The sequence below is a fragment of the Mirounga angustirostris genome, unplaced genomic scaffold (assembly GCF_029215605.1).
Source record: "Mirounga angustirostris isolate CCGP_5_RB_7025 unplaced genomic scaffold, mMirAng1.0.hap1 SCAF_8, whole genome shotgun sequence".
Lineage (NCBI taxonomy): Eukaryota > Metazoa > Chordata > Mammalia > Carnivora > Phocidae > Mirounga > Mirounga angustirostris.
In genome coordinates, this window is record NW_026991716.1 from 2,646,373 (window position 1) to 2,715,453 (window position 69,081).

The following is a 69,081-nucleotide window of genomic DNA, read 5'->3' on the forward strand; positions in this document are numbered from 1 at the left end:
TATTTCTCCAGCACTGTGTGTGTGTGGAGTGGGTCTAACAATGGTGTCGGCTTGCCAGAGTCCAACTAGGAGGCAGAAACTACACCCGTTCTCCGCACAGGGTGAATTTAATATGGAGAATTGTTCCGTCCTGACAAGTTTGTTAACATGGCAACTCTGAGCATAAGAGATGCCAGGAAGCAGCTACCAGCCCTAGGGCTGCGGGAACAGAGAAAGAGGCTGGGATTGCTGATGCAGAAACAGCCTGGGGGAACCGCGCCGCCGAAACGGAGGGGCGAGGGCCGGTGTCTCTGATCGCGGAGAGCGACCCAGGACTCGGGACTGGACGTCTGCTGAGGAGCAGTGAGAGCTGAGGTCCCGCGGGGGCAGGAGGCCAGCACTCCTGCCAGGGCTGGGCCGACTGGGAAGAGGCTGCGGCCCCAGCAGGAGGGAGGCTCTGCTCCAGGCTCAGCGGCAGGTGCCCCAGCGGGCTGGGCGCCAGAGCCCCGCGCGCACCTTCCTCCCCTCGCCCTTTCCGCAGGTCCCCGGGGCCAGGGCCGCCTTCAGTCTTCTGGGGGTATCCCGTCGCCTTCCCAAAGCTGAGCTTTCGTGTTCTACGCTGCAGGAGGTTACCCACGGCAGATTCACGAGGCGAAGGAACAGCAGCGAAAAATCATTTCTTCTTTCCGCTCTTGCGGGCGCGGTGGGCATGGAGAGCTCTGTGGGTCCTGGATGCCTGCGCCCCTGGGGTCTCATCTCCATCCGAGGCTCAGTGCGTGCAGGAGAGACGCGCCCCCCAGCACGTTGGGTGCTGGGGAGCAGGGGGTTCGGAGGCGGGTTGGTGTGGTCTCCAGTCTCAGGCGCAGGAGGCCAGCAGGTCGCAGCCCTCTGCTCTGTCACCGCAGTTCCCGAGCCTGCTCTCACTTAGCCCGCCTTCAGGTGCCTTTTCCTCAACGCTGAAGAAAGGTGGGTATTGTGGCTGCAGACAGGGCTCTCTCTGCCCTGGCCCTGGCCTCGCTGGTCTCCATCCCTAGGACGCGAAGACCTCATCCGGGCTGTTCCACCTGTGCCGCCGGGCACCCTCCCCACACTCCAGACCTCAGCCCTGTGACTTGTCATCCATCAGGTCCCAGGCGACCTAATTCCTGCACGAGGAGCCCCGAATCCCCTTCCAGATACTTGCAAGTCCAGGGATGAAGGTGTTTGACCCTCAGCGACTGCAGATTACTCAACCGCTTCTTGGGATGGGACCTCTTGAGCCCTTGTTGAGTTGTGGGCAAGGTCAAGCCCAGGCGGGATGCAGCCCTGCCTACACCCCTGAGAACTCCAAGTAGTACCCCCAGTTTAACCCAGCTTTGGGAAACCACCTGGGAGCCCCCTAGAGTAAAATTAACGGACAATATTGTAGTACTTTCAGGTGTACGATGCCCTGAGTCAACGATCCTATGCATTACTCAGTGCTGACCACAATTCTTCATAACCGTTTCGCTGGGGGAGGGTCTTGCTTTGATGCTGATGGCCGCGGACTAATCAGGGTGGTGGCTGCTCACGGCTGGGTGCTGTGGCAATTCCTTACAATAAGACCACAGTGAAGTTTGCCCTATCGTCTTCTCACAAATGACTTCTCTGCAGCGTGGGACGCTGTTTGATAGCATTTTACCCACAGGAGAACTTCTTTCAAAATTGGAGTCAATCCTCGCAAACCCTGCCACTGCCTCATCAATTAAATTACTGTAATATTCTGAATCCCTCGTTGTCCTGTCAACAGTCTTCACAGCATCTTCTCCTGGAGTAGGTTCCAGCTTACTCTTTCGCACGTCCATCAGAAGCCACTCCTCGTCTGTCACAGTCCGGTCATGGCATGCATGCAGTCACGTATACAGGCTCCACCCCTAATTCTACTCTTCTCGCCGTTTCCACCACCACTGAAGTCTTCAAGCCCTCGAGGTCATCCAGCAGTTGGAATTAAGTTCCCCCAAACTTCGGTGAACGTCAGTATTTTGACCTCTTCCCACGGACCTCAAAGGCTCTGAATGGCGTCTAGAATGGTGGATCTTTTCCAGAAGCTTTTCATTTACTTTGCCCAGAGCCATCAGAGGAGTCACGATCTATGGCAGCTCTAGACTTACAAAATGTATTTCCAAGATAATGAGACTTGAAATCAGACTTACTCCTTGATCCATGGGCTGCAGAAGGATGTTGTGTCAGCAGGCGTGAAAACTACCTTGATCTTGTACGTGTCCATCAGAGCTCTTGGGTGACCAGGTGCATTGTCAATGAGCAGTCGTATTTTGAATGGATATTTTTTTCTGAGCAGTAGGTCTCAACAGTGGGCTTAAAATATTCAGTAAAGCACGTTGAAAAGTGTGCTGTTATGCAGGCTTTGTTCCACTTATAAAGCACAGACAGGTAGATTTAGCATAATTTTTAAGGGCCCTAGAATTCTCAGAATTGTAAATGAGCACTGGCTTCAACTTAAAGTCACTGGCTGCATTAGCCTCCAACGAGAGAGTCAGCCTGCGCTTAGAAGCATTAAGCCTAGGCACTGACTTCTCCTCTCTAGGTAGGAAAGTCCTAAATGGCATCTTCTTCCAAGAGAAGGCTGTTTGATCTACTTTGAAAATCTGTTGTTTAGTGTAGCCACCTTCATTCATTCCCTCGGCTAGATCTTCTGGACAACGTGCTGCAGCTTCTCCATCAGCACCTGCTGCTTCACCTTGCACTTGTATGTTTGGAGACGGCTTCTTTCCTTAATCCAATAAACCAACTGCTGCTAGGTTCAATCTTCTCTTCTGCAGCTTCCTCAACTTTCTCAACCTTCATAGAGTTGAAGACAGTGGGCGTCTTGCTCTGGATGAGGCTTTGGCTGCAGGGAATATTGTGACTGGTTTGATCTTTTATCCAGACCACTGAGACTCTCTGTATGAGCAATGGGGCTGTTTCACTTTCTTATCATCCGTGTGTTTGCTGGAGTAGCACTTTTCATTTCCTTCGAGAACGTTTCCTTCTCATTCACAGCTTGGCCAACAGTTTGGCACAGGAGGCCAGTCTTTCGGCCTATCTTGGCTTTAGACATGCCTTCCTCACTAAGCTACACCATCTCTAGTTTTCAATTTAAATGAGGCATGTGTAACTCTCAGAACACTTGATCACCTGGAAGGCAGTGTAGGGTTATTAACTGGCCTAATTTCAATATGGTTGTGTCTCGGGGAAGAGGAAGACTGCAGGAGAAAAAAAGAGATGGGGGAAAGGCCAGTCGATGGACAATCAGAACACACACATGTATTGATCAAGTTCACCATCTTATATGGGTGCAGTTCCTGGCACCCCAAAAGAATTATAGTGGTTACATCACTGATTGCAGATCACCATATATAATAGTAATGAAAAAGTTTAAAGTATTGTGGAAATTGCCAATATGTGACACAGAGCCACAGGTGAGCAAATGCTGTTGGAAAAATGGCGCCAACACACCTGCTGTGCAGAGGGTTGCCACAGATCTGCAATTTACAAGAAATGCAGTATCTGTGAAATGCCACAAAGTGAAGCTCAATAAAACAAGCTGTGCCTGCAGATAGGACAGCTCCATAATATTGTAATCTAACCAGAATACCTGCTGAATGTCAAGCACATGTAGTTGTTTTTAGTTACCCCTCTTTCTTGTATCATCAATATATCGTATTTGTTTGGACTAGAGAAGATCTTGAAATTCGAAGACAGTTTAGCTGTGAAAGACATCTTAAGTTCATTTTTATTCTCAATCTGGTGAGCAAAAGGGACGACAGGAGAAAAAGATAAAACGATAAAGCTTGACAATCCATCAGCAAGACATACTTTTGGGGAATTTTCAACTATAGTACAAAGAAGCAGTAATGAGTTTTACCTTGTGTTTTTAGTAAGAAGCTTTTGATAAAAATCATTTGAGAGTATGTCAAAACCTAGAGAGTTAAAAAGAAACTTTAGTAATAAAAAAGAGCTTTTGTTTTCTGGGCAGAAAAATCATTTGTCAATTTCCTTTTAAAAATTTATTTATTTATTTTATTTAAATTCAATTAGCCAACATATACTAGTATATCATTAGTTTTTGGTGTAGTGTTCAATGATGTATTAGTTGTGTTTAACACCCGGTGCTCATCACATCACCTGCCCTCTTAATACCCATCACCCAGTTACCCCATCCCCCAACCCACCTCCCCTTTTGCAACCCTCAGTTTGTTTCCCAGAGTCAAGAGTCTGTCATGGTTTGTCTCCCTCCTGATTTCTTCCCTTTTAAGTTTTCCCTCCCTGCCCCTATGGTCCTCTGCTCTATTTCTTATCTTCCACATATGAGTGAAACCATATGATAACTGTCTTTCTCTGATCGACTTATTTCACTTAGCATAATAACTCTAGTTCCATCCATGTTGATGCAAACGGTAGGTATTCATCCTTTCTGATGGCTGAGTAATATTCCATTGTATATATGAACCACCTCTTCTTTATCCATTCATCTATTGAAGGGCATCTCGGCTTCTTCCACAGGTTGGCTATTGAAAATATAAAGGACCTACTATAAGCAATAATAGATACACTAGCAGATATCAACCCCTGTTATAAATCTATAGTAATAAAGCAGTATACGTTTTTCCAAGAATAGGTAAACTGATCAATGGAAGAAGATACTGAATCAGACTACATATTTATAATAATCTGATTTATGACTGGGGCAACACCTCAGTGCAGTGGGTAAATATTGGTCTTAAGTGAATTATGTTGGGTCTGTGAAATACCCACATGGAAAAATGCACCTGACTCTCTAACCTACATAATACAATCAGAGATGGATTGAAGACTTTAATTAAACTAAGTAATAAAGCTTTTGGAAGAAAATATAAGAGAATGTCTTTATGACTACAGAGTAGACAAAGATACTTTTTAACCAACTCAGGATGCCAAACAAACTAAGCATAAAACAAGAATTATAGGGACGCCTCGGTGGCTCAGTCAGTTAAGCGTCTGCCTTCGGCTCAAGTCATGATCCCAGGGTCCTGGGATCGAGTCCCTCATCGGGGAGCCTGCTTCTCCCTCTGCCTGCCACTTCCCCTGCTTGTCCTCTCTCCCTGACAGATAAATATATAAATGAATATTTAAAAAACATTTGAAAAAGAAGAATTATAATTTGGACAATATTAAAATTAAGAATTTCTATTCGCCAGCATTCATCATTAAGAAACTGAGTAGAGAAACCACAGAGTGAGAAAAGATATGCACAATACACATAACCGACAAAAGACTCATATCTAGAATGTATTGCAGACCCTTACACATCAATAAAAAAATCAACCCAATAAAAGTGGGCAAAGACTTGAATAGCCACTTCCACTAAATTATATTCTTTTTCTTCTTTGAGTAGAGTTGACACACAATGTTACATAGTTTCACGTGTACAACCTAGTGATTTGGCAAGTTGATACATCGTGCTATGTTCACCATAATGTAGCTACCATCTGTCCTGATACCTGGTCATTAGAGTATCGTTGACTGTATTCCTTAGGCTCCGCTTTATAGTCCCATGACTTACTCCCTCCATTACTGGAGGCCTCTATTTCCCTCTCCCCTTCTCCCATTTTGCCCAGCCCTCAGCCCCTCCCCTCTGGCAACCAGCAGTTTGTTCTCTGTATTTATAGTTCTGATTCTGCTTTTTGTTTATTCATTTTTTAAGATTCCGTTTCATACAACATTTGTGTTTCCCAGTCTAACCTATTTCACTGAGCATAATACCCTCTAGGTCCATCCATGTTGTCTTAAATTATATGCCAACAAACAGGACAACCTAGAAGAAGTGATCAATCCCTAGAAAACATCCAATCTTCCAAAACTGAACCAGGAGGAGATAGAAACTCTGAACAGACCTACCACAAATAAGGAAGTGAGTACAGATGTACCATTTTCAATTTTGTCCCTCATCACAGTATTTTCTTGGAATCTTTTGCAATTCTGTGGTATCAGTGCTTCTCTCACTGCTCTTTCTTTTGGAGCATATTCCTCTGTCTCCCCATTTTGCTTGACTTTCGGTGTCTGTTTCTATGGATTAGGTGAAATGGCTACTCTCCTGGAGTGAAGCAGTGGTCTGTGTATGGGGCCCCCATGCAGATGGTTGTGCTTGCTGACTGCGGCTGGCTGGCTGGAGCTGTGGCCCCATGTGCTGCGTTTCTCCTTTGTTTGTTTGTTCTTTGTTTCTAAGATTTTACTTATTTATTTGAGAGAGAGAAAGAGAGAGAGTGTGTGCACGTGTGCGAGTGGGGGAGGGGCAGAGGGAGAGGGAGACGCAGATTCCCCACTGAGCAGGGAGCCAGGACTCTGGGCTCCATCCCAGGACCAAAACCCCAAACCAGGGCTTGTTTTCTGAAGCCCAGCACCACAGAGTGGCTGGTGGGGGCCTGTGGGCCCTGGGAAAGGGGGGTCAGAAGCTCCCTGTGGCAACTGGACCCACCCCTGTGGCATCCAGACCCTGCTCTGGCCTGGGCTAATAACGTGGAGCGGGAGAGACTGTTCCTGCTCCTGGGCCCTTTTAAGCCCTGGCTTTGTTTTTCCCCATGTCCCAGTGCAGGCTGGGGCTGAACTGGGCTTGTGGACCCTGGGCTCCCTGAGGTCCCAAGCTCACCGGGATGACTGCACCCACCCGTTTTGCTGTCCAGGCCCTGCTCAGGTCCAGATTTCCAAGGTGGGGTGGGAATATAAACCCTGTAGTCTGTGGTCCTTGACCTGGAGCGCTTTCCTGCAGCCCCTTTGTCTCTTGGCAAGATTCTAGTGTTGTCTCTTTTATATGTTCTTTTAAACCATAGGGGTTTTCTCCTGTGCCCAAGGACAAAGGGATCTGTTCCTGGTCCCTGGGTCCTGTCCCGCCTCCGAGCCATTCTCAGAGTTGGAGGTGGGGTTTCCCTTGGCTACTATGTCTCTGTCTCTCTTGGCCATTCTGTCTCTGGTCCTTCAGAAGCTGCTCAGTCAGCCCTCAGCTCTTCTTCAGGAGGAATCGTTCCATTCATAAGTGTGAGTGGTGGGTTCCTTCCTCACCATCTTGAACCAGAACTCTCCGTGGGCATTACATTTTCGTGGACACGGGACAATCACAGGATGCCTTTCTTCATGGTGGACATTCTCTAGGGCTCCTGGAAAGTAGAAATACTTGTGCAATCAGGCTTGAAATTATTACGTCTAATTTTGCTCAACCACTCCTGCCTAATGGCTATTATGTCTCCTTTGTTCTCTTTCCCAGCTCGGATTGTCTCTAAGCCTGTGGAAACCTTGAACCCTGGCCTCAGAGCAGTGTCTTGACAGACTGAAGTCCCTCTTGCTTCCAGTCCCTGTGCTGGCTCATGGCTCACAGGACACTCACATTCACAACACTTCTGAACTCCAGATGTTCTTGCAACACCTGCTGAGTGACCTACAATGTAATGCAATTCTGACAGTCTACATGGAGATTGCGTCAGATCCCCCAGGGGAAGGGCCCAGCCCCACAAGACTGCCCTCCCCTCTTCTGCCCAACTTCACATGCCAGCCGATTGCAAGTCCAGCTGGTTACCTGGACTTCTGACCTACCAGCTCTCCACTGGAGATAACATGACCCCCTCCTCAGGTCTGACTCATTTGCTAAAGTGGCTCACAGGACTCAGCAAACCTTATGTACAAGAAGGTAAGTTCCTTGACCTCAGGGAGTGGGCCACTCCCCTACACCACCACAGGTTCACCAACCCAGATGCTCTCCCACCCCACCCCCTTCTAGGTTTTCATGGAGGCTTCATTACTTTACCATGATTGGTTAAATCCTTGGACACTGGTGATTTAATTCAATCTTATGCCCCTTTCCCCTCCCCAGATGTCAGGGGGTAGGGATGGAGGAGCCTGAAACTTTCAAGCCTTTAATCCCTTGGTTGGTTCCCCTGGTAACGAGCCCCCATCCTTAGGATCATTCCAAAAATCACTTCAGTAACATGGGCTCAGGTGTGGTTGAAAAAGACTTATTGGGAATAATAAGACACCTTCATCCCTCTCATCACTTAGGAAATTTCAATGGTCCTAGGAGCACTGTGCCAGGAAAAGGGGGAAAGACCAAATATATATTTCTTATTATAAATCATAATCTCATACTTTCAAATCTATGATCCATCTTGAGTTAATTTTTGTATACCTTATCAGATGTAGGTCCAGGCTTAGTTTCTTCGAATATAAAAAGAGTAATAGTAAGTACCTGCATTGGTAGGATGGTTGTAAGAACCAGGTGAGTTCAGGGGTGCCTGGGTGGCTCAGGTGGTTAAGCATCCCTCTTGAGCTCAGGGTGGTGAGTTCAAGTCCTGCTTTGGGCTCCACACTGGACCTTAAAAAAAAGAAAGAATCAAATGAGTTCAATAAATGCAGCATGCTTGGAATAGCACCTGGAGCATTGTAAACAAAATTAAAGTGTGGTTGTTGTTCCTATGTGATTGTTAAGAGGATGGAAATGGTATTTCACCCACTTTGCTAAAGAGGAATATAAAGAGACATAGCATTTCCTTGAAAACGGTACATTTTCTCAGATACTACCAGGTTCTAAGGTTTTCTTGACTTTGGATTTAAAAGAAATTATCAACATCTGTGGTTTCTTCTCCACCCTGGGACCCATAAAAAGGAATTAGCTAAAGTGAAAGTAAGGACAAAGAGTGGCTTTTGGTAGGGTACATTTCCCAATCCGGTTAGACTCACCCAGGGTCAGAGAACTCTGAATGATGGTAGACAATCCGCTGAATGTCAATAGTATTGGGAAAGATCTTCTCAGTAGTGTTATTTATGATCTATTTCCCAATTTAAGGCAGTTTTAAACAGACCCTTTTAGTTTTAAAAACTATAAGGGCTCAAACCTGCCCCATGTTATAACACTGTTCATTTGTTTAAAGATTTTGATTTGACAAGAAGTCAAACCATGGCTACACAAGATTTCAGAGAAGTCATTGGTGATATTACTCAGCAGTGCCCCAGTGTTCTTATCAGGGAAACTGCTTTTCCATATTAAAAAAAAGAAAACTTACAGATGCTTCAGATTGGCATTTTAGAATAATTTTTGCAAATTTCAGAAATATTTATTCCCTCACCTAACTGTTCATCCGCCCATATTTATAAAGCAAACTCAAGGCTTCAATTTGGGAACTGTTAGCTCCTTCCATTAATCCATGGAATTTGGACCTAGGTAGAAAGAAAAACTAGTGATAAGAAGAATGAAGACGAGGTTTATCCATCACCAACAAGTGATGCCTAATCAAGATGCACTGTAGATAAGCCAGTAGACAGAGACTACAACTCTTGAGTTCGGTGTTGACCACAAGCTATCCCTGGGGTTACAGGAATCCTACAGTGTGCACAGGGCAGGGGACAGGGTGGAGAGAGGAGGAAGGAATTTGAACAAAAACTTCCTCATTTTAACTTTTAAACAAAGCTTAACAGATACATTGTTAGCAAATGCCTCAGTTTTTTAAATAGTATTTTCTCTTCAAAGTACAAAGAGCAATGAAAGAAAAGGAGGTGTTCCTTGGAGACATTCGACTTGTTAATGACTTGCCGAACTGGGTGAATGTCAGGGAAGCACAAAGTTCTCAGGTGCGTTTATCAATTCCACCACCCAGATCATGATGACCCAGACCTGCCCTAGGGATGAGCTGGAGATTCTGACTCACACAGTTCCATGCCAAGAAATGCACATGTGGTCCATTCACCTAAGCCTCTCTGTCCTGGTTTTTCCTTAATACTGGGAAAGATTCTTCTTTTTCTCACACTGAACATACATAGCAATCATTTCTTGACTGTCTTTCTGGAATCTCTTCTTGAATGTCCACAAATACTCTCTGAGTTAGGTCTTATTTTCATTGTCATTTTACAGAAGAGAAAGCATAGCAATAGAGAGAGGCCAAGTGACTCATCAAATGTCTCCCCTCAGTTGGGACTTAGCCAGTGTGGGGGCCAAGGGCAGGTTGCCCCACGGTGTGCAACTTTGGTATACTAATTATTTTAAATGAAAGTTACTTAAGAGACAGCCTGTGTAACCAGGACACTCAGACCTTTCTCCATCCCCCTGAAAGTGGGGAAATCAGTCTCCCAGAAAGGTACCTTCCCTGTACCAGGAGGTAAAGACACATCCTTATCCACCAGAGACAGGAAATTCTGAGCTGAGAAGCTGTATAAACACCCCTTATCACTTTCTACTCATTACCACCCCAGCCTAAATTCTGTTTAGAATTCCTTATTAATCAAAGCTCCAAAGTTAAGTTTTCTTTGTCCTGTCAAATCCTCACAGATTTATTGTCTCTTTGTCTGAAAAGTATAAAAACCACCTGCCTTGGTCATTTCTTTGGGTCTTAATTTCATTACTGGATCTCTAGGTGCATGCAATGAAACTTTGGGGTTTTTTCTCCTGTTAATCTGTATCCTGTCGATTTCATTCTTACACCATCTGGAAGAATTTGAGGGGTAGGAGGAAATTCTTTCCCTCCCCTGCACCAGGAATCTGTGGAATCCGCGTGAAATCCCAGAGCTGCCACCAATGGTATGACTCCCGGGAGAAGGAGAGGTGGAGGAACACACACATCTAGATGCAGAGAGAAAGGTGTGGGCAGAGTCTAGGGGACACGGGAGGCATGCTGAGGGGGAACACACTGAAAGAGAGACTGACCAGAAGGACATATATCATACAGGGGAAGGGAGCCAGGGTCGGTAGTGAGGCGCTTATGCTCTTGGTCAAAGTCTCTGGGTTCATCCTCCATTCAGCCATTTATTACCTATGGGTGTTGGAGAAAGATAATTAGAAACAAAATCTCTTGCCAACCCATTAGACTTCTCTATAAAAGTAAAAAAGAAGGAAAACACTTTTAATATTGAAAAAGCATTCAACCTTAACGTGAAGCACATCACAGGCAATCCACTAAAGAGAATGCAAGAACAAGGTGGGGGGGAGCTCAGTTTTTTATATACCAAGCAGATACAATGCATTGCATACATGTTCTCCAGATAAATGATAGTTTGCCCTCAAGTCAGAAGTCTTGACAGCACCACTTGTCACACATAGTGCATCCTAAATTCTTCTGGTTTGGGTGACACTGTGTAAATGAATTGGCTTTATCCAAAGAGATAATAAGATGTTTCTCGATCTAGATGACAGGATCTAGCTTTGCCATTTGGAATCAGGTCCTCCTGGAAGTTGGGCTCCTAATCTCCCATAGAAACTGGGAAACAGCGACCCTATCTTCTTTCAGAATTATGTTGCAAAAAGTGGCTCACAGTTCCTGGAAAAAAATACTCTTGGGCTGCAAAACTGGTAAGAGCTTTAATAAGATTTTTTTAAAAAATTACATACATCTCGGGATGCCTGGGTCGCTCAGTTGGTTAAGCAACTGCCTTCGGCTCAGGTTACGATCCCAGGGTCCTAGGATGGAGCCTCACATCAGGCTTCTTGCTCAGCGGGGAGCCTGCTTCTCCTTCTGCCTCTCTCTCTTCCCTTCCCCCCACTTGTGCTCTCTCTGTCTCTGTCCCTCAAATAAATAGATAACATCGTTTAAGAAACAAAAACAAACAAACAAAAAATGAACCACTTGCAGAAAAGATCTCTAACCCCCTGAGGTATATATATATATATATATATATATATATATATATATATATATATATATATATAAAATTGGAATCAGGAGGGGCGCCCGGGTGGCTCAGTGGGTTGAGTGTCGGACTCTTGATCTTGGCTCAGGTCAGGGTCTCAGAGTCCTGACATGCAGCCCCACATCGGGCTCCGTGCTTGGTGTGGAGCCATTTATGATTCTCTCTCTCTCCCTCTGCCCTTCTCCTCCCCCCCAAAAAATATCTGGATACAGGAGACAAACCAGGAAGTTGTTATACTAATCAAACTGAGGTATGTGACGGATGCTGAACATAAGAAGGGGCACGATGACAGATGAGACAGGCTAAATTTGTGAGCTATGAAAGATGCAGAAGCAAGAGGAGTAACTGAGTCCTTGTTGTGGGGTGTGGGGAGGTGGAGAGGTTAAGAAGAAGGTTAAGAAGAAGACCCAGATTTTTTTGGAGTTGGCTGATGGTAATATATGACAAAGTAGGAAACACAGGGTGACATCAGATTGGGGGAATTTTTGGTTCATTTTAGCACATGCTGAGATTGAACATATGTTAGATATATAAAGATCTGAACAGGCAGGTTGGTTTTGCTGGTATGGAGCACAGAAAAAAATCTTAGTTGCAAATTTAGATTGTTGTATGCTCATCCCCAAGACTGAATTTCAGGCTCATAGAATCACCCACAGCGAGTGCCCACAGGGACAGTAATAGAGTCCTTTGGACAAAACTCTGCTCCATTACATACATCATGACCCGTGGCTCAGTGTCCCTGATACACCAGAAAAGCCCTCTGATACGCATTATTCTTTCCAGATGCATATCATCATTACTGTTGCTTTCCTCAAGAGGTGTTTGCTAGATCCAAAGATTTCCTGCCCATGAAGTAAGAGATGTTTCTGATGATTATTAAAGGAACACTATTCCTCTCTGTAATTGGACCTGGCATGGTGGGGAACGTCTTTGTTTTTGTGAATTACACGTGCATTTTCTTTGGGGACACTAAAAAGAAATCTGTACATCTAATTCTCATGCACTTGGCTTTTACAAATATCATAATACTTTTTTCCAAGGTAACGCTAAAAACAATAGAAACTTCCGGTTTGCGAAACTTCCCGGACGACACAGGCTGTACAGTGTTTGCGTCCCTCGAGAGGGTGGCCCGGGGCCTCTCGACCTGCACCAGCAGCTTCCTCACTGTGGTCCAGGCCACCACCAGCAGCCCCGGAGCCTCCGTGTGCACCAGCTTCAAGCCAGCATCCACGGGGCGTATCCTTCCCTTTTTCCTCTTCTTTCGGATGCTCAGTTCCTGGCTCGGCATGAACTTACTCTATCACGTGAAAAACGGCAGCAGCCTAAGCAGGTCGCAGAGTGATGAAAGTGAAGGCTACTGTGTTTTTCTACCAGCAAGCCAGACAACGACGTGGCTTTTCTCATTCCCATGGCCCTGCGAGATTTCCTGTTTCTGGGTCTCATGGGCTGGCCAGGGTCTCCATGGTGCGCGTTCTCCAAAGCACCCCAAGCATGCCGGCCACCTGCAGAAACCCGAGGTTCTCTACCACAACCCCCCCGAGATGAGAGCCGCTCACAGTGTTCTCCTGCTGGTGCTTTGTTTTCTTTTCTTTTATTGGTCAGATTGTATTATTTCTTTATGTTTATTTATTTTATTTTTTTTTAAAGATTTTATTTATTTATTTGACAGAGAGAGAGAGAGGGAACACAAGCAGGGGGAACAGCAGAGGGAGAGGGAGAAGCAGGCTTCCTGCAGAGCAAGGAGGCCGATGCGAGGCTCCATCCCAGGATCCTGGGATCATGACCTGAGCCGAAGGCAGACGCTTAACGATTGAGCCACTCAGGCGCCCCTACTTCTTTATGTTTAAATTCTTTCTCTGATAATAAGTTCCTAATATTAAACATTCTCGAAGTCTTAACCCTCGGTTATGTAATTCTCAGCCCGTTTGTGCTGAGTCACAGAGATGGACATCTGGCTGAATGTTGGCACTCTCGTTAAGACTTGAGAAAGGACTGTTTCATTGATCCCTCAGGTAGCAAGTTTGAAAGAAGACTTTCTATGGCTGCGAGTAAAAGAAAAAATGAAGAGTAGCTTCAACCAATTAAAGTAGGATGTTATACAGCCAAGCTGGTGACTGGTAGCCCTGAGCTGACACAGGAAGGAGGTCATAATGACCTCCGGGGGTTTAGCCATCTTCTGTCCGTCCTGCCCCCCTCGGGAAGGGTAAGCTAATTCCAGTTTTCCTGATTATAAGATGCCTCTTTTACCCCCAACCTTCCTACAGGAAGGAGAATAATTGGCAAATTCCTTCAAAATACTAATGTATTTTCTCTTTGACCTGTAAGTTTCATTTCTAGGAGGATTGCTTATATGTGAATTGCAGTATAAAAATTATTATACATTGTGGCGATTTTTAAAAATCATGAACTAAATATCCAGCAAATAGGCTATTTTGCTGGCTGTGTGAAAATATCCTAGAGGATCCAGCCATACAAAGGGATTTTATTGAGCTTATGAAAGAATGGGTGAGTTCAACATGTATTGCTATGGAATGACGTGCAAGGTGTGTTTATAATTAATAAATATAGGAATTCAAAAGCAATGGCATTCAAAAGTGGAATGGAATACTTTAACTCAATCTTATCTCCCTCTTTTGCAAGAGTGCAAAGGAAACTTAAAACAGAATTACCTGGTTTCAGAGAAACAGGGTAAATGAAACAAGTAAGTAGAATTTCCTTTTACATCTCTCTATGTTTTCTGAGTCGCTAAATCTTTGAATATATCTTTTTAAAGATGAATAAAAAATTTATTTTGAAAATAACCTGTGGCTTGTTTCAAGACACATTTATTAATGCCCTCACATTGCCACTGTCATTCCAGCCCCATACTCAGGGGTCCCATCAGACATACTCATGTCCCATCAGAGAGCTACACAATAATTTGGTTTCTACAGTAATTTAAATAAGAAATTTGGTTCATATTTTTCTTAAAGTGGAACCCAAATAGGTATTTGAGTAGAATTCATCATTCCGGCAATAAGATATGTCCTCAAGCTGTTTTGAAAAACACCTGATGTTCTTTTACTGCTTTCACATCTCTTACAATACAAAATCTTAGAATTGATATAAACATTTTCCACCCATTGTTAAGAATGCCTGTATTATATCTGTTTTATCACCCTTGTATACATTTGAGTTTTTTACTTCTCTCCTAAACTTCCCTTTGGTTTTGTGTTAACACAGTTTTAAGTAACTTATTTATGTTATTATGCTATATTGTAATATGTGTAGGAGCTTAACTTCCTGATAGAACTAGATTTATCTTAGTTGCATAACTTTCCTATGACATCTTTTTCTATCACAGAGAACAAGACAAAATAAGCACTCTCTGAATTGGTCATTGGTAATTAACCCAAAAGGAAGGGATGGAAGAGCTCGGAAATGAAACTAAGAATAGCATTTTAAATTAATTATGAAGAAGAGGTTATTGAGTACTAAAAATAGAAAGTATCCAATGAACACAGAGGTGTGTGATTGGTGACAAAAAATGGTTAGGATTGTGTGTTAGTCAGGGTCCTCCAGGGAAAACAGGATCAATAGGAAGTATCTATATCTATATATCTTAACTCTCTGAAATGATAGGAATTGGTTCACTCCATTATGGAGGCAGGGAAGCCCCACAGTCTGCTGTGTGTAAGCTGGAGACCAAGAAGCTGGTGGGGTAGCTCACTATGAGTCCAAAGGGGCTCCTTATTTAAGTACCCAAGTCTGAGGGCCTGAGAACCAGGTGCTCCCAAGTCAGAGGGCTGGAAAAGACGGGGGAGCTCTCCTGCACATGGCCTAGCTCATGAAGAGAGAAAGAATTCACCCTTCCTTTGCCTTTTTGTTTCATTAGGGCCCCTAACAGATGGGTGAGAGGACATCCCCATTCCGTCTACTGAGCACATGCTGATCTCTTCCAGAAACACTCTCATGGACAAATTCAGTTTTAACAGCTATCTGGGCAACCCTTGGATCAGTCAAGGTGACACACAAAATTAGTGATCACAGAGACCCTGGCATTTGGGTTCTCAAATAAGTGCTATTCTGTGCTTCCCTCGGAAAAGTTAGAATTGAGTTGAGAAATTGAAATTGAATCTAGACTCTTCTGCAGAAAATAATTTCAAATTGAGAAACACATAACTAAATTGTTACCCATGGACAGGAGTGGGAGGTAGGAAGCAGAAGCTAGGAAGTGTAGAACACCCTGACATGGCTGGGGGCCCCATCAACTATTGCTTGCCTCTCATTCATAGTTTTGTTACCAGTAAAATAGAGTAGGAAGGTGAAGTCAGCATTGATTTGGCCTGTGAAATCTTACAAAAGTTTTCAAGTAATGATAACTGAAAATGCCTCCAATTTGGTGAAATGCAAACTTCTAGATTTAAAAAGCTAAGAGAATTCTAAGCAGTATAGACTCAAAAATGTTTACATCCAGACCAGTTGTAATCCAGTTTGTAAAAATGAAAGCGAAATATCTTGAAAGCAGCCAGAGTTAAATGATATATTACCCACAATTCTTAAATGACAGTGGGTTTCTTAGAAGAAACCATGGACCTGAGACGAAACTTTATTGATCATCTAACCCTATTAAGTTCCTTCTCGACTGGTGATCCACAGTGAGACTTTGGGGTCTCAGGAAGTATTGTCAGTTCAGAGCCAATGACCATGAATCTCCAAAAAGACAGATTCTATCCCTTTACCCACTCCACAGTCACCATAGTAAATGACTGCATGTCCCTCTGGGGGTGGCTGGGGGGAGGACTCTCAGTGTATGTTCTTCCCAACGTGGCAGGGTTTCTTCATGGGGATCTATCTTCCCCATGATTCAAGGGACTGTTTCTGAAATACAGATGGAATATTTTCTGAAATACCCCTTTCGGTCAGGACATGACTTCTCCTAAGTGTCCTCACGTGGGAAATGGGGAGTAATGGCATTGCCGCCAGCCAGAGTAATGAGGTGGGGTCACAGGTTGGTGCACGTCCAGGCCCTAGAGCAGGACCTGGGCGAGAGTAACCACTCAGGGGACACCCGCTGTTTTCCCCCAATCTCTGGCCTCTGGTACTATGCTACCAGTAAAGTGGGAGTGTGAAAATGAGTAAAGGAAACCTCATTTAAAGTGGAGCAGGGGGAGTCTGAAGAGGGAGCTCTCCTGCACATGGCCCTCCTCATGTCCTGCATAACCAGTAAGAAGGAAGATCCCTCCCTGCCCCAGAAACAACGCACTAACCACACTTGCAGCCAAGGAGTAATCGCCACCACCTCAAACTCTTGTTCTTCTCTGATGAACTTTTGTTCAAATCAACCCTCCCCAATTGCCTCCTAAAACCTAATAAAAGCTGACCTTTCCTTTGTCTCTTTGGACTTGTCTGTGGTGCTTCCATAGTTTGCTTGTCCTGCATTGTCATTCCTCTGCTATTCCCAAAGAAACTCATTTTGCTAATAAAATAACTAGCCATTTTATTTTTGAGATTGACATCAGTTGGTGTCAAAGAAGTGGGATCCAGAGAAGACCCCCAACAACTCCGAGGCTGGTGAACAAACAGGGGACAGGATCCACTGGGTCCATCGAGCTCACTCAACCCTGGAGTTTGAGGGTAATTTTCCTCCTGGATTCAAGTTCTGCTCACTTTGCATTGTTTGAGCTCTGCAGGCTTTATTTGGGGTCTGTTCAAAAGCCTTGTCCTTTCTGTTTTTATGAAGACATCACTTTCCCTGACTAGTACTCCTTTGTTTCTGTTTTTGAAGCTTCTTGAAGTCATCCATCCTGTTCAAAAAACACATTGATTCCCAATGTTTTAGAAGAGCTATTGGAAAATAAGGCCCCCATAATTAAAATATCTTAGGGAATCCAGAGGCAAGATAGGTTCCATCTACCTACCTGGCCCCTGGGCCAGGCTCTTGTGCCTTTCTGGAAAAATGGGTGAACTTTTGAATAATTTGGAATTATAGTCACCATTATTAAGAACATTCCAACTGGATGATCATTTAAGAAGTGCACTTACAAGCAAAGGCTTCAAAATTCCAAAACGAGTTTCCTTGAAAGTTTCATTGCCAAAAAAAGCTGATAAAAAATTAAAGACACAAGAAGTACCTAATACAAAAGACTGGCATAACTCTTACTGCTGCCTTGTAACCTCCTTTACCTGAGCACTCATTTTAGTAATCCTCTGTCTGAATTGCCTTCATGGGACCATGAACAAAAGTCTGCCATATTAATCACCTTACAGACACCCCTCTATCCACTTTCAAAAGAGGGTCCCAATTCAGGTCCCCCCCAGAAGTGACAAAACTGAGGGATTTTCTGGTAAACTGATACATTATTCCCCTAAACAATCAGGGGGAATCTCTGGTAGATATCAGAGCCTACAGAGAGGATCCTGGAAAAACTGGCAAAAGCCAGAAAAGGGTAAAAATTCTTACCAGAAACAGCTTTTCTGAATCTCTGTCTGTGGCACCCGGTTGAGAGAGGAAAAGAAAATTTCACATTGTCCCTTCCTTTCCAAATCCAGACCCATTGGTTATTGATTCTTTGCCTCCCAGAGATAGCTATTACTTCCTGGCTCTTATTTTATGTCCTAAGAACTTGGCTTGGCTTTCCGCCTTTCTGCTGGAGACACACAGGTGGTTGGCTCTTTTCTTTGGGCTATCTTTGGGAGTGGCTCTGGATCTCAGGAAGGTAGTATTCTATGCACCCTTTTGGGGGTCCTGTCTTACCCCCAAAGGGGGTTATTCCATACGGCCAGAAATATGTATTTGTTCTCGCTGGAAAATGATAAGACATTTAAAATAATTTTGTTTTAAGTAGATCTGTGGTCAAAAGTTGGCCAGATTGGAAGCTGATATTCAGAGCCTGGTAGGAATTTTTCAAAGTCTTCCACCCTACATTAAAATTAGAACTAGGTACCCAGAAAGAAAGAAACAAATGGAGGATAATGAAGTTGGAGAGATGGATCTATGATGTCATTTAAGTTACAGCCCAATTATTTGAGAAATTGGGAGCTACTCTCCTTACCTTACAACTTGTAAAATGAGAAATGCAGTTCTCGAGGCAGGGTCACGTTCTACCCATTTGCTTCCACCATTCCTAAAACCGCCCCTATTTGTCTCAAAAGGCTTGTAACCTCTTCAAGAACTCTTATCTACATCACCCCCAATTCCTAAGACCGAAGAAAAAAGGGCAGGGGAGGAAGACCTTTTAGAAGCCCCCTCCCCGGGGCGCCTGGGTGGCTCAGTGGGTTGAGCGACTGCCTTCGGCTCGGGTCATGATCCTGGAATCCCGGGATCGAGATCCTGGAGTCCCGGGATCGAGATCCTGGAGTCCTGGGATCAAGTCCCACATCGGGCTCCCTGCTCAGCGGGGAGTCTGCCTCTCTCTCTGACCCTCCCCCCTCTCATGCTCTCTATCTCATTCTCTCTCTCTCAAATAAATAAATAAAATCTTAAAAAAAAAAAAAAAGAAACCCCCTCCCCATCTAGCCCACAATTTCCATGAGGTTACTTGTCAAGGACAAATACAAATCCTCAGTGTCTTCTCCACAAATACCAGTAGAAAAAGTTTTAGCCATCTGAGCAGTTAACCTCAGTTTATTCTATCTGCCACAAAACTGGATCCAGCTGTTCTCTTATGAACTGGTGAGTTTTGCATTATTATGCCCATCTCATGGCTTAAAACTTGAGAACAATAAGGTCTCTGTTTGCATCTCTCTGTATGTTCATACATCTGTGCGATGCATACATGGTATTTTTTACCTCCAGATGGCGCTGCCAGGATTAATTTGTAAAAGAGGATAGCAGGCTGGTGTATATATACATATCTTAAGGTGAAATCGTCAGTAGGGAGTTGGAATTTGGAGGTGGGGATGAAGAGTTTAGTCTTTAAAGGAGAGACAGAGCGATTTTCCCTAGGAAGATGAGGTGGCAAATCGTGGAGTCTGGGAAGTGATGCAGATGAATTATAGATGTACATTGAGATGAGGGTGGGGGAGAGGGGTGATGTGAATCAGAAGAGCTAGTTTCTCTGTGAAATAGAAGGGAAGATCACTTGCTGAGAATGAAGGCATTATCATGGAGTTGGGCACTAAAGGGAATGGAGGAAAATGGCAAAAACTGTTCTGGGTGGGTGGGAAGCATCAGGCCTAATATTGCCTGTAGGTTCTGAGTTTGTAGACCATATATACATCTGCAAAGCACATGGAATTAGCCTTACTTCCCTTTTATCCTCTAGGTCAGGTAAGAGTGTGTGATAAAAATGGGAAAATATGGACAGAGTGATGATGCTTTACATATTCTGTCTTTTTCTAATGATTTTGTGACTGGTCCTCAAAAATTGAATTATGAACTCCTCTTAAGATGTCTGTAACACTTCAACAAAGGCAGAATGAAAGAGCTAGTCATTACTGCCTAGTGAACTATCTTCAAATTCAGTGGCACACGCCAATAATTACTGATTTCACACAGGCTGGTTGGAGAAGTCATCTGACCTAGGCCGGGTTCAGCTGGGAGACTCTGCTTCCGTCTGCCGGCAACAGGGACAGCCGGAGAGCTTTTCTCTCTATGCCTCTCGGCCCCCTCCTCACACCACTGAGCGAGCTGGGGCTTGTTCTTATGACAACAGCAGAGATACAAGAAAGCAAGTGGAAATCGGCAAGGCCTCTTAAGGTCCAGGCTGGGAATAAGCACACTGTTCCTTCTGCCCCATGTTCAGTGGCCAAACCCAAAGTCAAGGGACCATGTTTTTCAGTTATCTGTAAAACTATTTTTAAAAAACCCCACCTCAAATGTAGTGGGTTAAACACTACGTCCAAATGTAGTGACTTAAAACAATGATTATTTATTTGCTTATGATTTTACAACTTGGGCAGGGATTGACAGAGATGGCTTGTCTCTGCTCCATGGGGTGTCCGCTAGGCTTGGAATATCTGTGATGGCTTTTTCCTTCACGTTTGATATCTCAGCTGGAATGGCTGGAAACAGCTGGGGGCTGGCCAGGAATCTCTGCGTAGGCTTTCTCCGTGGTCAGCCGGAGCCTCCTCAGAAAATCACAGTCTTGGACTTCTTCATGGGATCTAGGTTCTCCCTAAAGGCAAAATGGAAAGCTGATGTATTTTCTTAATGCCTGGGCTCACAAATGTTACTTTCACAGCATTCCATTGCTCCAAGGAGTTAGAAATCCAGTCCAACTTCAAGGGGAAGAGACACAGAGTCCAGTGATAGGTGAGGCAGTTCCAAGGTCACATTGCAGAAGAGAATGAGAGCTATTTCAGAACTACAATCAACTATGGATGAAGACATACTCTCCACCCACAGTCTGGGTATGGATACAGAGAGGGACCAATAATTTAATCAGAGGGACCAATAATTTAATCAACTGCACAGCCTAATGTAAATGTTTGTATTAAGATGATTTAAGATGATTCTAGGGTCAGGCTGTTGTGCAGGTTTATCACAATCTGGCGGATGGTGAGTTGGCATCATGAACAGAAACCCACAGTGCAGAAGTGACTCCTAAAAAGACTTCTGTGTTCTTTATCTTTGATAAACACCAGAGGGTCTGCTAGTTAACATAATGAAATACTAGAAATTGGTTTTCTTTAGTGAAATTTATCCTTGTTAATTAATTAGGATATTGGAAATGTGGTCTTACTGGTAAATTAGTTGTGCCCAAGAATTGTGAATTCGATATTTAAGAGATTCTGTCCGAAGACAGTAAGAATTAAGTGAGCTCTGTAGTCTTCGATGCGAGGAACAATGAATGTCCTAGACTGGAGCCTTCAGTGGTCCTGTGTCTTGCTGTTGGTTTTCCTGACTCTCATAGAAGTTTGGCTGAATCCTGCCTCTGAAAAATTATTGCATCTGCCCCAGTCTTCATGAAAAGTAGGGTTTTTTGTGCTTGTTTTTTTGGTTTGGGGGGGCGGGGGGGACCCAGCTCATACATACAGTGAACAGACTGGTGGTTGACAGAGGTAGAGGGGGTTGCAAAATGGGTTAAGGGAGTCAAAAGTCAAAATCACTACCTATTTCCCACCTACCTCAGGCACAGCAATATGCTGATTCCTGTGCTGTCTACAGAGTTCTGGTTTGGGGGCTCCTTATCACTCATCTTTTCCCAGTCCCAGACAGCTGGATCATCGAGGATGCCAGGTTCTGTTTCTCAGCTGACAAAAGCTGCTGTATGGTCCCTGGTTGTTGGTTCATCAGGGTATACTTAAGGGGGGTGGGGGGCACTAGAGGCGAGGCCGCCTTCGGAAATCAGTATGTCCTTGCTCCCCCAGGCTGGAACTTTGATCCTGCTGGGACCTCGCGCAATTTCTCACTTTTGAGTTCCCTGTCGTGGAGTTCAGTGCTTACCCGTGCAGGGAAGTTACTTAGCACTTTCCAAGTACGCGCCAGGGGCTCCCCGAGCTGATGACCGTTGCAGCAAAGTGGGAAGGCGGGCTGCCAGGAGATGTGCACGGAGAACGCTGGCAGGACCAGGAGCGATAAAGAGAGAAGCTGACTCACTGCAGCACGACGGGATTCAGTCTGTAAGCGCTTGACATCGTTCGGTTCCAAAGCGCCCGGAGAACGGCGAGGATACATAGGCTATAGAACGAACTCAAACACATCAAAGCTGGTGGGATACGGTCGGGAAGGGCCTGGAAAGCAAAGAGGAAAGGGTCTCTGTCTCTCTGTCTCCCCGGCTGGAAAACGATGCTCCAGGTGAGGCTCGAACTCACAACCTCGGCATCCCCCGCACACGTACCGCCGTATAAGTACCGCGCGCTAACCGATTGCGCCACTGGAGCACCCGCGCCTCGCTGGCGGTCCCCGGCCACCCGGCCTACGCAGCGACGCCCGGCGTCTCGGCTGGGGCGCGGCCCGGGTGCCCCCCGCTCCCCGGCGGGTCGGGCCCGGTGCCACCGCGCCGGGGCCCTGACGGCGCGCGGAGACGGCGGCGGCCGCTTGCAAGGCGACCGGGACGGACAGGGCGGGCGCCCCCAGGAAATGCGTTCCGAGGGGCCGGGGGCGCTGGCTCGCACGGCCGCCGCTCGGCGCCTCGCTCCGGCTCTCCCGCAACCATCGGGTTGGAAGGCGAAGGATGCTGGAGGCTGTTGGCTGAGCCAAGGGATGTGAGTGAGCAACAGCCGGTGCGAGCGAGCCCGCAGCCCCTGGGCCGCGGGCATCCCTCGCTGGGACGGGAGGGCGGGAACCATCGAGGGAAGACGGCAGACACAGGCCCAGGAGGGGGTCTCAGGAGTCCCCGGGGTCCCACTGCTGCCTAAACGAGGTTTCAAGAAAAGACCTCCTACTTCGGAGAGTTTTGAGATGAGACGATGGGGGAAGGAGCTCTCCGTGCGGGTGTGAGTGTGTGTACCCAGAGGGCGGGGTCTTTCTTGTGGGTGGGCCATGTGGGAGAGAGATTAAGTAGAATTCGCTGGCACCTCTATCCCAAGCACTTTCTTTCTTCTCTTAAAAAAAAAAAAAGTGACCATTTTTCATGGATAGGTGCATAGGATTTGTCAAAACAAACAAAAACCGTGGTGTAAGATAGAAAAACGTGGAGTGCTGTGAAAGGTACTGTGTATATCAAGTTCCAAGGAGGAAAAAGAGCCCCTGCAGTCTCCTTGACGTTTTTAGATAGTATTTGCTCTTAAAGGTAGATTGTCTTCCAACTTAAAGAGAAAAATTACCACCGAACTAAAGGGCACTAAACAATGTCCCACTGCCTTCAACAACACGGATAAAAGAGATTTGGACACCAGAGGAAAAGTGTACTGAATTTTTTATAGATGCACAGACCCTGAGAAAATCCTAAGCTTTTCTTATGTGGGAAATGTGTAAGGGGCTCAGCCTTGCTTCCTCTTTCCTTCCTCAACCAACCTGCAGAGTGTCCACCATGGGCCTAGCAGGGTGCTAGCCCATAAGGGTGGGGTCAGAGGCATTCCATGTCTTAATATCATTCTGATGAAGGAAGTGAAGGGTGTAGTAAGACCCACTGCACCCTTAACACAAAACTGTTTTCCACTTAACGTCTTCCCAGGTATGTTTCCCTGATTATCCTGTATTCTCTCTCGAGTGCCCTTTGGTCTTGTACAGGAATACAATGCTCCTGCCTACTCAGTATGACAAGTTAGAACTAAGGGCATAAGCCATGGCTTTTGAGACACATGTGTGCCAAGGAAAACAGACATTGCTGGGTGGAGACGTATGGGAAATGATACTTTTTTTTCTTTTTTTTTTTTTAAGATTCATTTATTTATTTATTTGAGAAAGAGAGAGAGCACAAGCGGGAGGGGCAGAGGGAGAGAGAAACTCAAGCAGACTCTATGCTGAGCGAACACAACTCTGAGATCATGACCTGAGCCGAAATCAGGAGTCAGACACTTAACTGACTGAGTCACCCAGGAGCCCCTCATTTTTTTAAGTCATCTCTACACCCAACATGAGGCTCGAACTCATGACCCCAAGATCAAGAGTCACATGCTCCATGGACTGAGTCAGCCAGGTGCTCCTGGGAAATGATATACTTTTTTAAAAACAGGGGCAACAGAGTAGGATTTCAACTTTTTGTTGGAAGGCAGAGTTCACACTTATGATGTCACTGAATGTTCCTACCAATAGGGACACAGGAAAGGACCACAAGGTTCTACTCTGGAAGAGAAGGTTAGGATGACCTCAATGTAAAAAAAGGTGCTGTAGAAAACAGAGTGCAATCAAAAGATGAATGCTGAAACAGAAAGATTAAAAGAAGAAATAAGAGAAAATGTAAACTGGGATCATTAGCATAGGAGAAGGGGGGGAAGGGGCTATGAATTCTGGGAAGTGACAATGTCAGGGAATGCTGAGCATCAGCAACAACCTTACTTCTCTTGACATCACCAAGGAATGCATTTGGCATATGCCATTTTTTTCCCTCTTTCTATTAACAATTAATTATTCGCTGAGATCCTCCCGCATGTGAAGCATGGGGATAAGTGTGATATCAGGGAGGTTACGTCAGGGCTACTGTCCTCCAGGGACTTCCAGGCCGGGTGGTGAGACAGGGCACCCAGATACCCAGGACTTGTGTGGGTCTTTAAGAATGGGGAGAAATCCCAAAGGAACTGAGGAAATCGAACGCATTTACCTTCCCCTCACATCTTTTCCAATCAGCACCCTTTTGTGTGAAGCGTGGGATCGTCAGACCATACTGCATTCTCATCCCCGTGGGCACTTCCACCGGCTCGGCCCTGCTGTGGGGGGCTTGGAGGCTCTCCACCTGCGTGAGGAGAGATGCCAGGCGGCTCCCAGCTCCTATTCCGTGCTCTCTTCTCCATCTGCACTGGTGAGGCCACAGGTGGGAGTCCTTCATCAAAATCAAGTTGGTTCTCTTCTTCCCAAGAATTGTCAGCCTCTCTTTCCACCCCATCACTCTCAGCAGGAACAGTGGCTCATTTCAGAATGGGGGTGGGGGGCGGGGTCAGGACTTTAGGGACACCAGCCCAGCTAGAATCACAATTCTAGAATCATTATTCTAGAACCACCTTCTAGATCTTTTTGCAGCTTCCTCTCCCTCCATCCCTCTGCTTCCCACCAGCCCCCAGTATTTTGTCTTCACAATCACCTTCTTCATCCTAGATAAGGGACAGGAGGAAGAAGATCCCCTTGACCATCCTGGCTCTGGGCTGGGGTGGTGTTGTGCTGGGTGGAGCCTCTTAGAAACTTGTCAGGGACTACTAAGGAAAAAGATAATCCAATGCAAATGAAAGGAGAGAAACAAAGTTGGGGAGCTAGCGGAAGTAAGGTCTTGGGACTTCGCCCTAAGGCTGTAGACTAAGCTGACCAGACACGTTGTGGGACAGGTGTCTGTGTGTTCTTGGCATTGCTGCGACGAAGTCTGTATATTTTGAAAGAAACTAGCTCACACAAGGAAGAGAAAGTCGCGTTTGTCTACTCGTCTTTCATCCTCTTCGCTCAGCGCCACGCTGGTTTTCTTATCTGGTGAGTGATCTTGGGGCTTTGGGAGTTCTTGGGGTAGGTCCTGAATCCAGAACCGTATCTGTGGGTTTCCACGCTTTCCCTTGAGTGCTGTTAGTTCCAGGCACAGATTCAGTGCCATGGCATCACCTTTGTTCACTGCACCTGCCCCTGCTCTATAATGTTAGAATTTTGCCTTCATAGAGGACCTAGAATCCATTTCTTCTGAACATTCTGTAAGAACCATGTCTTGGAGGTGAGAGGGAATTTGTAAAATAGATTATAGTGAGGCACGGGGTGGGTGGGGGAAAGAAAGGGGAGGGACAGAGGAGTCTGCACTTTGGGTTCCTACACCACACTCGCATTGGTCAAGCCTGTTTTTAAATATTTAGAATTGTTAAATTTCTTAACATATGTCAAGTATCATAGTCCCTTCATCTTCAGTAGGATCATTCTCACATCAGGAATTCTCTGCTTCGTCAGCTCCCATCACTGTTGGCTTTGGTGAGTTTTACAGCAACCAATCCAAGTGGACCCAAGCAAATACCAGTCACAATGGTGGAGAAACCTGGGAAAAGATGGCTAGCCTGACCTCAGTGGTGGTGAGAGGCTAACTGTAACAGAAACATCGTGTCCAACCTGTAAGTCAAGACTTCACAGCCGCACACACACTCCTATTTAATGGCTGTGTAAGACTAGAAAGAGTTGCCCGTTGCTAATCCTTGTTCACATATGGGTTAGGACTCCAGGAGTTTATGTTTTCCTAAGAGAGAAGACACACTTGGGGTGTGGGGAGGGATGAGTGTGCTTTGGCTCTTGGGGACTTGGAATGAAAACCTTCTCACCTTGAAGATTCCCTAGGCCCAATCCCCCACCCCCGACGTTCCTGGTCCCCTGGAAGTAGTTCCCTAAAAGTAACCACAGTTCTTTCTCCACCTGTGAATCCTGAGCTTTGATAAAAATCCTCAGCCCTCTGGAAATTTCGTGAATGGAATCTTTTCACTATTTTATTATTCAGGACTCTTTGTTGCAGGGAACAAAACCTTATCCAAAACTACCTTCAATGATGACAAAAGTCTGAATTTATTGGAAAGATGCAGGGGTAGCTCATAGACTCAAAGGAAGTCCTGGTAGAATCAGGGCCACACAAGGGACTTTGGGGACTAGAACCTGGAGCTCATTTCCTTCAGGATACTTTTTTTTTTTTTTTTTTTAGTAATCAGTGAAGGTTACTGGAATTTCCTGACCCATAAATATAAACATTATTCTGAATTCTCCTTGCTCATCACTTTTGATGAATCACCAAGGCCTATCCTTTCCACCTCAACCAAACCTCTGTTCCCCTTTCTGAGCCTTCCTCATGCTCAGTGGCCAGAGCAGTCCTTGTCATTTCTGCCCAGACTATGGGGTCTCCAAATGTGGCTTCTCCCCCACGGCAGTCTGCCCCTAGTAGTGCCTGGTTCAATCTTCCTAAGACACAGAACTGACAGTGTTCTCCTTAAATGGTTCCATTTTTCAGATCTCTGGGTGGCTCGGTTGGTTAAGCATCTGCTCTTGGCTCAGGTCCTGATCCCAGCCAGAGTCCTAGGATCAAGTCCCACGTTGGGCTCCCTGCTCCGAGGGGAGCCTGCCTCTCCTTCTGCTTGTGCTCTCTCCCTGACAAACAAATAAGTAAAATTAAAAATAAATAAGGAATAAATAATAATAAATAAATAAAATTTAAAAGTACATATTTTGCCTTCTCCTTGCCCTCAGGATAAATTCCTTATCTTGATAAATAAAGTTATTTACAAGTTGGCACAAACCTATCTTTCAAAATGTTTTAATTTTTTTGTGTGTGCATGTCATACATGCAAAGAAAGTATTAAAATGTACAGGAAATGGGTACCTTTCCAGCCTCTTTTCCTGCTGCCCCAGTTCCTTTCTCTGTGCCGATCCAAGCCTGGTTCTACCGCATGAGACTGCTTTCGTCAAGTATACCGGGCACCTTCTGCAACTTTTAATCTTGCACAGCCTGAACCCTTGGCCCTGTATTTCCTTCTTCACAAGGTCAAATTTGTTTCTCCTTTGAGACTAAGCTTTGCTGTGATCTGGTCAGGGAGAGCCTCCTCCAACTTCTCCTCCAGAGTTCATTGCTTGGCTTCCACGCCGCTCACACATTTTCTTCTTAATTTCTGGGGTAGCACTTCTTCTGTTTTATTGTAATTACGAGTTTAGATTGGTCTCTCTGACTAGATGTTAGTTCCTTGAGAAATGAGGATAAAGGTTTATCTGGGAATCCTTAGGGGTTCACATTTTGCTTGGCAAATGAGTAAACAGTAAATGCCTTTTGAGTTATTGAGATGAAATTTTAGAAGGCAGGGATGGAATTGGACATTGCCCTCAACGATGATGACGTTTTATTGGCAGCTGAAATATCGGCCAGGCCTTGACCTGTGTTCTGTTATTTAATCTCACAGCAAACCTGCAACGTGACGATCGTCCTCATATTGCAGACAAGGTAATGCAGTGACTGAAAACTTAATTTGTCCGGATTTCACATAGCTAAAAAAAAAAAGACAGAGTCAAGATTTTAACCTGGGTCTCTCGCTCCACCTGCTCTTTCTATTCACATCAAGTTTCTTCTCGTGAACAATGACAAGAATAGAGAGTAAAATTAAGACAGGAAATGTTAAACTGCGATTACGCTGGAGATGAGCCGACCATGATAATGAAACAAATTTAAAATATCGACAGCTATAAAGACGCTGCAAAAATAAATGTGGGAACCACTGAGAGATATATATGTTATAGACAAATGTAGGTGGCATAAATTACTGATTTCTGGAATTAATAATTTAAGAACCCTGCTCCACCCTGGAGAAGCAGATGGAGGCCATGGTTTTGGGTTGAGCACCAGCCCTGGGCTCTGTGTTGCCTACATTAGCCTCTGACACTTCAAGTCTAGAAAGCGTGGGATCATTTTATGGTGCAGTTACAAAGATCTGTGATGTATGGCATTATTAACAGCCACAGTTATACAATTTCAATGTCAGATTCCATATGTAAGCATGTATAATTAATGTCATATGCAATTCATGTACTTGCGCTGAATACAGTACTGAACACAAACTATAGGTCAAATCCCTTCTTTGAGGCTCTGGAAGGATCTAGAAATCTAGCTATGGTCTAATGTAGGTTAATGTAAGCTCTCAGCTCTCGAAAATGCTTAAAAAATACTTATTTCGGGTGCCTGGGTGGCTCAGTTGTTTAAGTGTCTGCCTTCGGCTCAGGTCATGATCCCAGGGTCCTGGGATCGAGCCCCGCATCGGGCTCCCTGCTCCGTGGGAAGCCTGCTTCTCCTTCGCCCACTCCCCCTGCTTGTGTTCCCTCTCTCGCTGTGTCTCTCTCTGTCAAATAAATAATTAAAAGCTTTAAAAAAAAATACTTCTTTCATTTGATTTCAAATATGGGGCTGGAGCGGAGTATAGCTGCTAGTCCTGCTTGGCTGAGCCCCTCGCCGTCCCCAGTACCACTGGCCCCAGGCCTTCTTTCCAACAGAAACATATTTGTATTCACATAACCTTCCTTATACTTCCTTGGCTTTGGAGGAGATGGACCCCATTGTCAGGTCCAAATAAAGAATTATGATTGACCAAATCAATCACAGTGGTCCTACTCTGGGAAATAATTGGATTAGGTGAGTGTGTGAAGCAAATCTAGCCAGTGTGGGGGAGATCCACTGGGAGCATATAGGAGAAGTTGTCCTCAACAAAAGGTACCAAAAAGAGGCCTGTCTGCTTTTTGTTTTCTCCGGGACTTTAAGATTGTGAGAGTTTGAGGAACTGCAGGGAAACCAGTTGCAGTATGAGATCTGTTAAGTTGAGAAGGACAGAGAGCAAAGAATTGTTTAGAATGTGGGTCCTGGTGGATCCACTGAATTAACCAGGCATGTAGCTTCCCTACCCTCCTTACTTATTATGTGTGATAATAAAGCCACTTTTTTAAGCCAGTGAATGTTACAGTTTCAGTTGTGGATCTATTGCTGAATTTCCCATTACCGGGGATGGATCTTTAGAGGTAGATCTCATATAAGTTTTGTAATAAGTTTTGTATAAGCATTATGTTCTAAATCCTCCTGATCACTGGCATTAGGAAATCTCAAAAGCAACCACATAAATGGTGTGAAAAATGTCAGTCTGGTGTGCATTTCGTTCACTAAGCTTTCCCTTTCATCTCATCAGACTAGACAGTCTCTTCACTTAGGAGGAGGCCTACTTCTCAGCCACTAGCTTGGGCCCAGCTCCAGCTCCTGAGCACAGAAGCCTCCAAGCTGTACTCAGGGATCTAGAAGGCCCCCGCCGGACAGTCCTCCGCTGCTCTCCCATTTAAACATCAGGGTTAGAGTGGCCCGGAGTCACAGACCTGGGATGCCTACCTACACCACAAGCTAGGCCTTTTTCCTGATGCTCCCAGGCACTTGTCTCAATTCTTCATGCAGCAGACTTTTAGTGGAAAATTAGTCCTTGTAGACACTGAAGGTGCTGCCCCCAAGGAATATACAATCCAGCGAGGAAGACCGCTGAGCCAACAGCAGTTTACAACACGATGCCACAGTTGATGGGTGTGCTCTGCACCTAGGAATATAGGGGGGAAAAAACCCCAAACTGGGTAAGAATTAGTCCCAGTAGGTTTGCAAGAGCGTTTCCTTACTCCATCTGTTCATGCTGGTCCCTGATTCCCGGTTTCCTTCAGTTCTCCAACAGCTAAGCCGTAAAAAAGCCATCATCTGGGGCTTGGCGGGTCCTTCACCACGAGACCAATGACCTGAGGTTGGCAGGATATTGAACTCATGAGTCTTCAAGATCCACCACAAATCTTTACATTCTCTCAGCTGGGAAACTGGAGAGCAGAAAAACCGGAAGGGCGCCAGGTGCACATGAGCCACATCCAGGAATTGGGTGGTACAAAAATGCACACGCCTCATAAAGACTAATTAATGATGCTTTAGAAGATGTTGTTATCAGCAGGGCCGGTGGCGCAATGGATAACGCGTCTGACTACGGATCAGAAGATTCCAGGTTCGACTCCTGGCTGGCTCGGGATCTCCACTTATTTTGGGGGGAAGTGGGGGTGGCCAACGTGGCTCAAATAATCCTTCTGAAGCTGTTTTATTATGAGGAGGGCCTCATAAAAGTTGCATTATAACTCTTGTTCCATCACCACACCCCTGAGAAGGATGGAGGGAAGATGAGGTGTGGTTGGGAAAGACATACAAAGGAGTAAAACAAGAATCTGGCACAAATTGACTAACAATATCTTCTATACCAGCCCATTTTGCATGAAAAAGCTCCCGTTCAAGAACGCTTGCCTCTTTGCTAATGCTCTCTTGAGAACTAACAGAAGCCTCAGAGAATCCTGCTTCATTTCCTCCAGGGTTCAGCTGTCCAAGTGCACACCAAAACAATCGACAGCGATCCCATAACCGACAGAGAAGCTGCTGAAGGATGAGGGCAGAACGCGGGAATCACGGATCCGGAGGACAAACCTCCCGGAGGCAGAAGCGGCTGGTAGGCGATGAGCCCTTCACACAGCGACAGGGACGACCTGGATCTCGTGGGTACCAAGGGACCAGGGCACGGGCTGGGCTCGGCTGGGAGGGCGTGGCGGCCCAAAGTGCAACGGGGCTCCCCCCGCAGGTGTCCGCAGGGCAGCCACCCCACGCGGCGCCGTGCCACCCCTCCGGCTCCGCGCACCCCTCGGGCTCCGCGCCTCCAAAGTGACAGGTCCCGGTGGCTCCCGCTGCGAGCGCTCGTCCCCACCGGGGGTCACGGACGCACACGCGACTGGGCCAGCTGACAGAAGAAGGGCAGAGACCAGATCCTGGCCGGTTCACGGACGAATTTTTCTCTCCTAGTTTGAGACCGATGGTGGAAGAGTGCGGGAGGAGGCCGAGAGAATGCAGCATCAGGAAAGAGAAAAGGGTCTGGGGTCAGTGGTTCCTTCCATCCTGGCTGTGCTGTGGCCTTGTAGAATAATGTAGCCCAGGGCGCCTGGGTGGCTCAGTTGGTTAGGCGACTGCCTTCAGCTCAGGTCATGATCCTGGAGTCCCTGGATCGAGTCCCACATTGGGCTCCCTGCTTGGCAGGGAGTCTGCTTCTCCCTCTGACCCTCCCCCCTCTCATGTGTTCTCTCTCTCAAATAAATAAATAAATAAAATCCTAAAAAAAAAAAAATAATGTAGCCCAAAATTTGCCTTTTAAAGTTTGGAAGAGGAGATACATTCCTGGAGGCAAAACTCAGATGCCACCAACACCATCGCCCAGGGAGCCCCGCCAGTGACAACCACTATTAAGAGCACTGGTGAGTCCCCCGCAGAAAGGAAGTATTTAGGAATCTGCACTGGCACTGCCTTCCTACTTTCAAACTCATTGGTACCAGACCTCCGGGTGTACTCACGCTGCGTTCTGCTTTGGGAATTCCTAACAAGGTCATAACTATCTCCAGGTCCCAGATCAGTAGCAAGGTCATGGCTATCTCCAGGTCCCAGATCAGTAACAAGGTCATGGCTATCTCCAGGTCCCAGATCAGTAACAAGGTCATGGCTATCTCCAGGTCCAGATCACTAGTGAGGTCATGGCTATCTCCAGGTCCCAGATCACTAGCAAGGTCATGGCTATCTCCAGGTCCCAGATCAGTAACGAGGTCATGGCTATCTCCAGGTCCCAGATCAGTAACGAGGTCATGGCTATCTCCAGGTCCCAGATCAGTAACGAGGTCATGGCTATCTCCAGGTCCCAGATCAGTAACGAGGTCATGGCTATCTCCAGGTCCCAGATCACTAGCAAGGTCATGGCTATCTCCAGGTCCCAGATCACTAGCAAGGTCATGGCTATCTCCAGGTCCCAGATCACTAGCAAGGTCATGGCTATCTCCAGGTCCCAGATCACTAGCAAGGTCATGGCTATCTCCAGGTCCCAGATCACTAGCAAGGTCATGGCTATCTGCAGGTCCCAGATCAGTAACAAGGTCATGGCTATCTCCAGGTCCCAGATCAGTAACAAGGTCATGGCTATCTCCAGGTCCCAGATCACTAGCAAGGTCATGGCTATCTGCAGGTCCCAGATCAGTAGTAACAAGGTCATGGATGTTAGCAGCGCACTGTAACCAATAGAACTTTAAGAAAACCAGCACCTTAATCAGATCTCTCAAGCGGTTCCCTGAATGGTGAATAATAATCCACATTCTAGAGTGACTCCACCTTCCCCTTCAAATTCATTTAGAAGCTTAGAAGACTTTATTACCTTTTATTTTTAGCCTAAAACTTCAGTCACCATGAAACTGCAGTAGGAAAGTTCAAATGTCATCTGCCTAGCGTGATGGCCCCAGTTACATTACAACGCACCCTGTCACCCTATAGCCTGACCTACTTCCTGCTTTGTCTCCACACTACCTGAGTGACCCTCGGAGGCTGACTGACAGCAAACTTTCTTCTTCTTCTTTCTCCCAGACTGTCAGGTTGACCACCGCCAACAAACATGCACCTTCTGCCCCTTTGCTCCCGGCTTCTTGCCCAGTTCCCAGTCTGCACTCCACCTGTTTTTCCAAAAGGGGCGTATTTTCATTTTCCTGAAATGTGCATCAACTTCAGACTGCAGTCCCAAACCTGCTGTTTGTAAAAGGGACTGTGGGAGTCTATGTTTTCTTAACGTCTCTATTGATTGGAGTCATTTTGTTCTTGAAATAGTAAGTCAATTGATGTTTTGTACATAGGATAATAAACTCACTTTGAACCCCTACATTGGGATCTTCAGACAGGAAGAGGAAAGTTCCACCCATCACCCTGCTGGACTGAGTTGTTGCATCAAACCTGAGCCCTAATTTCTCCTCCCAGGTGCCGCGCTGCCTTAGGGAATGCCGTTTCTCCGCATCAGTACCTCCCTGTATAATTCAATATGAGATCAGATTTTGAAGGGGTTTCTCACCCAAGGGCCATGGGGTCAGTGCCACCTAGCAGCAATCCCTGGGTCCCAGGAGGCACGCTGACCCCCCAGCCCCAAGCCTAGGAGCACGCAGTAGGCCCTCAAATGAGGATTTGTGGAGTGAATGAAGGTGTCTGACTCCAACAGAGTGACTATTCAGATTCTCTGCCTGGACCACTCTGATATGCTCTGACCCTCCTCCTGGCCTTTGCACTCAGCTCTTAGTTCTGGCCCCTGTTGGAGTGGTGCTGAGATGCGAATTCAGTTACGGTCCACACTAAATTCATTCACCAGCAAACTTAGCTAAAGAGACTGTCCAAATACTTTATTCTGGCGTCCACTCATGAAGATGGCTGGCCTGTCCAACAGCTTCACTCCTGGAATTTTATCCCATGTGGACTCTAGAAAAAGTAAGTCATTCTTAATTTACCTTCAAAACCTGTTCTTTCATCTTTCTCATTTTCTTATTTTCTGAGATTTCGCAAATTCCCTTGAGTAAAGCAGCTGGATGACCTCTCATCCTTAAAACATAAGGCGCCTGGGTGGTGCAGTCAGTTAAGTGACTGCCTCTTGGTTTAGGCTCAGGTTGGGATCTCAAGGTTGTGGTCTCACGGTCGTGACATCGAGCCCCATGTCAGTATCAGGCTCCCGGCTCAGCGTGCAATCTGCTTGAGATTCTCTCTCCTTCTCCCTCTGCCCCCCTACTCATGCCCTCTCTCTTGAATAAATAAATCTTAAAAAAAGAAATAGTTGTGAGTACTGCCTTGAGTGAAGGTGGAAAGAGAAAGAGAACAATAAATTGAGAAAACTCCGATTTTCTTTCCCCTTCTTGTCTGGTTTGACAGCCAGTGCCCAGAAAGAAGCACAGAAGGTTTTCTGTATATATTTCTTCTGAATGGAACAAAACCCAGCTTCCAGTCAAAGCCTCAGATTCCGTTTTGGGGCAGAGAGAGTGAAAGCTGAAGATCCCAGACTACCATACTCAGATTCCCCCTAATGCAGTCAAAGCCAGAACCCTGGATGATCATGCAGGCCACTAGGAAAAGCCAATGACTTCTATTTCTTAGAAATTCATCATGGCAATTGCCTTCTCACTGAATCAGTAAGAGCTCCAAAAGGCGTACCGTATGATTGCAAAGCAGAAACGAGTATTCAAAAATGTCACGGGTGGTGTTATCTTGCTTCCTTCCAGGCTGTGCCCACTTACCTTGTCCATTCCAGAAAACCAGAGGGCCTCACAGCTGCCGTGTTGCCTTAGTTTAAGTAGGGTTCCTCCTTGAATTTACCCTGTGGAAGAACGACCCAGAGGAAAGCTTTTCCCCTCCGTGTCACTAAGGTCTGAAGAGGCGAGAGCTGAGAATAGCATCATCCTAACTCTAGACACTGAGAGGGTTGAGAGTGGCAACCTGTCCAGAAGCTTATCTTCTAGAGGAAATATGGGAAATAATTAATATCCTTCCCAAGACAGAATTTTATAAAGAAGATGGAGAGAGAGAGAGAGAGAGAGAGAGAGAGAGGGAGAGGGAGACAGGGAGGGCCTTGATTCCGCTAGAGAGGTCCGGGAAGGGCTCTCTCCGGCAGTGACATTGGAGTAATGGCCTCAGGGATGAAAGAGCCAGCTGGGTCCAGTCTGGAGCAAGAGCGGAAGGAAGACTGGAAAGGCGGCCGCTAGGACACGGGCCTCCATTGGACAGCAGGGAGACAGCTCCTCAGCACAACCAAATACGAGATTTTTCTTTTCCTCAGTGCTCCAGACGGGACTTCATAGTCCCAAAGCCGTCTTGGGTCTCTGAGGATCCACTCCGCTCCCAGAAGGCCCTTGCCGGGACCGCATGTCGGGCTCGTGGTGTCCCTAAGGCTTAGGCCTCAAGGCGAACAAGGGGAAAAGCTCAGCGTGGGATGAGCTCAGCCCACTGTGGCTCATGACCTTCCGGCCCTCGCACCCCCGCTCAGACTGTCACTCGATTCTGTCAGCCGGTGGGGAAGGCACTGCCTTCCGGCCCTTCCGGCTGGGCATTTACAGTGTGATCCGGTCAGTCTGCAGCTCACTGGCTCCCTAGAGAAAAATCTGTCTTGGGGCACAGATATGGCCTTGGAAGAGGTCCTCATTGGTTCTGTTTATAATGTAGTAGGCCATCCGGAGGAACTTGTTCTGGGTGTCATTAAAAAGCGGGCGCACTAGGCAATGGGCCCCCGCGGGGGGTGATGACCACCTGTAAGTGCCTGCCACCCCCACCCCGGCCCTGATCTGCCTGCGGGGTTTTCTCGCGGAACCCTGGTAGGTGTCAGAACCCTCGGTTCCGTCGCTCTCGGGTTTTGTGTAATCTCTCCGAGCCGCCCCGTGCAGAGGCCTCGGGTCCACACATTCTCACCTGGATCTCACGTCTCCAGGTGTCAGGCTTTCCCCTTTCTTATTTCCCAGGCTAAACCTTCGCATAAATCTCAGTCTCCAGGAGCTGAGAGCCTCTCCTGCCACCGCTGAAACCGGCTCGGGAATGGGTGTCCGCGCTGACCCCCTGGAACTGGCGGCGCGCAGCCCCCCAGACCGAAATGCCCCTCCCGGCGCGGCTGGGGACGCCTTCTCTGTCCCCGGGCTCCCCGTCCTGCCCGGGTTTCGTCCCCTCGGCTCTTCCCCGCCTTCCTCCACCTCTTACAGCCCATCACTCGCGGTGGGAGCCAAGTCACTGCCTCCCCGTCCTGTGTGCGCCCATAAAGAAAAAAAAAAAACCCAAAAGATCCAAGGCCCGTTATTATCCAGATTTAAACCTGCTGTCCCGGGGAAAAGCCCCGCGGCTGCCATCGGGTCGTGGAGCCCGCGCCGCCGGCCGGGGACAGCAGGGCGCAGAAGCGGGCACAGGGCGGGCTGGCGCGCCGCGGCCTCTCCCGGCCAAGTGCGCGCCCTCTGCGGCCCCGCTCCAGCCGCCCCGCGCGCTCCGAGGCCCTTCGGGTTTGATTCAAAGGATCAACAGGCCTCGGCCCCCGCCCCCCAACACCTGCCACAGCCGTGCGGGCTCGCTTCCCGCGGGTTCCCTCCTCGTCTCCATCCCGCTCGGTTGGGCATCCTGCGCGCGGATGCAGCCGTGCTTCCCGGCGCCCTTCTGCGAGAGCGCGTCGTGGGTCTTGCTGCGTCGGCCCACTTTCCCGACGGTGGACGCGGACCTCGGAAGTGGGAAAAGGCGCCTCGGCAGGCAGTTTCCGTAGTGTAGTGGTTATCACGCTCGCCTAACACGCGAGAGGTCCCCGGTTCGAAACCGGGCGGAAACAGCCGGTTTCTTTTGCCTCCACAGCCCAGCACGGTCCCCACCGCCTGCTCCCGGAGGCCGCAGCTGCGCGGAGCCCGCGGTCCCCCTCCCAGGAGCCCCCGGCCTCCCGACCGCCGCCCTGCGGGGACGTGCGCGCTCCTCTCCCGGAAAGCGTGCGACGGGAAGTTTGGGCGGCACCAGATCTTTCTCTTGGCGACTTTCTTCCCCTTCCCTCCCGCAGCCGACCGGGTGACCGCCGCGCCCTTGCCCGGGGCCGTCTGGAGAAGAGGCGCTCTGCGCTGAGTCCTGCTCTGCGTTAATGGCCTTGACTTGCTCCGTGTTCTTGGTCCTGTTCTGCGTTAATGGCCTTGACTTGCTCCGTGTTCTTGGTCCTGCTCTGCGTTAATGGCCTTGACTTGCTCCGTGTTCTTGGTCCTGCTCTGCGTTAATGGCCTTGACTTGCTCCGTGTTCTTGGTCCTGCTCTGCGTTAATGGCCTTGACTTGCTCCGTGTTCTTGGTCCTGTTCTGCGTTAATGGCCTTGACTTGCTCTGTGTTCTTGGCCACCAGAAACAGTGAATAACGAAGAGGAGACCCGCGCATCGCCTCCTGGAAGGAAAATCGGAAGAGCCCCCGAGCGTGGCCGGGGAATTAGCTCAGGTGGTAGAGCGCTCGCTTAGCATGCGAGAGGTGGTGGGATCGATGCCCACATTCTCCAGATTTTGTCCGCCCTCGGCTCCCTAACCCCCTCAGGAATATGAGAAAGCGGCGGGCGTTTTCAACACAGTAGCGTTTTGGCCGTTTCTTTGAATTTTGACGTATGGGAATGGACAAGACAGGGCTAGTGACGGCCCTACAAAACGTAGGTATGTAGACTGCCAGTTTATAGTAAGTCTAGTTTCTTCGGAGAAGATGGGATCCCAAAGGATGCATACCCACTTGCTGTTTTTCTCCACGTGTCCCCCTGCAGCTTGGCCCTAAATTCAACACAGTCCCCGAAAGTGCAAACCACATAAATCAGATAGAAGAGTTCAGTAAAGCTCAAGAAGGATAAACCCAAAGAAAGATCACGTCTGGACACATCACAATCAAACTGCTAAAAATTAAAGAAAAGAAATTGAAAGCTGCCAGAGGAAAATGAAAAGGTGTTGCGTGTTTGTGGATTTATCAGAAACCACAGAAGCTAGAAAGAAATGGAGGAATTTTTTTTTTAAATGTTGAAAGAAAATAATTGTCAACCTGAAATTTTTATCTGTAGCAAAAATATCCTTCAGACATAAAGGTGAAATAATACATTCTCACCTGAAAGCACACTGAGAAAACTCATTTGTAGCAGAACACCTCTAAAAAAAAGATTTTAGACTGAAGAGAATTGATAGGAAATTTGGAACATCAGAAACGAAGGAACAATAGCAGAATAGGAAATATCTGGGTAGATACAATAGACTATTATTCCCTGGAGTTCTTTAAAGTTTTTTACTATTTTTTTAAGTAAGCTCTTGATGACTGACAGCAAAAATTATAGCACATCATCTAAATATACTATATACACAACACAAAGGGGTTAGAATAAAGGGACCTAAATGGTGATAAGGTTTCTATATTTGACTTGAATGGTATAACACTCATTCTAAAATAGACTGTAAAATGTTAATTGTGTGTATGGTAATACATACACCAATCACTATTAGTAATCTAGACTAATTGCTAAATAACTATACAAAGAGATCTAGTAAAAAAAAGATAAATTAATATAGGATATTAAATATGTTTTAAAAAGCCAAAAGGAAGTAGGAAGACAGAAATAGAAGAATGAAAAATAGAGGGAACAGACCATAAACAAAGTAAAAATAATAGATTTATATACAAACATACCCATGATAGTGTTAAATGTAACTAGTATAAATCTAGTTGTAGATTTATCATCAGCTACATACTAGAGATAGTCAGACTATATTAAAAATAAAACATGGCCCAAATATGTGCTGACTATAAGAAACTCACCTCAAATATAATGGCTTAAGTAGAGTAAAAGTAAAAAAATGGGGAAAATTAAATCAGGAAGGAAAAAAAAGTGAATGTTTGTATCAGACAAAGCAGATTTCAAAGCAATTTTCCACATAGAGAGATGTTATTATTTGGTATCTATTCACCAAATAGATGGAACTGTCTTAAATGTGCACACATCTGGCCACAGAGCTCCAAAACTCAAACAAAAGTTAATAAACCTAAAAAAAAAAAGTAAAGTAAAAAATCCACAATTATAGTTGCAGGTGTTAACACTTCTCTCTGTTGGGGCGCCTGGGTGGCTCAGTCGGTTAAGCGTCCGACCTTCCGCCTGGGACCCAGCCCCGCAACAGGCTTCCTGCTCAGTGGCCAGGCCTCTCCTTCTCCATCTGCCCCTCCCTGTCCTCATGGTCTCTCTCAAATAAATAAAGTCCTAAAAAAAACCAAACAAAAAAACCCCCAAAAAACCCACTTCTCTCTATTAGTTGATAAATTTAGTAGACAACAAATCAGCAAATATATTGAAGAACTAAACACCACCATCCACCAACTGACCTTACAGAACAAAATTACAATGCAGGCAAGAAAGAACGACCAAAGATTGAGAGAAAAGCAAGATCATATCGAAACTAAAAAATCAAGAATGCCAGTGTGCAAAAGAGAGTGATGTTATTAAAAACGATATTTTAGAATAAGTTATTTATCTGTAAAGGCCAGGGAGACAAAGCAGTGAACGTGGGAATGGATCATTTCTTGTCCATATTTCCTCCCATCTCTTGAGGTCTGCAGTTATCAGATTCCTCCTGAATCACCTGAACCTAGCACAGTGCCTGGCAAAGAACATGAATGGAAACGAAGTAATAGATTCAAAAGAATTGCACAAGAACAATGTTCGGTAATTATCAAGTCACTGGATGTGGGATTTGAAGGAGGACAATGAGTCAATATTGACTTGGAAGTCTAAGCCCAAAAGGCCAGCACACAGGAGGTTGAAAGTTAGATATTTCTGTATCGATGAATGAGCTACTGCGGGGAACAGAGACGCCTTGAGTTGGAGCAGAGAAAGAGCTTACATTCTGGAGCCTAAAAATCTGCTTCATGGGTCAGGTTTTGCCACTTAGCAGCTCTGGGGGCCATAGGAGCAATACTTAGTATCTGAACCTCCATTATATCTGGGAAGTGAGATTTTGATGAATAGTTTTGTTGTCAAAATCCAATTGGACCGTATGAGATAATCTCCATAAATCTCTCAGTATAATTAATGGTACCTGACAAGACAAAGCAAACAGCAAAATTTCTATTAAGTTCAGCTTGTATGTTTTGTAGGGAGAATGTCTCCAGTCATGTAGATGTAAGTGGGGATAAAACAGACTAAGGCAGAGAAGTTTGGGCTGTAGACAAATGTGAGGATTATTTATTCGCTCATTCAGTCCGCCAATTAGTGAACTATTAACTAAGCATCTCCCATGTTTATTTTCAACAAAGGAGACCACAGAAGGTGTAAGACCACCTGAGATCTCTGAGGGCAGGAAAAGCCACATCATTAGGACACCAGAGCAGCAGAAGACAGGCATACCTGCCCCCAGCCCCGCAGCGCAGACGGACCTACCGTCGGGTGAATCCCGGAAAGGCTTGGATTTCACTGATCGTGGGCGTGAAATCCTTCGGGTGCAGCATTGGCTTATATGGAGTGATTCTCAAATAGCATCGATTGTGTTCCTTAAACGCTGGAAACTAACAAAACAGCGGTGCTGGGAAAATAATATTTGATATTTTACTTTAAATGGGGGGACCTAGAGCAAGTCGCCCTCTTAGCGCAGTAGGCAGCGCGTCAGTCTCATAATCTGAAGGTCCTGAGTTCGAGCCTCAGAGAGGGCAGGCTGGACTTTTTTTTACAGTCGGCAGGGCGTAAGGTTACTTCGGTTAAAAGACAGTAACAGAAAGTAAAATTACCAAACACTGCCTGATAAGAATTTTTGAAGACTGGTGCAGTATTTGCAGAGGATGGTTAAATCAGTTTTGTAGTTCGCTGGGCTTCCCGGTAGTCTCAGGAAAATGAAGGTGAAGAAATTTAGATTGTGCTATGCTGTATTTTTGGTCTTCCTCTCTGTCTTGTGGAAGAAGCAGGGGAAATCTCTCTTCCCACTTCCTTCTCTGAAGGTCGCCCAACCACAGTTAAGAGGTGAGAGAAGTAGAAAATCATTTATTCTTTTAATCATCCAACATATATTTCTTTTTTTTTTTTTTTTTGAGCCAACATATATTTCTTGAGCCCATAGAATGTGCTCAAGGTTCTGGGTGCAGTCACTAAAGAGTGAAAACAAGGCAAAAATTCCCTCCCTCCTGGAGCTACATCCTAGTTGGGAGGTGTAAGGGAAACGGACAAGAAGCAGATATGAAAAATGCATAAGAAACTAGCGATAATGTTTACTGTGGGGTGATCATTAGCCAGTCGAGGGGGTCAGGAGGGCGGAAGCGGCTCCGTCAGCTTTCTGGAAAGTCAGGAGAGTTGTCACCCTGGAGATACTTTTCCTTCCTTCTTGCTTGCTGAGATCCTTGTGCCCGAAGCTTTTCTAACACGGTCACTAGAGTAATTTTTACCTACCAAGGCAACTGGAGGGAATGAGAGCTATTTGCACGTAAGCTGAGTGGGCTTAGTTGGATAAATAGTGCTACCCGATAAATCCTGAACATGTTTCTTGCTACGGAAAAGGAGAAGTGAGGGCTTCTCTGGGTAGATTGGCTCAGGAACTGATCAGCAGGCATCAGCTACGGCTGCGGTTGTCTTTTTCCTGTGGAATCGATGCTCATTAGAGGCTTGAGGAACGGATTTGCAGATGGAGGTTAGAATCCACCAGGGTTCTCTGCTTGGACAGAGCAGGCCTCCCCTCTAAGTTTTCCCAGGGTTCCCAGGTAAGGAAAGAGCCCCAGATGGGCTGGAAAAATTGACTGTTCTTGGGAAAAGCAGGAAGCCCAGCTGTAGAAGGACATAATCTGAGCATTTAGCAGGGTCTCAGTACACACATGAGGGCTGAAGCTCAGGATGGTTAGGCAGCGAATCTGACCGGAATGTCCATGGTGGAGAGAAACGATCTTGATTTCGTTCTGCGGTTTGAAAGGTAAATGCACCCGAGTTGTTCTCTCTTGAGCTCAGGCGAGAAAGGAAGAAAAGAAATGTTAAGGTTTTCTTTCATGATGGAGAAAAGCCTTTCCCCACCATTTCTGACTCAAAATCTCAGAATTTCTGACAGATAATTAGAATGAGAAGGGATTCTGACCCCTGGAGCATCAGCACTTTTGTTGCTGATCTTTCCTGATTACTTTTAAATTTCTTTAAAATTAAATGCTGAGTAAAAGCCAGTTTCAATGTTCTCTTAAAAATTCTTCCTCCCCCCTCCTTCCCCTATCTTATCCTTGTCCCAGGATCCTAGGGTCTCCCTATGCCAATTTTATCTTTCTCTGGAAGTTAGGGAGAAGGATCAAGCCCTCCCCAGTGACCTGGGCCACATTGGGAGGGGATGATGGTGCAGATGTGAGGTCCAGAGAGGCTGCCCCACATTCTCCTCCTAGATGGCCATATTTCTAAGTCAGGTAACAATCACAACCCTGTTTTTATAGTGAGAACCTCTGGGAAAGCCCTGTCATTTCAACTGGGTCTCCCACCCAGTTGGGACCTTTCACTTTGTCTTCTGTCATTCAAGATAGTGAAATTGTTTCAGAACTAGATCATTCTCATGGTGATATACTGTAGGTCTCCCTTTCCCCCCACACACCCTGACAGAATTCCTAGTTTTTCACTCTGCTTTTGCCAGAGTCACCTTTGAGATGATCTGCCCTTAGTCGGGTCCTCTTCAATGGCAGGGAAGTAACCCTATGGTACCAGGTTAGACCCATACAACTAGTTGGGGCACATGCCTAGAGTGACCATAAGTCAAGAAGAGGGTTAAAGCATGGGAATTGGGTCAGATGTTAGAATGCTTTCTTTGCACTCAAAGCTGGTGGGAAAGACACCTGTTTTCTCCGGTTATGACCCTTCATTCCTTCTTCATAGGCAACTGTGATCCCCAAAGCTTTTCTCCTGAACTCAACTCCAGGAAATATTGGACCTTTTTTAAAAATGGCAATTTATACATTTCTGGTTCTTATCTTATTTCACACACAAGGCAGCTCAGGCTTAGATTTTGACCAATACTCTCTGTCATTTGGCTATAGACAAAGAAGGAAAGCCTGAAAAGAGCTGTGAAGAGAGTGATCATCATCTGCACTGGGCCGTTTTGGGCATTTCCAACTCGAGAGTCACAATTTTTGGCTAGTGAGAAGGTGGACCTCCTACTCCTGTTTTCTGGACAGAGAGATCCTGGTGAGGAGAAGGCCTCCCCATGACTTTGTAAACGAGATTTATGGGGACACAAAGAAGGCCGGTGAGGGTCACCTAGAGAGACAGGATGCAAAAGAGAATTTGTTGGTCTGAGGTCTCTGAGTAGCATGGAGGGATCACATAGACCCAGACCCCAGACTGTCAGAAAGAAAAAAAAAAGATTGTGAAACTAGGGGAATTCTTAGAGAAAAGCCATGAAAGAAGAATAGAAGTAAGATCTTCAGGTAGTTCTTCTTTAAGGAGATTCCTTACCCACCTGCCAGGACCCATTCATTCTTTCATTCATATAACAGATACTTGTAAATGAGTGGATTTATTCTTCCATTCATCAGACATTAATCCAAAATCCCTTCTGTTTCAAAACTTCTAAGTGCCTTTGACTCCTTCTCCCTCAGATCTCTACACCTAGTGTCTTGACAAATACTGTAAATCCTTCCTACACAACCTCTCCAGAATCTTTCTCTTTCTTCTCATTCATGTATCCCTTCATCCATTCTGTGGTGTTCGTGGAGGATGTATGCTATGCCAGGCACCGACGATACAGAAAGACTCACAATACTGATAATCTCGAGAGTTAATAGGATAAACCCCAACCCTTTCATAGCTCTATAACTTCTTTCCCTTCTCTTCAATTCTAGTTTCCCCATTTCCAACCTCTTTGGCATTCCAAATTAAAAACCTTTCCCAAAATTGTTACTTTGATTGTATAAACCACCTGCCTGGAATTTTTCAAAGGTTAAGTGTCCACAACCCCTTCTCCTCAACATATCTCTCCGTGTCTATTACACACACACACACACACACACACACACTGCTCCAATTGAACAGGTATATTTCTTAACACAAGAAACCCTACATACACCCTACGTTCACTCCTCATCTGCACCCCTCCATGTCCATTTTGTATTTCTTCACTCTGATGTGATTTCTCCTCTTATTTCCTGTAGCTCTATTTGTTTTTTGGGGATTGTTTGGCTTGGGGGTTTTGTTTGTAATTGTTTTTCTGCTCTCTCTCATGGTATGGATACGGAACCGCTCCATGACAGGCCTTAGCAAGAATTCAACACAGACAGATTCCCCTCAGAAAGTGAGTTTCTGTAGTGTAGTGGTTATCACGCTCGCCTAACACGCGAGAGGTCCCCGGTTCGAAACCGGGCGGAAACAGTTGGCTTCTTTTGCCTTCGGGGAGAAATCACCTCCCTCTTCTGTTCCAGGCAGCTCCAGCTGAAAGGAAAGAGTCATAATCCCCCGTTTGTTGTTGCTGTGTTTTTGTTTTTGTCTTTAAGAAACAGATAACCATCCTGAGCTAACTATGCCACCTTGGCTGGAATGTTCTGGGTGAGTCCTCCCTCCCACCCCAGGATGTGTCCTCTTCTAGTCCTGCCGAGTCTGAATCGTGCAATTTGGGGGATGCTAGAGTTTTCCCAGAGCTGCTCTCTCCTCCTTTCTCTGGTATAGGAATAGGTACTCATTGCTCTCTGGCCCTGGTCATGTTGGAGAAGGTACGCCCTGATTTCATATTAAAGGCTTTGACTTTCCCCGTATTTGGGGCTGCTCAGAATAGTGAACAATGAAGTGGAGACGAGAAAGGCAAAAACCTGGAGAAGGAACCAGAGAGGACAGGGGAATTAGCTCAGGTGGTAGAGCGCTCGCTTAGCATGTGAGAGGTAGTGGGATCGACGCCCACATTCTCCAGATTTTACCATTTCCACCCAAATCTCCAACTCACAACCCTGCACCTTCCAGCCTATTGAATGAATTGAGAAAATATTAGACACTTTGAACACAGTCATTTGGATGTTTCTTTCTCATATGACCTCTGGGCAAGTTCAAAGGCAGGCCTTCGCTCACTCTACCTGCACTGGGTAAACAGATCTACCATCAATTTATCATTTGTTTTCTGTTTCTGCAGAGGAGCTGTGATCCCAAGGGAAATACCCAGTTGCTCTCTTTCTCCATTTCTCCTGCAGTTTGGCCTTCCATGCGGCTCAGTCCTGGAGAAGCGCTGGGCTGAGCGGGGAAGTAAGGGGCCAAATTTCTTGTCAGGGGACTGAGTCTTGTCAGGTGACCAGAAAATATTGGGGAAGACACATGGAAAGCAAACACATAAAGTTATTTATGAACTCTTGACCACACTCTCGAGCTGTGAGCAAGTGTCTCTAACCCTAAACAACATAGCACAGACTTTGAGAACTGCAGTGGTAGACCACTGTCCACGTCCACACTGGCCGTGGGGCTGCACACGTTCCAGAGATCTCCGAAACGTATTGTAAAGACTTTGAAAATGGAATGGATGAAACCACAACTTAGAAGGCTGCTTGGTACTGGGAACATGAAAACAAGGCAAAGCGCCTACAAAAACAAAACTGGCGGCATTTTCCATAAGATTTGAGTGAGATCATACAAATGGCCAGGTTATAGTCCAAAACCATTTGGCATATGAAGAACCAAGAAAGTCCTAAATCACTGGGAAGAGAGAATCGACAGATACCAATTCTGGGATGGCACAGATGTTGGAAACATCTGGTAAGCACTTTAAAGCTGTGATGATTAAATGCTCCAAGAATTCGGGGCGAGAATTCTTTGAAATGAATTGTTAGAAAATCTTAGCAGATCATCTGAAGTTGTAAATCCAAATTGAAATTTCAGCACTGGAAAATGTATTAACCAAAATTATGAACCAAAGCACTGGATTGTCTCAGTAGCAGGAGATGACTGAGAAAAGTTCAGTGAATACGAAGATAGAACAATAGTAACGACCCTATCTAAACGACAGAGAGAAAAGTGTTAAAAGATGGACAGAGCCTCCAGGGACAAATAGGAAAATAACAAAGAAATGTTATTTACATCATTGGAGACCCAGAAGAGGAGAAAGAGGTTCTTGAAAAAAAGAAAATTGAATTCTTAATGGCTGAAAAATTCCCAAATTTGGCAAAAGACGTAAGTCAGATTCAAGAAGTCCAGCAAACCTCAAGCAGGATTTACCTGAATAAATCCACACCCAGACATATCACAATTATGCTCCTGGAAACAATAGGGGGAAAAAATCCTTGAATGACTGAATGATTATGCATTTCTCATCAGAAACCATAAGGGCCATAAAGAAATGACACATCATTTACTAAATGCTGAAAGAAAAGACCCGTTAACCCCAGAAGGCTAAATAGAGCAAAACTATCCTTCGGACATAAAGGTGAAAGAAATGCATCCTCATTTGAAGGTAAAACAGAGGATCCATTGTTAGCAAAAGTAGTAAAAAAGAGTTAGTCAAATTGTGAGACAACAAAAATGATACCCTAAGGAAACTTAGATTCTAAGAATGAACGAACAAGATAGAGATAGGAAATATCTGGGTAAATGTGATACACTGTTATTCTCTCTTGAGTTCTTTAAAGTATGGTTGATGATTGAAAGTGAAAATTACAACGTTGTCTGATGGTTTTCTCCTTGTAGCTACACGTACTATACACACATAACATAAAGAGGTTAGGGCAGAAGGATTAAAGGGTGGTGAGGTGGGGCGCCTGGGTGGCTCAGTCGGTCAAGGGCCTGACTTTGGCTCAGGTCCCCATCTCAGGGTTCTGGGATCAGGCCCATCCCCCACTGGTCAGCCTCTGTGCTCAGCAGGAAGTCTGCTTGCTCCTCCCCCCGCTTGTGCTCTTTGTGTGTCTCTCTCGAGTAAATAAATAGAATCTTTAAAAAAAAAAAAAGGTGGTGACATTTCTTTCTTTAACTGGAATGATAACTTAATGATTCTAAGTATACTGTGAAATGTTCAGTATGCGCATCACTAGAGAACTGTGACAAATCACTGACAACATTTAAGCCAAAAATAGGAAGAGGAACAAAAAAGAATGAAAAACAAAGGGAACAAACCACTAATAAATTATTAGGCAGTGAATTGATAGACAAACCTATCAAAATATAATAAAATTAAATGTAAATAATCTAAACATAACAATTAAAAATCAGAGATTGTCAGAATAAAAAATAGATACTCTCATTATAAAAAACTTCAAATACAATTACATGTGAGATTAAAAGTTATGTATAAGATTGAAAGTAAAGAACAGGAAGAGATACACCACGCAAGCATCAATCCAAAAAAGCTGAAATGGCTATATTAATATCAGACAAAGCAGATTTCAAAGCAAAGAAAGTTTCCAAGTATAAGGAGAAATGTTACATAATTATAAGGTGTCAGCTCACCAAAGAAATAACTGTGTATTCCCTAAATGTGTATGCCCTGGCCACAGAGCTTCAAAACTCATAAACAAAAGCTAATAAATCTGAAAAGAAAAATAAAAAGTCCATAGTTATAGTTGCGGACTCAACACTTCTCATTAATTGATAGATCTAGTAGAGGACATATCAGCAGACATACTGAAGAATAGAACACCTTCCACCAATGGATCTAATTGACCTTATAAAGCAAAAGCACAAGACAGATATGTTGCCGGGACCCTGGGTTCTGGGGCCTTGACCCAGCCAGACTTGAAGGAGTTGCCAAACCTGAAGGACTTGCCAAAGGTTCTTGGTCCTGTCACGAGAAGGAATTCAAGGACAGACACACAGCACATCGGATAAACAACACAAGTGGGAAAGTTTATTAAAGTGAAAAGTACACTCTGGTGATATGAGAGCTGGAGGGGGCAGAGAGAGAGGAAGGGAGAGAAAGAGGAGGGGCAGTGAGAGGAAGGGAGAGAGCTGTGTGCATTGGGGGTTGGGGTTTCTATATTATTGACGGTTGTTAACTAGGGGGCAGAATATTTATTACTTGGGGCTGGAAGCAGGTTTTCTTCCTCACTTGCTCATGGCTTTCCTGTCGTGGCGCCACCATCTTGGGCCTGTCTGGTGGGATCCGGCCTCTCGTGGATGCTGCCAGGACAGGCCTCTGACCTTGCCCACAGCTGGCCATGGCCGCCTCCTTGCTGGCCTCCAGGCATCCTGTTAGAGCCTCCCTAACTGCCTAACTAACAGAAGGGCCAAAGTGTTGAGAGGAATGCAAGATATCAAAACTAAGAAACAGGAGTGGTCAAAGTGTGGAAGAGTGATAGTAATGAAACTGAGATTTTAGAAAGAGTTATTTACCTGTAAATGTCAGGGAGACTGCAAATGGTGGAACCAAAAGGGATCATTTCTTGTCCATATTTATCCTTCCATCTCCTGAGGTCTGAAGCGGTCAGATCGCTCTCTCCCATCTCCCAGCCTCAACCTAGTTCAATTTTCTAGACTTTCCCTGATTTTGGATCTAGTGGACACGCTCTGTCCTGATCCTGGTACCACCACCTTGATCCTGGGGACACACAGAGCCATTCTGAATGAGTCTCGGGGATACATGCAGAGAAATGGGACCCATCACCGTGTACCCTAGTCTACCCCTCCCTGGACCTCACTGCACTGTGTTCAGACAGCATGATCCCACAAGCCTGTAAGGTCCATTTGAAGTACCAGTGACACTCTTCCCTTCAGGCCTGCACACATTTCTTCTGTTCTTCTATCATTAATGCAGACATTTAAAAGTACTTAGCACTAGGCAATAAGCATCCTGCCCCCACGGCTCTTACACTCTCACGGGGAAGGTGGCTGAGCAACAGGCACTCACAACTTGGTAAATGCCACAAAATGGATGTTTTCCTGGATCTCTGGGAGTTGTGGAAAGAACACAACCCAACCTCAGAAAACTGGGAGAGACATCAGGGACAAGATGCCTCCCCCAAAATGGTTTTGGGTCTAACAAGTAGCTGGCCGAAGAGCAGTGAAAGTTTGGGCAATCTGTATGAAGCATCTCCTTAAGTCCCGCCCCTGGAGTCAAGTGTGAGAAAAAAGAGGAAGTAGGAGTGAAGAACGAAGGGGTAGGGGGGCAGAGGCTGGGGCCTGAGTTGCCCTGAAAGGCTTTACCTGCCCTGCTCAGGCCAAGGACAGCCCTCTGCAAGTAAGCATGTGCATAACTAGAAAAACTCACCTGAGGAACTAGTTATGCTTGAGGAATCTCTGGACGTCTTGGCAAATGTAAGAAGATGGGAAAGCCCACCGTTTCTGTTTTTCACATTGCTCCCGATTTCAGTGACCTTCTGGAGTCTCATGTCTTTTAAATCCCCTTCTCATCTGCATCTCCCAGGCCAAGAGATCAGAAGCACAAAACCACAGCTGACCACTCTGCACCCTGTCAAGATCAACGAGCATGCGTTATTCGACTTTCTTAATCTCTTAGGATTTTTAGAACACAGCATTTTTTATGAAGTGGGGAGGACAAAAAGCGCACGTGGCCCGTACGGGGATCGAACCCGCGACCTTGGCGTTATTAGCACCACGCTCTAACCAACTGAGCTAACCGGCCCGCCGACGCCCCACACTTCCCATCCTTAGCTACATATCAGAGATCAATATTATTCCAATCACTTTGAAAGGGAGTTTTCTCTTCGAATTCATCTTGGAGCTTGGAAGAAGTCAAGATCCCCGGTTCATTCTAAACCCGAAATTTCAGTTAAAATACAGTGTTACCCAAGGAAAGTTCAAATATCATCTGCTTGGTGTTTCATGACCCTGGGTTTTCGTGAGCACGTTATTTAAAAGACATCCTCGCCACCCTTCATCCTTCCTCTGGCCCGTTTCTTTCCCTCCTCCCTGCTTTGCTTCCAGAGCTCACTCCCACTGAGTGACTGGCGGAAGTCGAAGTGACCGCCCCTTGCCCTCCCCCTGTTCCTCTACACGTGGCCTCTTGCACAGTTCCCACCGGGTTCTCCACCCATTTTCCCTTAGAGGCAGAATTTTATCTCTACCCGCCTTTTTACCTAATGCGGGAAAGCACGCCCCTATTTCTATGTGCAAAAGTCACTTTTGGCAAAGACGTCCCACTGCCGTCTTTGTGTCTGCATTTCTTCGTGAAACAAGGTAAGTCCATTGACACCTTGAGCACGGAAAGGCTCCGCCTGTAAGTTGGGGCTCACCGCCCTTAGAGTGAGGGGCACGCGCGCAGGGCGCTCCGCGGATCTCGCGGTGGGAAGAGGGGGACCCCCTCTGCCCCAGAGAGAAGGCCTAACGTCCGCGCCGCCTGCCGCGTTTCCTCCGGGCTGGCCGCTCCTCCCGCCCCGGGATTCCGTGCGATTCCCTCGGGGAGCGTCGGGGCCTCGGGTAACGGGCGGGGCGGCGGCCGGGCGTCGGGGCATCGGGTAACGGGCGGGGCGGCGCCGGGCGTCGGGGCCTCGGGTAACGGGCGGGGCGGCGTCGGGCCCTCGGGGCCTCGGGTAACGGGCGGGGCGGCGGCCGGGCGACGGGGCCCCGGGGCCTCGGGTAACGGGCGGGGCGGCGCCGGGGCCTCGGGGCCTCGGGTAACGGGCAGGGCGGCGGCCGGGCGTCGGGGCCTCGGGTAACGGGCGGGGCGGCGTCGGGGCGTCGGGGCGTCGGGGCCTCGGGTAACGGGCGGGGCGGCGTCGGGGCTTCGGGGCCTCGGGGCCTCGGGTAACGGGCGGGGCGGCGTCGGGGCGTCGGGGCCTCGGGTAACGGGCGGGGCGGCGTCGGGGCTTCGGGGCGTCGGGGCGTCGGGGCCTCGGGTAACGGGCGGGGCGGCGGCCGGGCGTCGGGGCCTCGGGTAACGGGCGGGGCGGCGTCGGGGCTTCGGGGCGTCGGGGCGTCGGGGCCTCGGGTAACGGGCGGGGCGGCGTCGGGGCTTCGGGGCGTCGGGGCGTCGGGGCGTCGGGTAACGGGCGGGGCGGCGGCCCGGCGTCGGGGCCTCGGGTAACGGGCGACGCCCAGGCCCAGCCGCAGGACCCGGGCCCGCGTGGCGTGGCGGCCGCGCACCGAATCACCGAGCAAATGAAGGCGCTCAGGCCGAGGCCCGGCTGCTGGGACAGCCGCGCAGCCCCTCGGCCCGTTCTGCTGGTGTCCTGTTTCTTCTCGCGCCTTCTGGACTGACTCCCAGTCTCTCCAAGGCACTTTTCACGCGCTGCCTGTCCTCGCGCGTCGGCCGCCCGGGGTCCAGGCACCGCCCTCCGTGCAAACCCCGCGGCTCTTCCTCCCGCGCCGGCGGGACGTGCTCCCGGCTGGGGCCGCGCAGCCCGCGCGTCCTCCTCCTGTTCCCAGACCGCGGCGGGCCAGCCCCGCGCACAGGCGGAGCGAGAGCGGGAAAGCGAGCTGCGAGGGAGGGAGGAGAGGAAACGCGCCCCCTCTCCGGGCCCGGCGTCTGGGCTGCAGGCCGACGGCCAGAGGGGGAGGGAGAAGACGGAAAAGGGAAACAGTCCGGCAATCAGCGGGTGGTGGCGCCTTCCCGCAGGGCCCTCCCGCCCTCCGAGCGCAGGGGCCGCAGTTACTCTGTTCCTCAGTCCCGGGGAGGAGCGTTGCAAACTCAGCTCCAGCTGGGTGGGGGGAATGAGTCTGTTTCCGCGTGTGCCAGGGTCCCACGACTGTTCCAGAATCTCCAGAGACCCCGGCGGTTTGCTGCGTGTCCTTATCAGCATCTCTTTGCCTGCGAATTCCCCCCATGAAAGAACATGACGCAGAGAAAAGCTCTTCCCCTCCTTGCCTCCAAATTTTGAACTTGGTGACCAACCCCAGCGATCACCCCTCCGCCCCACCCACGGGTCAAACCCCTTGGAACCTGAAGAAAACGGAAACAAATATTTTTAAGTTGTCAGAAAACGAAAACAAAAACAAACCTGAGACACGGTGACCAGGATGTGGAGAAAAGGGAACCCTGGTGCGCAGTTGGTGGGAATGTAAACTGTGCAGCCGCCGGGACAGACAGGATGGAGGTTCCCCCCCCCCCAAAAAAAAAATTAAAAATAGGGATACTGTATGATCCAGTAATTCCATGACCCATAGAAAATGAAAACATTAATTGAAAAGATACATGCACCCCTATGTTTATTGCAGCGTTATTTACAATAGCCAAGATATGGAAGCAACCTAAGCGTCCATCAATAGAGGAATGGATAAAGAAGATATGGTGTGTATATATATGTGATGGAATGTTAGCCATAAAAGAGTGAGACCTTACCATTTGTAACAGCATGGATGGACCTAGAAGGTATTGTGTTAAGTGAAATAAGTCAGAGAAAGACAAATACCGTATGAGTTCATTTCCATGAGGAATCGTTAAAAAAAAATGACAACAAAAAAAACAAAACAAAACAAGAAACAGACTCATAAATACAGAGAATAAACTAGTGGTTGACAGAGGGGTGGGGTGATGAAATAGATAAAGGGGGTTAAGAGGTACAAACTTCTGGTTATAAAATAAGGCACAGATAAAAAGCACAGCATAGGGAATATAGTCACTAATATCGAAATAACGTTGTGTGGTGACTGCACTTACCATGTTGAGCACTGAGTAATGTGTATAGAATTGTCGAATCGCTGTGTCCTACACCGGAAACTAATATAGCACTGTGTGTCAACTATAGTTCAATAATAAGCAATAACAGTGCTGAGAAAGAAGGAAGGAGGGAGGGAGGAAGGGAGGAGGAAGGAAGGAAGAAAGGAAGGAGGGAGGGATGGGGGGAAGGGAGGAAGGGAGGAGGGAGGGAGGGATGAGGGAGGGGGAAGGGAGGAAAGGAGGAAGGAGGGAGGGAGGGAGCAGGGAGGGAGGAAGGAAGGAGGGAAGGAAGGAAGGAAGAAGGGAGGGATGAGGGGGGGAAGGGAGGAAGGAAGGAAGGAGGGAGGGATGGGGGAAGGGAGGAAGGAAGGAGGGAGGGAGCAAGGAGGGAGGGAGGAAGGAAGGAGGGAAGGAGGAAGGAAGGAGGAAAGGAAGGAAGGAAGGATGGAAGAAAGGAAGGAGGGATGGATGAGGGGGGGAAGGGAGGAAGAAAGGAAGGAGGGAGGGATGAGGGGGGAAGGGAGGAGGGAGGGAGGGATGAGGGAGGGGGAAGGGAGGAAAGGAGGGAGGGAGCAGGGAGGGAGGGAGGAAGGAAGGAGGGAAGGAAGAAGGAAGGAGGGAAGGAAGGAAGGAGGAAGGGAGGAAAAAGACAGGAAGACCTCCAGCCTGGGGCGCCCGCCGAAATTCCTGGGCAGTCAGAGCACCCCCAGGCTCTCAGATCGGTGGGGGCTTGAGAGAGACGCGGTCGGGGACCCCGAGCCCCCTGCGGGCTTTTCCCGGACGCTTGCTGCTTCCAGCGGGAACGGAGCCTGCGAAGCAGGCCTCTCGGCGCCGCAGCGTCCCCGCTCTCGCCGGCATCCCCGGGGGCCCCTCCGCCATCCGCCTCCCGGCCGGAGGGCTCCGTACCCCGCGCGCGGGCCCAGGGCTGAAGGCGGCCGCTCCCCGGCCCCCCGATTCTGCGCGCGCGGGGCCAGGCGCCGACCCCACAGGGAACGCGGCCGCAGGGCAGCCGGGCCCCGCGCGTCTCCCGACCCCAAATCGCTGCGGTTGGGAAGAGGGTCGCACCCGCGCGGGTTCGTTCAGCCGCCGAGAGAGCGAACTCGGACGGAGTCCGGTCCCACGGGTCTTCCGCTTGTGCGACGTGGGAGGAGACCTCTCCCCCCTCGGCTTCCTCGTTCCTAAAGGGAGACCGTCTGCGCGGTTCGCCGCCCAGGCCCCCCGGCGGGAGCGCAGCCGGGGGGAAAGAGGACAACCGGGGCGACTGACACAGCGAGTTGGCGAAAGCCTGGGGCTCGCAGCGCCGCGCCGAACGGCTCACGCTCAGCTCGCGTTGTCCTAACGCGGGCCCGCCGGCCCCCCGGCCCCCAGGCAAGCCCCCGGCAGGCGGGTGGCGCTGTCGCGGAGTCGCCGGCCCTGAACAGAGTGGCCGGCTGATGCACGCAGCCGCGCTGGGCGCAGTCTCCGAAACACGCCGGGAAAACCGAACAGGGTCCGGGCAGGCTCGCGCTCGGGGCCGTGAGACGGCGGGGCCCGACGGCACCCTGGGCCGCAGGCGTCTGGCCTCCAGAACCAAGACCGTAAGCGTGCGTTTCGAGCCACCCAGCTTTTGGCACTTGGTGACGGCGGCCGCGGGAAACTCGCAGCATGAAACGGTCCTGTATCGTAACCGTGGTGAGGGTTAGCTGCGTGTACACATTTGTCACAATTCATCGAAATGTGTGCGTTTTGTTGTGGATAGATCATGCTTCAGTCACGTTGATATTTTTTAAAATAGGCACCACAGTCTGGACCACCGTAAGATAAATCACCATAAAAGAGGCCCCCAGTCCAGTCACTTCTTTACGAAAGCATGGCTAGATTCAGTGATCTATAATTCAGTAGATAAGCCCATAAGTCAATGGATAAGCCCCTAACTCATGGAGAAACAATTAATAGATACCAGAGAAAAGGTGACTTATTTGAAGGAACAGTGAGTGGAAAGATACTTGTATTCCCGGATTTGTGGGATGGGGCGCAGAAGGTGGCAGTGACGTGTGATGCACTCAACAGAGCCCCCGGAGCACCTGTGCTAACGAGGGGCCCTGCCCTCCCGCATCTACTCCGGACAGAGAAGGTGAAGCAGAGCTAGCTCTCCCGCATGGTTGGCCTCCTCCCCTCCCCACGCAGGGGTGCGCGGTGCCTCCCGGGGCCCAGGCTGCCTCCGACAAGCTCCAGTCCCGGCTCTGCCTCGGTAGAGTGAGGTTGCCTGACGGTGGGAACCACCTGGGGAAGGGAAGTGGCCCTGGAATGAAATTGGCGTCAAGGTGATAAAAATAGGCTGAAAAGCAGACACGGCAGGGGGAATTAGCTCAAGCGGTAGAGCGCTCGCTTAGCATGCGAGAGGTAGTGGGATCGACGCCCGCATTCTCCAGCTTTTGCAGCGGGGCGGGCACCAGGCCGGCCTCTAGCTCAGCGCTTCCAACATGTGCTTCCCTGGGGTTTAAAAACAAAAAACAACAACAAAAAAACAACAACGAAATGGGACATGCAAAAACAAAAAAGGAACAAATGGGTCAAAATGTCTTTTAGAAACACAGGTTTGGGGGCCTCAGCTCAAAGTTACTAAAAAATGTGTGTCTGGGAAAACCAAACTTTCTCCTTTGGGGTGCAAAGCGTGAGGAACAGCCTGAGAATTGTGTCAGGAGGCACACGCAGGAGAGTCTGGATTTTATGATGTTTTAATGTTTATTCTTTTTTAAATAAAAATACATTTTATATTTTATAACTACTAAATTTTATTATTTATTTTTGTCATGATATTGTTTTAGTATTTTATTCACAGTGGCAACCCATGGTCGGGTAGCAGATGTCCATTTGTCTTCTATCAGATTCTCTGAGAGTTGGCTAAGTATTAAGAAGAAAGACCAAGAAGGAAAGAGATTTAGAAGGACAATGGGGAAGGTGTGGGCTAGCATATTAACTCTGCTGTCAGATACACCTCACGAAGGGGGAGAGGTCCAGTGCTTTGCTCATCTCCCTGAATTTTCTGAGAATGTGCTCAAAATATATTGGGAACCAGGTTTTCCTCTAACTCCCAAGAGGAACCACATTTTAAAAATATATTTTTGAAATGGCAACATTATCCCATTTTACTAAGAAACAGGACGAAGTTCTATATGAACTACAAGTCATGTGACATTTAGCTCAGTTGGCCTTAGCAGAGCCATGCTGAAGGGCGCATTGACCTTTGCACTGGATTCTGGGAGATCCTGTGGGTCCTTAGGGCTGCTGCCAGGGTTTGTCCCTCTTTTCAAACTTTTTTCTCTTCTCCACCTCCCAAATCTCTCTCTTTGACACCACTTGATCCCTCTCAGCATTGTCCTATATTGATCATAGTAGAAAAATATTTTTATTGATTAAATGTGTTTTTTTATGTCCTTATTTGTAAATGAACCCAATAAATGTTACAAAATAACAATGCACATTGTTGAATTTGTTTCTCCTATGAGAACTGCATTCCTGGGGTGTGCACTCCTCATAAACTGGGACCATGAAGGAGACCCTGCCCTGAAGCTACCCCAAACCACCTGCAGTTCCAGAAGGCCAGAGGCCAAGGCCTGCACCCACCAGTCACTCCATGGATCATGCCCTCCTCCTCTTCCCCAGCCACGGTTCCTTCTCTCACATAGAGATTCCTGTGGATTTGTCAGGCTCAAGCTTTAAAAAAAAAAAAAAAATATATATATATATATATATATATATATGTATTTATTTATTTTTAGAGAGACAGACAGAGAGAGAGTGAGAGGGGGGAGGGGTAGAGGGAGAGGCAGAGGGAGAGAATCTCAAGCAGCCTCCTTGCTGAAAGGAGTCCCACGCGGGGCTTGATCTCATGAGCCTGAGATCAGCACCTGAGCCAAAATCAAGAGTTGGACACTCAACCAACTGAGCCACCCAGACACCCCTTGGGCTCAGCCTTCTTATTCACTGCCCAGTCTTTACTGATTGCCAATTACTTCCTCCTCCATGGCTTCTAATTATTTGTATACCATTTCTCCATTCACCAAATACTAATTAAACAAAATCCCTACTTATTGTTAGTTATACTTAGAGGAAATAATTATGTTCGTATCTTAAACAAGAATCCTGCTTGGTGGGAAACACACTTGGAATCCACTACTACTCTGGGACAATGGAGCCAACTTAGCCTTCGCTGAGATACTAAGGGAAAAGGCGCTCTTCTGTTGGCCCGTCCGGATTGAAGGTCTAGACAATGTAAGGAAGATGTGGTTGCCAAGTGGACAGAGAGAAAAGGGGGTGGGATGGAGGAGGAAGAATTCAAAGAGCAATGTATAACGTCCATTTGTTTTCCCTTTTGGCCATGAGAGCCTTGAGGTCTGCGGTAAGAAATTTTCGTAAGATTTTTCACAAGGAAATGGAGACTGTAGGCTACCTCTAGGTGTGTTCCCAGCAATAATACACGTAGAGCATCAAGAACAGGGTCTGGTGGGGCGCCTGGGTGGCTCAGTTGGTTAAGAACAGGGTCCAGAGCACAGTGATGGCTCAGTAAGGTAATACTGGGGCTGCAGTGTCTGTATAGGTCACCGGCCTCATCCTCTGGGCCTGGTGCTGAGCAAGTGCTTCAGAAATGGATCTACAGGATATGGATTAGAACTCTCAAGACACAGTAGTGGCTCCCCTCCGAGGCTCTTCATCACTCCCCACCCCTACAGGAGAAAAGCACTCTGTGCAGCCTCAGGAATGGTGTTCTCTGAGAAATCTAAGAAATCTCCACCACAGACTAGCATAACTGGGGACCACAGTGAGGCTCGCATCAAAGTTGAAAGGGAGGCGTTGCAGCAGATAGCCTGCGACAGACAAAATTCTAAGGTCAAGTGTGTGGATTCTATATCCAGAATTGGAGAGGAAAGTGGAAGAGTCTCTACTGCACTTACAAAGGAGAAGAGGGGGAAACTAGGCCATTCTTTCAGGCTAACAACAAACTATTATTTCAGACTCATTATCCCCACAGATACTCAGTACCGGGAAGGGACTGACACTGGCATTTGTCTTCTCTGTCTTTCCTTAAAACTATCATTCTAGGGGCGCCTGGGTGGCTCAGTCGTTAAGCGTCTGCCTTCGGCTCAGGTCATGATCCCAGGGTCCTGGGATCGAGCCCCGCATCGGGCTCCCTGCTCAGTGGGAAGCCGCCTTCTCCCTCTCCCACTCCCCCTGCTTGTGTTCCCTCTCTCGCTGTATCTCTCTCTGTCAAATAAAATCTTAAAAAAAAAAAAAAAAAAAAAAAAAAAACTATCATTCCATCAAACTGAGCAAAGCTTGTGTTTTCACGACACTGGCCTCAAAATTCTCTCCCAGGGATGCCTGGGTGGTTCTGTCGGTTAAGCAACTGCCTTTCCGGAGTCATGATCCCGGGGTCCTGGGATCAGGTCTGGGGACTCCCTGCTCAGCGGGGGGCCTGCCCCTCCCTCTGCTCATGCTCTCTCTCTCTGTCAAGTAAATAAATAAAAAATCTTAAAAAACAAATTCTCTCCCAGCGGCTCCTTTTGTCCCCATCGTGGACTACAGTTTTCACCTTTGGGAAGTTGAACAGAATTAGGTCTTGGGTCTTCTGGGGCTTCTCTAGGAAATGGGAATAGGACTTTCCAGTGGCCCGGCCCGGGGATGTGACACGGGGGGTTTGAGGCCCTGGCTGCGAGAGGCTGCCCCATTGCTTGTCTTGGACAGCCATGCCTGCAACGACCAGCAACGATCACAACTCGAGCAGGCTGGAATAGACGTGGTGTCTCCGCATCTGGAATGTGTTCTCTTTACTTCCAGGAGATCAAGAAAGTGAAATTGGGAAGTGGGGACAAGGCTTTCCAAGGAAGTCTCCATTCCTCACACTCCAATGTCTGATCATCTCCACCCTCCATCTGATCCTGACTGGCGCCTGAAGGCCCAAAGTTCCCGGCAGCCCCCCCACCCCCAACCAGGAAAGTGAGGGGGGTGTGGTCTGTCTGCCCATGGGTTGGCAACAGGGAGTTAGCTGGAGTGGTAGAGCACCCGCTTAGTATTCAAGATGTCCTCTCCCACCCCCCTTCCTTGGTTTGTATATTGCTTGTTCTATTTACAAACCTGGGGCTTCTTACCTGGGAAAAGATCCAAGAAACTTTGGCACCTCTGTTGTTCCCTTGTCACTGTTCCTCATGGAGACCCTTGGTCCACCTTCCAGCATCCCTTCCTTCCCATTCCTGCCCACACTTGGCACTTCTAAGTACTCAGATCTCAACTCAAATTTTCCTTCTTCAGACAAGCATAGCTAAAATATTGCCTGCCCGGTCTCACTCCCTGTTGTATCTTCTTCACAAACGTTATGTCCTCTAGAAAGTATGTTTTTAAGTTATTGGTTTGTTTTTCTCTTTCCTAGAATGGGAGCTTCCTGAGTGCGCAGGCAATCTGTACAGAATGCTGAATCTTACTGCACCCCCAGAGAAGGTTCTATAACCTATGGCTACTGCCCTGACCGGATGGAGCGGGTAGCATGGGAAAATCAAACACCAAGTCTTCAAAAAATCATCCCGCCACATCTCCAAACTCTTAAAATAACATTCACTAATTCGTTTTGCTTCTTCCTTGTGCTTTCTTCATCTTTTTTTCTTACATTTGACTGATAATTGGCCATTTTAGTTTATTTTCAAATGACAAACTAGATTTGCTATATTCCAGCTAATCCTCAAGTTTCCATTTACCATTCTGTTTTCTTGCTTTCCTTAGAGTCTCTTTCTTTTTCTTACTCCTTATGTTAAATGCACAGATTATTTATTGTAGTGCTCTATAACTAAAGAGTATTTAAGGGTAGAGTTTTAAATGAGAGCAGTTTCTGCAGAACCTAAGAAATAGGTCATTCGAAATTCCCATTTTTATGATCTTTGAAATTCCCATTTTTATGAGTCTGAAGGTATGCTTTTGATTTTTCTCTAAGGTGCTCATTTGAAAATTAATATTTTGTTTGCTTTTATGTTTATTCTTTTAATGATATTGTCTGAATTTATTCTGTGAATCAATTTTATGTATCAATATATGATTATATGCACAAGATATATGTTATGTATGTGACATTTGAGCCCATGTATGAACGTTAATATTGATGACTAAAAAGGAGAAATTCGGACATTATACACCTCATAAAATGATGCACACAATACCTCTCAAATTTTACTGTTGAAATCTTTGAACCCGAAGCTAAGTGAGCTTCTACCTCTAACTACCAGTTTATAAGAAATAGAGCAAATCAAGAAATATGTCAAGGGACATCAAGAAGATGCAATTGAATAAATCCACAATGTGGGAAATTATGTAGGATAAAAGACGCAGCCCCTTCAACAAGTCTGTTATCATAAACTACTACTCTGTAAGATACTAGAATAGTGGATACGTGTTATTATACTTTTGTCAAAACCCACAGAATGTATAACACAAAGAGCGAATCCTAAGGTTAACTATGGACCTCAGGCCATAATAACAATGTATCAATACTGATTCACCTGTTATAACAAATGTCCCACACTAATGCACGGTGTTAATAATAAAGGAAACTACGCAGGAGGAAGGGTGATATTGTTTACTGGGAACTAGGTACTTCCCACTCGATTTTTCTTCAAATCTGAAAGTGCCCTAAAAAATAAAGTATATTAGTTAACAAATAACAATTTAAAAAGAAAAGCAAGAGACCTTCTATGGATGGAAGGAGACTTAAAACATTAAAGAAAGTGTGGATTTTATTTGGTTTCTTGGTCACCTGTTAAGGGAGATTGAGTCTGTGACAATCAGAAGTCGGAAAAAATGTGGATATTAGATCATATTCATGATTGTTCATTAATTAGCAGCAACCACTATACGCACAGACATAACATTCTCCTTGACCTAATTCCCTAATTCCACTTTCAAGAAACTGGCACATTTTCAGCCTTATCTCTATCGCCAAGTTCCAGAAAGAGAAATGTACGTGAATGTCCAAACTTCCTTCAGTCCACAACCCACTGCAGGACACTTGGGTGTGGCATTTCATTAAAACTGATATAACTCAGGCCACTACGATCTCCTTAAAATTGTAAAATCCAATGGAAACGTCTATATTTTTTCTTACTTAGAGTTACAGTTTTTGAAATACTCTCCAACTCTCCCCCTCCCATGTGAATGATCTCTTCCTTGGATTTAGATAGCGCAGTCAGTTCTCCTTGAACTCTTCAGGGTCCTTTGTGTCCCCACTTTTTCTCCATCTTTCTCAATGAACGTTCTCTGAGGTTCTGTCCTTGGGCCACTTCTTACCTCAAGCTAATTGCGGGGGGATCTGTAACCATTCTTATATTGTATGTAAATAGTTCTATAAATGTGATCCCCTTTTCAGCAGGAGGTTCAGAATGATTACGTTATACCTGTGCTATCTAATAGAGATATGCATCATACATATAATTTTAAATATTCTAGTAGTCACATTTAAAAAAGCAAACAGAAACAAGTGAAATTAATTTAATACTGTATTTTATTTAACGATATATCCAAAATGTTACCAATTCAGCAAGTAATCAATATAAAAATTATTGAGATAGTTTACATTCTTTTTCTCATGCTAAGTTTTTGAAATATGGGGTCTATTTTACACTTAGAGCACATCCCATTTCATAGTATATTCCAAATACTTTATAGCCACCTGTCACTAGTAGCCACTGTCTTGAGTAGTCCAGCCCGATACAATTTATTTATCTTTGCTTCATTACAAGCACTATTGATAATCTGAAGGGCCATCTCTCCTGAGTTCCAACCTTTAGCCATAATCCCTCACTGATATCTCCACTTGCACATCCCATGAATATTTCAGAACTAATAGGACATGGAAGAACCTAATAATTTCTTTCCCCAGACCTGCTTTAGTGAAGAATCTCGGTCTTGGAGAAAAGTACCACCATTGGGGCGCCTGGGAGCCTCAGTCAGTTAAGCGGCTGCCTTTGGCTCAGGTCGTGATCCCAAGAGTCCCCCATCAGACTCCCTGCTCCGCGGGAAGCCTGCTTCTCCCTCTCCCACTCCCCCTGCTTGTGTCTCTCTCTCTGTCAAATAAATAAATAAATTTAAAGAAAAATTTTAAAACACCACCATCCAGGCAATGGCCCAAGCCAGAGACCTAAGGCCTTCTCTATCCCTCATCATCATCTGCATTCAGTCTTTCACTACATTCTGTCAATTCTACCCTTCTGTCTAAATTAGAAACACTAGCTTCTTTGCATTTTTCCCTTTCGTTAACCCAAGTGAATTTTGTCTCGAGGTCCTTGCATTACTATTCCTTCTGCTTCAAGGCTCAGGAGTCTTTACATACTTGACTTTCCACATTATTTAGGCTCACCTCAGAATCATCTCCTCAGAGCACTTTTCCCTGAATCATCAAGTCGTTACTTCCATCATATCTGAAACTACCTAGGTTTTTTTGTTTTCACTTTTATCTCCCCATACGAGCATGTGAGGCGTATGTCTGTCTTGACTCGTCCACGTCATGGAGCCCCGAGGCTGACGGCTGGGGGATGCCCTCGTGCCATGCACAATGAAGGGGTAAATGAGTCTAGCCTGACAGCCAGTGTTCTGTGGAGCCATTCCGTGGCTCCGACAGGTCCACCAAGCAGATGTCCTAACGCTTCTCCTGACCTTTGAACTTAGCTATCATTTCTTCCCAAGCCATCTTTTGCACAAACAGCTGTCATTTGAGAAACACAGATTTGGCCACGTCTCAGTCCAGTGTAAAATGGTAAAATGGTGACCTTTGCCGACAAGAAAGTGCTCAGAGCCCCTCATCCTCTGGAACGTCCTCCCACTCTCCCTTCTCTGCAAGTGAACCACTTGTTAGCTCCCCTCCATTCCGGATGATTTCATGCCTCTGGGACCTTGCCTGTGCCTAAAATGCCCATTTCTAAGTTTGTTGTTTGGCTCTCTATCCAATAAAATGTAATTACAAGTGTGGTCTTGAGAAGAAGAGGAAAGAAAGGGGAAGAACAGGAGCAAATGTTCTTTTTTAAAATTCTTTTTTTTTAAGATTTTATTTATTTATTTGACAGAAAGAAGGGAGAGAGAGCACAAGCAGGGGGAGTGACAGGCAGAGGCAGAGGGAGAAGCAGGCTCCCCGCCAAGCAGGGAGCCTGACGCGGGGCTCGATCCCAGGACCCTGAGATCATGACCTGAGCTGAAGGTAGAGCTCGATCCCAGGACCCTGAGATCATGACCTGAGCTGAAGGCAGACGCTTAACGACTAAGCCACCCAGGTGCCTCGCAAATGTTCTTTTTTTAATTTTCTGATTAGAACAAAGGGCAACTTCCCGTTATTACTGCCAAAAGTTCAGCTTCTAAGGGAAAGGGGACAGAAAAGAAAGCCAGAGGCCTCCACCTGCGTGGCTCAGGCTCAGTGGACTTGTTGCCAAGGCCACGAGGCAGAGTGCGCTCACAGCAGGCCACTAAGAACACAGCAAGTCAGTTTTACTTTATTCGTGTGTATTCAGTTCTATTTTTCTCTCTCTTTCATTTTGAGGTGTAAGTGTCTGGAAATATTCATTCAGTCAGTATCCAGGAGAACCTCCTCTCCTCACACAGCCTCCACCCCAGGCCCCGCACTCTCTGCAGGCAAATCTGGGCTCCCCTCAGATGGAGCTTGGCAGGCCCACTGGGCCTTGACCCTGGGTCCAGCTGGAGATGCTATCTGGAACTGGACCGCCCAAGGGATGCAAGAGGCATTGCGAGTCCCTGGCCTTACCGGCCTTCTGTGGACAGGAAGACCCCGTGAAGGCTGTGAAGGGGAAACATGGGATAAGTCCTGGGAGGAAGAGGGAAAGGCGCAGGCCCCTTCCAGGTACAGGAACACTGGGAGTGGGAGGGTCAGTGGGGGGCGGGGGGCGGGCAGAATATCTTTTATTTTTCTTACTGTAACCCCAGAAGACCTACGGGTTTCTGAGACTTGGCTTTCTTCTACCCGCCAACAAGGGGCTGTAGGTCTTCCCTGCTCCAAAATGTGCCCATAAAAACGTTGGGTCATTTGAACAAATGACACTTTCTCTGAGAATTGTCTTTCCTGTAAGTAAACGTCAGTCTCTGGGACACCTGACATATTTTCCTCCCTGACCACAAAGGGTCAGTTCACTTCCCTCTCAATTCCCTCCAAACCTTGTACAACACTTAATGGAGCGCAATTTGGCCCAAATCCATCAAAATTAAGCCAGCCACTGCACTTCCAGGAATTCATGCTACAGAGAGCCTTACATATGCCAAAAAATGTACCTAAGACAGCAACTGTAGCATTATTTGTAACGTCGAGGGACTGGAAACTCCCTGAAGGCCCATTGACAGGAGAACACTTACATAAAATACGGTAAATGCCATAAAATAGAATCTTTAGTGGGCTTGAAAGAGGAGCACAAGGTGAAAACCTGAAAGATCCAAGGTCTATTGTGACAAGCAGCTTTTCACAGAACATATAGGGAGGAACCAGATACATAAAAATACGCTTAGCTACGTAGATAGTTTCTTGTACATTCTTTAAGTGTCTGTGGAAATACACATAAGCATTTGCTAACTTTGATTGCATTTGGGGGAGGGAATTGAACACTGGGAACCCTGTCACTTTTGGGGAAACCTCTCGAATACCGAACGGTGTTAATTTGTTCCCCATTCAAAAAATATATAAAATTTAAAAATAAGGTAACTTCCCCAAGTCGTCTCTGTACGACTCTGTTTTTCAAAAGGAAAAAAAGAAAAGCAAAAATGAGCTCACTGTATTCTTTTTTCTAAGCAGCATGGAGCCCAGTGCAGGGTTTGAACTCACAAGCCTGAGATCAAGAATCAGGAACTAACTAACTCAGCCACCCAGGCACCCTGGGCTCCTTACGTTCTTTATCCCTAATCTCACTAGTGGCGCTTCTCACTTTTGCCTGCCCAAGGCTGACAGCAGGGATCAGACAGGGCTGGGGCTGGGAGGAGGGCAGGGCAGGGGGAAATTTGAGGCAGGTAGCCTCACGGGCTCCCATGGCGACCTGAGGGCGAGACAGCGGAACCTCGGCTACTCCGCCAGATGCCCACAGGAGTAGAGAAGTTCAGGAGGCAGAAACCTCAACCCTAGCATTTCTTTCCCCTGCTGCTCAGGCCCTCTGTGTGGAAAGATCAAACAGGGCCTGCTGGGGTGGAGGGATGAAGGGAGGTAACAGAGTGCAGCCCATGTGATGTCCCCTGCGGACCCTGAACTGTCACCAGGTGGGGCTTTAGCCCTGCTGGTCTGCCTGCACCTGCAAAAAAGACCAGCGGGTCATCTGACAGCGGCCAGTCACTCCAGGGCTACTGCGCTCGCCTCTCCTCCCAGTCTCAGGCCCTGGACAGGGACGGCCTGCAGATCTACCAGGCCCTAGATCGAGTCTCTGTCAGGCTGTCCCGGTCACCAAAGCCCAGTTAGCCACTCTTTTATTTGAGACACCTAAATAACGTATTTATTCATTCAGTATGGAATTTGTGGGATTAGGTCTCTGTAGTTGCCAGGAATATGAAGTGAAAGTCAGAACTGGAATCTGTCCCTGTGACTGAGAGAACTGAGCCAAGGGAGGGGTGTGCAACCCCCCCCCCCCCCCCCCCCAGATCTCAAGGGCAAGCCCACTGCTGCTCCACGGGAGCTGACCACCTGGCCGTGGAGGAGACGGACCAGGGACAGTGTGAAGTACTAGGCACCAACAGTGGGGGAGGGGGGTCCGAGCGAGAAGCAGGAACCTACGTGACCGTCTCCAGACTCTGCATGGTCCCCATCTGTTTCCAGATGGATCCTGTAGCATCAAAAACTAAAGCTGGGGGCACCTGGGTGGCTCAGTCGTTAAGCGTCTGCCTTCGGCTCAGGTCACGATCCCAGGGTCCTGGAATCGAGCCCCCCATCGGGCTCCTTGCTCTGCGGGAAGCCTGCTTCTCCCTCTCCCACTCCCCCTGCTCGTGTTCCCTCTCTCGCTGTCTCTGTCAAATAAATAAATAAAATCTTTAAGAAAAAAAAAATTAAAGCTGAACCTTGATTTCTTTCTACCAGTTATTTTGTTCAGCAACTTAAAAAAAGAAACCAACCACAGAAAAACCCCACCACACTCCTTTTTATGTCTAAAGGACAGAATGTTTAACTGCCATTTTAAACTAAAAAAAAAGGGGGGGCTTATCTTAAGTTGCATATAAATGATCATTTCCCCCCCGTATTCCTGGTCTTTCCACTTGCACGTGGACTAGACACACTGGGAACAGATGTGCAAACTCAGAGCCTGGAATGGCCTACCCCAAAGCCACCTCCCAAACAGCCACAGTTTCAGCCACAACACTCAGTTGATCATCATAACTTTGAAAAATGAGAAAGGAGATTCTGGAATCCCTGTATTAACTCACCAGGCAGTTCCCGACACGGTCTTCCCCAGATGGGACGTGCTCCCTTCCACGAACCTGGCAACTGTGCCCTGTGGTGGGGACAACAGGGCTCATGCTCTCGCCCAGGGCACTGTCTGGGATGTTGGGTGGTCATTCCGTCCTCACTCTACCTGGGTGGCCTTAAAAGTCAAGGGGGCACGGCATCTGTGGATCTGAAAGACATGATCATTTCTTATTATCCACCGTGATCCCTTTCTCAGGACCTCCTCAGGCCCTCAGCATCACCCTCAAAAGTCTTGGGGCTTGGGCTCATGTTGAAAACCTGAAAAGGTTGTGAGAAAGAGCACGAAGGCAAGGACTGTCCCACTGCCCACTCTGAGTGAGTCCCTTCCCCCGACTGGACCTCTGAGAAAGGATGCGGTGGAATTGCTTTTCTGCTGGGAAGCTTTCGCATATTTGTTTCCATCTCCCAGAGCCTCTAAAACACAAGGGGGGAAACGATCTGGGTTCTGGGTTGGCACAGACAATGGCCCCTTTGTTTCCTTCTCGGATTTTGAAGGGTTTCTGAAGCTATTGCTCGGCGTTACAGTTGAAAGAGGGGAGGCCAGGCCGGTGGTGATGGGGTCCCAGGCAGTGGGGCAACACTCCGTTAACGACAGACTTCCCAGCACTTCCTTCCTTCCTGCGTGAATTCAGTTTCTACAAATTCCACTGGGGGTCGTAACCTTCCTTTGCTGACTCTCCGGCACTTTGCAATCCCCTCCGCAAGCCAGGGTCTGTCTGGAGGCCCGGCTCCCGCAGGTTCTAAACAGTCTAGCTTCTCTCGGTCCCCGTCATTGGCCTTCCTTTTCCCCCAGGTTCAACCCCCACGCAAATCCCACGTCCGGTTAGCGGAGAGGGGCTGTCACCACTACAATTCACCTCTCAAGGCTGCTTGTAACGGGGGGGTGGGTGCCCGCCTGACACCGACCTCCTTCCTCTCCGAGCACCTCCGCCCGCGTGGGGACCCCACCTCTCCTCCCTGTGTCCCCTCACCGTCCACACGCAGTCGGTTGGAATGTGGGTCGGGACATCGCCAGCCCTGCCACGAGTGGGGCCAAACGGGAAAAAGGGGTATAAAGAGCCAATTTACTGCGCTTCAAAGATGCCCAATATTTCCCTGTCTTCCGGGTGCGCATAAAATGAAAAGCAGGCCCAGGTGGTGCACCTGTGCGCGGAGATGCAGCTCGGGCCCCGGCTCCCGCGCGCGAGGGTGGCTCCCGCGGCGAAGTGGGCGGAGCGCAGCGCGCGGCCCCGCCCCGCGCGGCCCCGCCCCGCGCGGCCCCGCCCCGCGCGGCCCCGCCCCGCGCGGCCCCGCCCCGCGCGGCCCCGCCCCGCGCGGCCCCGCCCCGCGCGGCCCCGCCCCGCGCGGCCCCGCCCCGCGCGGCCCCGCCCCGCGCGGCCCCCGCGCATGGTTGTCGCGCCCCGGTCGCCGCGGGCCCCGCCCACTTCCCCGGCTGCGCCCCGGAGGTGGGATGGGGACCCCGCCGCCTGCTGTGGGAAAGCTCTGCATCTCTCGTGCCGTCCGCTTCTTGATTTAGGACCGGAGGAAACTGCATCCCTGCCGCCAATCGGCGCATCTCTCCCAGGATGCTCCTTAGTCTAAAATGAATTGTGGTTGTCACCTGCTGGGAACAAGCTTCTAGGCAAAAAACCCTGCCCTCTCTGAGGCTCGAACTCAGGACCTTCAGATTATGAGACTGACGCGCTGCCCACTGCGCTAAGAAGGCGGTGGAAGCCGTTTCCTGGTTAGACTTTAAAGGAATCATCTAATTTCTGGAAACCAGGATGTACCCACTGAACAATTGTGCTTGACCTTTGGCCAGTATTTCTCTCTTATTCCTTGTTGATCTGGATCGTCTTTCCCTCAGAGATATCGATTTATTTTTATTTTTATTTTTATTTTTATTTTTATTTTTATTTTTATTTTTATTTTTATTTTTATTTTTTTACTGTCCGCAGTCTCCTCTGTTGGAGTAATAGACTCAGTAAATAGTTGAATGAGTATCTCCCGAACAGGTCCATAGCCTATACCTACCAGTCAGTTTAAATCTACATTTCCACCTATGTCTCCTGAGATAGTCTCCTTGAAATATCACAAACTGATTTTATAACTCTCCATATTTTCTGCATTTCTATACAACCAAATATGCTATTAAAGACTTCAGTTGTACAAAAAAGCCTGGCTGGTTCAGTGGAGAGGGTGTGTGACCCCTCATTATGAGCTTGTAAGTTCAAGCCCCATGTTGGGGGGCAGATTGTACCTATTAAAAAACTTATACACATAATTTCATTTAGTCCAATTTAATTTTTTGCCATAAATCTATATATCATTATCCCCATTTTACTGATAAAACTGAGGCTCCACAGAATTAAACCCACAGCTACCCAGTGGTAAAGCCAGACCTTGGAAGCATTCTGATTCCAAAAAGCATGCCTTCTCCACTCTAGATCATATTCTCTCCACCATTCTTCTCCACATCACCGCATTCATTCAAGTAAGCAAATATTTATACAATTATGGATTCTCTAGTCCATTCAACAAACATTAATTCACAACCTGCCATATGCTTGGCAACTGGGTTCAAAACTTACAAGGCAAGCTTGGCCCTTTGTCCCTCAAGTCCCCACAGATACTTTAGATCATCAGTTCTCAAAGTGTGGTGAACAGATCCATGGAGGTCCTGAGACACTTTCAAGATATATGAGGCCAACAATATTTTCATAATAATATCAAGGCTTTATTTGTTATGAAAAAAGCTGATGGTGCAAAAACAGTAGGTAAAATTGCTGGTGCTTCCTATGGATCAAGGCAGTTTATCAAGAGATCCCCGCCCTCATTGTGTCCATAGCAGTCTCTCTGGGGGGTGGGGGTTGGTTTACTTAATATCCTTGATGAAGCAGTAAAAAAAAAATTACTTTATTAGCTCTTACCCTTAAGTACATGTCTTTTTAATAATCCATGTGAATAAATGGTAAGTGCAGAAAAAGCACTTCAGCTGTGTATAAGAATAAGAAGATTGTCTAAGAAAAGTGTTTGGGTGACTTTTGACTTGCAAACTGATCTAGATGTTTTGTTTTGTTTTCATGGATAACCATTTTTATTTGAAAGAATAAATAGTAGACAAAACTATGATATATTCTGACATTTTCTCAAAA

The 69,081-nt window shown here is 47.1% G+C and overlaps 1 protein-coding gene and 8 non-coding genes across 9 annotated transcripts; 6 read left to right on the plus strand and 3 right to left on the minus strand.

Moving 5' to 3' along the window:
* Window positions 1–12,497: 12,497 nt before the first annotated feature.
* On the plus strand, window positions 12,498–13,615 carry LOC135365614 (vomeronasal type-1 receptor 51-like). Its single transcript, XM_064598085.1, has 2 exons — window positions 12,498–13,257; window positions 13,461–13,615. Exons 1-2 carry the CDS (start codon window positions 12,498–12,500, stop codon window positions 13,613–13,615), a joined length of 915 nt encoding a protein of 304 aa, XP_064454155.1.
* An 8,734-nt stretch (window positions 13,616–22,349) lies between these two features.
* On the minus strand, window positions 22,350–22,443 carry TRNAI-UAU (transfer RNA isoleucine (anticodon UAU)). Its single transcript has 2 exons — window positions 22,406–22,443; window positions 22,350–22,385 (listed from the first exon to the last, which is right to left on the minus strand). It is a non-coding gene; the product is annotated as a tRNA-Ile (tRNA).
* An 8,159-nt stretch (window positions 22,444–30,602) lies between these two features.
* On the plus strand, window positions 30,603–30,675 carry TRNAR-ACG (transfer RNA arginine (anticodon ACG)). The gene has a single exon. It is a non-coding gene; the product is annotated as a tRNA-Arg (tRNA).
* Window positions 30,676–36,746: 6,071 nt separating this feature from the next.
* On the plus strand, window positions 36,747–36,819 carry TRNAV-AAC (transfer RNA valine (anticodon AAC)). Its single transcript has one exon. It is a non-coding gene; the product is annotated as a tRNA-Val (tRNA).
* A 622-nt stretch (window positions 36,820–37,441) lies between these two features.
* On the plus strand, window positions 37,442–37,514 carry TRNAA-AGC (transfer RNA alanine (anticodon AGC)). Its single transcript has one exon. It is a non-coding gene; the product is annotated as a tRNA-Ala (tRNA).
* Window positions 37,515–40,608: 3,094 nt separating this feature from the next.
* TRNAM-CAU (transfer RNA methionine (anticodon CAU)) lies at window positions 40,609–40,681 on the plus strand. The gene has a single exon. It is a non-coding gene; the product is annotated as a tRNA-Met (tRNA).
* A 3,591-nt stretch (window positions 40,682–44,272) lies between these two features.
* On the plus strand, window positions 44,273–44,345 carry TRNAV-AAC (transfer RNA valine (anticodon AAC)). Its single transcript has one exon. It is a non-coding gene; the product is annotated as a tRNA-Val (tRNA).
* Window positions 44,346–49,447: 5,102 nt separating this feature from the next.
* Window positions 49,448–49,521, minus strand: TRNAI-AAU (transfer RNA isoleucine (anticodon AAU)). Its single transcript has one exon. It is a non-coding gene; the product is annotated as a tRNA-Ile (tRNA).
* An 18,058-nt stretch (window positions 49,522–67,579) lies between these two features.
* TRNAM-CAU (transfer RNA methionine (anticodon CAU)) lies at window positions 67,580–67,652 on the minus strand. Its single transcript has one exon. It is a non-coding gene; the product is annotated as a tRNA-Met (tRNA).
* Window positions 67,653–69,081: the final 1,429 nt, after the last annotated feature.

What these genes read in the sequence shown, in the direction of transcription:
- LOC135365614 (XM_064598085.1), top strand. Translation starts at nt 12,498, where the DNA reads ATGTTTCTGATGATTATTAAAGGAACACTATTCCTCTCTGTAATTGGA. An exon ending in AGATTGTATTATTTCTTTAT is followed by an intron (nt 13,258 to 13,460) that starts GTTTATTTATTT and finishes TGAGCCACTCAG; the next exon opens with GCGCCCCTACTTCTTTATGT.